General features: G+C 35.7%; 2 protein-coding genes and 2 long non-coding RNA genes across 8 annotated transcripts; 1 reads left to right on the forward strand and 3 right to left on the reverse strand.

Annotated features, from left to right (window-relative positions):
• Positions 1–443: 443 nt before the first annotated feature.
• Positions 444–3,220, reverse strand: LOC131537123 (uncharacterized). Its single transcript, XR_009270164.1, has 5 exons — positions 3,146–3,220; positions 2,801–2,905; positions 2,455–2,527; positions 1,681–1,774; positions 444–587 (listed from the first exon to the last, which is right to left on the reverse strand). It is a non-coding gene; the product is annotated as an uncharacterized LOC131537123 (long non-coding RNA).
• A 7,449-nt stretch (positions 3,221–10,669) lies between these two features.
• On the reverse strand, positions 10,670–15,615 carry LOC131537125 (uncharacterized). 3 transcript variants are annotated; one of them, XR_009270168.1, is made up of 7 exons: positions 15,335–15,615; positions 14,811–14,898; positions 14,394–14,479; positions 13,543–13,570; positions 13,199–13,306; positions 12,776–12,826; positions 10,670–10,988 (listed from the first exon to the last, which is right to left on the reverse strand). It is a non-coding gene; the product is annotated as an uncharacterized LOC131537125 (long non-coding RNA). The 3 variants fall into 3 exon arrangements; XR_009270167.1 differs by lacking the exon at positions 12,776–12,826 and adding an exon at positions 15,173–15,234 and having other exon boundaries at positions 10,674–10,988; XR_009270166.1 differs by lacking the exon at positions 12,776–12,826 and having other exon boundaries at positions 10,679–10,988.
• Positions 15,616–32,064: 16,449 nt separating this feature from the next.
• On the forward strand, positions 32,065–37,670 carry LOC131537101 (nuclear factor 7, brain-like). Of its 3 annotated transcripts, none has more exons than XM_058770370.1 (7): positions 32,065–32,126; positions 32,350–32,623; positions 32,741–32,833; positions 35,743–35,973; positions 36,048–36,070; positions 36,142–36,263; positions 36,345–37,670. In XM_058770370.1, exons 2-7 carry the CDS (start codon positions 32,447–32,449, stop codon positions 36,851–36,853), a joined length of 1,155 nt encoding a protein of 384 aa, XP_058626353.1. In that variant the 5' UTR covers positions 32,065–32,126; positions 32,350–32,446; the 3' UTR covers positions 36,854–37,670. The 3 variants fall into 3 exon arrangements, with proteins under 3 accessions (XP_058626353.1, XP_058626355.1, XP_058626354.1); XM_058770372.1 differs by lacking the exons at positions 32,065–32,126; positions 32,741–32,833 and adding exons at positions 34,183–34,595; positions 35,058–35,140 and having other exon boundaries at positions 32,483–32,623; positions 36,345–37,667; XM_058770371.1 differs by lacking the exons at positions 32,065–32,126; positions 32,350–32,623; positions 32,741–32,833 and adding exons at positions 32,843–33,211; positions 34,183–34,595; positions 35,058–35,140 and having other exon boundaries at positions 36,345–37,667.
• An 11,051-nt stretch (positions 37,671–48,721) lies between these two features.
• On the reverse strand, positions 48,722–51,830 carry LOC131537103 (zinc finger protein 239-like). Its single transcript, XM_058770374.1, has 3 exons — positions 51,615–51,830; positions 50,434–50,658; positions 48,722–50,322 (listed from the first exon to the last, which is right to left on the reverse strand). Exons 2-3 carry the CDS (start codon positions 50,489–50,491, stop codon positions 49,358–49,360), a joined length of 1,023 nt encoding a protein of 340 aa, XP_058626357.1. The 5' UTR covers positions 50,492–50,658; positions 51,615–51,830; the 3' UTR covers positions 48,722–49,357.
• Between the last annotated feature and the right edge of the window lie 20,259 nt (positions 51,831–72,089).

The raw sequence follows: 72,089 nt of genomic DNA on the forward strand, positions 1-72,089 counted from the left end.
GCAATGTTTTTGCAACCTAATTTTCATTAAAAATATAATGTTCTATTAACGTTTATTTGGAACATTCCAAGAACGTCAAAATGTCCGGTTTGCCTAATGTTGCTAGAACATTATTTTATGGTTAGCATAATGTTCCTACAACTTTATTTCCACCTACATTTTCTTAAAAATACAACACCCTAAAAACATTTATTTGGAACATTACAAAGTTTAGTTTAATAAAATGTTATTTTAAGATTAGCAGTATTGCAACATTCGCTTTCAACATCATTTTTATTAACACAACCTTCCAGATACGAGCAAGTATATAATTACATGTGCATTTCAACAGGTATCTGAATTATTAAAGAATCACTTTCAAAAGGTTAATTAACACAAACAAATTGGTGAAATTTGCATATCATGTAAAATAATAATAATAATAATAATAATATGTAGTTTAATATTTATGACAATGAACTATAACTTCACAGCTAAATATAAACTATGAAATTAACATTTAATAATTGAGAACTTCTATATGAATTTGAGTGTGGGGTGTGGGTGCTGAAAAACTGTGGTCCATGTCCCATCTCTCCACGCTCCATCTATAAAGTAAACAGATTGGCTGATGTTACAAAGTGATATTACAAAATGCCTATAAAATAATTAGTGTGGCTATGCCAAAAAAATTATTAGGATCTGTGCTGCGAGTTCTACAAATATTACATTACTCAAGAGTCAAAGGTAGTTTCATTTGACTTGGCATATGTTACTTTCAATGACAAGCTACTAGCAGCATTAAGAAAAACGTCTTCTGAAGCATCATTAGATTAAGAAAAATATAAACATTCAAATAATACATTTTCATCGTGTCACTTCCGAAAAACAATTTTTAGGTCAACATAAATTGACCTTATTTATTCATCTTGATAGGTATACACATGCACACTACTGGAAATACATCATAATAGGGTAGTTAAGTCAACTGCAATTTCCATTTTATACCAATTTGAAACAGGAAAAATCCCTTCAAATATAGTTAACATTTAGAAGTCATCAATAAAGTTATTAAATGGCAAAAGTTGCCTTGTTACATGTTATTAGCTGATAAACTGTTACATGAACTCAGTTAAGGAAGGAAACTCAGAGATAAAACAGGTAAGATTAATAGGTTCTAGTAGGTGTTTCTGGGTAGGGATGCTAGCATTGACCCATTAACTGACAGTAAGAATTTTCGCTATTAACACATCAGTTAAATTGTTAAGGAATAATTTGTAATGTTTTCCTTTAAAAAAAAATGCTGCATGGATTAAAAAAACTGCATTGTCAAAATGGCATTGAGAGCAAAAAAACAAGTTACACTCAAGTTGTTAGTTAATCCTTTAAATTTTACAGGTATTCAGAAACAAGATAAATAACAGAAGGTATAAGTAGCTTTTTTTATTATGTGTCGAAGCCTAAACTATAAACTTTTAGAAGCTTGAAAATAAAGACTTCCAATGGAAAGACAAAAATGATGAATGTAAAAATAAAAACATTTGTTTGAAGATGAATGAAATTCATTCAAAATGAATTTGGAACAACATGAGGGTGAGCAAACCATGACAGATTATTATTATTTTTTTAACTATGCTGATCTCAGTTAAAATTTTTAAATGTTGCCAAGTAAATATAAAGTTGTCCTGACATGTGTCCTACCTTGTGTATCTTGAAACAATCTGCAGAGACTACTTTTCAGATAGTAGTAGATCTGCCAGGATCATAACTTGAATGGCTGATGCCATTATTGTCCCTGAAGACAAAACACAAAATTAGAGAAATTTAACTCACAATTAAGCAACATTTATGGACAGCTTATTTTTATGAATCATAAGACAATTTTTAACCACTACAAACTTAGCATTAGCAATTACCTGACATCTTTATAAGAAAACAAAGCAACTTTAGGATAAGGGAAAGTAGAAGTTTTTTTTCCCCCATCTATATTAGTTATGTATATAAATGTATAACTATAATCAGAACTTAAGACTTCACTGGTATTTTTCTGAAGCAACACAAAATACCAAAAGACTTTGACGGAATGATAGACAAACTGAAATTTAAGATGTTATTCACTCTGCATCAAATTGGTGGCACACTACATTACATCAAACATGACTGGTCTTTAGATGTCATTCTTGTGGGATGTTAGTTTGTTGTTTTTCATCTGTATTGTGTAACGTTATTCACAATTTGATCTTTAGGTTTAAATTTCAATCTAATATTCACAAAACAAAAGTATACTATTGCTTCAGAAGACTTAACATTTGTGCTGCTGGTCATTTCTGGTCATCATTACATCCGCATTAATAGCAATTCATCAAAATATAAAAACTGAAGAACGATGAATTTAAATAACTGTTTATAAGGTGACAAATTACATCTTGTACAACACTAAAGCCCATCAATTTGTTTAATGTGAATTCTACTTACTTTATTTTAGGCTCATATTAGTATCAGCCGTCTTGTTGCAAATGACATCACACCACCCCTCGCTGCCTTTGCTCTGAAAAGATTGATTTCAAAAGCATGACAACAATTTGTTAGTATGAATTTTAAGAAAGACAGTGAGGAGCAAATAACAGTGTAAAATGTTAACTAAAGTTAACAAAACAGTCATTATAAATGCTCCTCAGCCCCTTTGTTCACTGCGTTCGGCGGATTTAGTAAACTTGATCAGCATCACATGGATATTCTAGATGAAACTGACAAAGCGGATAATAATGATTAACTAAAAGTTTAAAGGCATTGTAATACAGAGAATATGTCTTTGCTTTACCTCGCTTGAGAACTGTGGCGAGTGACGGTTACAGATGACGACATCCTGTCAGCTGTCTCTCCAGTTTAAAAATACAATTCGCGGGACTCGTTTGTCTGTGTCCAGCTGTGAGAAACCACACACACACACACACACACACCCACCCACCTTAATTTATCACTGACAAACTGTTGTGTATAACACTGCATATTTAACACTTGCCGTTGATAACTTTGATGTGGTTGTCCTTGCTTCTTTGCTAGCTAACATTACAATGATAACTGAGCTGATCTTCAGATAAAATTGACAAAACACAAAATAACGTTCAAAAGTGCTTTAAATAGGAATAAAAAAGTGAATGCTTACCTGTTATTTTCCGTGACGGCGTCGCGAGCCGTCCGGCTGTGATCCAGTGACTGTGAGCTGTGGGGGAGGGGCGGATGTGACTGACTGAAAAATGCGCGGTTTTGAAAACACCGGATAATATTTTGTCTCGAGTAAAATTAATTTCTTTAAAAGGATTGATCTATGCTTAATATGAAACAGATTTATGTATTTATTGTATTATCTTTAGTTATGAAGGCTATTTAATTAATATTGAAAGAGATAAAGCAAACGTGATTTCTAGAAAAACAATGTTAGAAATCATGAATTAAGCAAATTTTTCTTTAAAATATTTTGTGGTCAGCCATTTAGACATAATAACCATATGGTAGATTAAATTAATTTATACTTATTTAGATTGAGTTCCCCTTAACCTAATTAGATTTTGAGTTCACATCACATATATATTGAGTTGAAATAACTTTTTTTGTTAAATTAACTAATTTAACAGTGTATGACATTTCACTATAGGCCTATGACTTCAAAAAGTTATAAAAGATATATAATTAATAATGATAAAGTATATAATTATAAAAGATTCAGTGACTTTGCCACATCCTAATCGAGGTTGTAGTTTCATATTTAAATACATTTTATTTTTCTATCATATTCTGTTCTATTCTTGTTTTATATAGCCTATAAGTTTTTTGTTTTTTTTCTAAAGATGTTTCTCCCAACATTATGGTAATGTTAATAAAGTAGCCTGAAATCATAAGGACATGAATACTGTTCTCAGAATGTTTTGATAACAACATAATAACATTTAGCAATTAATTATTCATTTAGAAATTATATTACATTACAATAACGTTCTAAGAATGTTGTTCTAAAAATGTTTTCTCTCAACATTATGAGAACGTTCATTAAGTACAAATAACGTCCTAAAGACGTTCCAAGAACGCTGATTTTAGAATGTTTTCTATCAACATTATGAGAACGTTCATTAAGTACAAATAACGTCCTAAAGACGTTCCAAGAACGTTGTTCTAAGAACATTTTCTATCAGAGTTATAAGAACATTCATCAAGTAAAAATGACGTCCTAAAGACGTTCCAAGAACGTTGTTCTAAGAACGTTTTCTATCAGAGTTATAAGAACATTCAAGTACAAATAACGTCCTAAACACGTTCCAAGAACGTTGTTCTAAGAACGTTTTCTATCAGAGTTATAAGAACATTCATCAAGTACAAATGATGTCCTAAAGACGTTCCAAGAACGTTGTTCTAAGAACGTTTTCTATCAGAGTTATAAGAACATTCATCAAGTACAAATAACGTCCTAAAGACGTTCCAAGAACGCTGATTTTAGAACGTTTTCTATCAACATTATGAGAACGTTCATTAAGTACAAATTACGTCCTAAACACGTTCCAAGAACATTGTTCTAAGAACGTTATCTATCAGCGTCATAAGAACATTCATCAAGTACAAATCACATCCTAAAGACGTTCCAAGAACGTTGTTCTAAGAACGTTTTCTATCAGAGTTATAAGAACATTCATCAAGTACAAATGACGTCCTAAAGACGTTCCAAGAACGTTGTTCTAAGAACGTTTTCTATCAGAGTTATAAGAACATTCATCAAGTACAAATAACGTCCTAAAGACGTTCCAAGAACGCTGATTTTAGAACGTTTTCTATCAACATTATGAGAACGTTCATTAAGTACAAATTACGTCCTAAACACGTTCCAAGAACATTGTTCTAAGAACGTTTTCTATCAGCGTCATAAGAACATTCATCAAGTACAAATCACATCCTAAAGACGTTCCAAGAACGTTGTTCTAAGAACGTTTTCTATCAACGTTACAAGAACGTTAACAACGTTATAAGAACGTTCATCAAGTACAAATGACGTCCTAAAGACGTTCCAAGAACGTTGTTCTAAGAACATTTTCTATCAGAGTTATAAGAACATTCATCAAGTACAAATAACGTCCTAAAGACGTTCCAAGAACGCTGATTTTAGAACGTTTTCTATCAACATTATGAGAACGTTCATTAAGTACAAATAACGTCTAAACACGTTCCAAGAACGTTGTTCTAAGAACGTTTTCTATCAGAGTTATAAGAACATTCATCAAGTACAAATAACGTCCTAAACACGTTCCAAGAACGTTGTTCTAAGAACGTTTTCTATCAGAGTTATAAGAACATTCAAGTACAAATAACGTCCTAAACACGTTCCAAGAACGTTGTTCTAAGAACGTTTTCTATCAGAGTTATAAGAACATTCATCAAGTACAAATGACGTCCTAAAGACGTTCCAAGAACGTTGTTCTAAGAACGTTTTCTATCAGAGTTATAAGAACATTCATCAAGTACAAATGACGTCCTAAAGACGTTCCAAGAACGTTGTTCTAAGAACGTTTTCTATCAGAGTTATAAGAACATTCATCAAGTACAAATAACGTCCTAAAGACGTTCCAAGAACGCTGATTTTAGAACGTTTTCTATCAACATTATGAGAACGTTCATTAAGTACAAATTACGTCCTAAACACGTTCCAAGAACATTGTTCTAAGAACGTTTTCTATCAGCGTCATAAGAACATTCATCAAGTACAAATCACATCCTAAAGACGTTCCAAGAACGTTGTTCTAAGAACGTTTTCTATCAACGTTACAAGAACGTTCATCAAGTACAAATGACGTCCTAAAGACGTTCCAAGAACGTTGTTCTAAGAACATTTTCTATCAGAGTTATAAGAACATTCATCAAGTACAAATAACGTCCTAAAGACGTTCCAAGAACGCTGATTTTAGAACGTTTTCTATCAACATTATGAGAACGTTCATTAAGTACAAATAACGTCCTAAACACGTTCCAAGAACATTGTTCTAAGAACGTTTTCTATCAGAGTTATAAGAACATTCATCAAGTACAAATGACGTCCTAAAGACGTTCCAAGAACGTTGTTCTAAGAACGTTTTCTATCAACGTTACAAGAACGTTAACAACGTTATAAGAACGTTCCAAAAACATTATTTTAATAATGTTTTGTACTAACATTAACACAACTTTTAAAGAACGTTAGTGAATGTTCTGGGAACGTTCCCTGTTAGCTGGGTAGAGGTCTGGAGCTGATTCTGGAATATTCTGAAGGACTGACAGAACTGGATCTGAGTCAGTGCCGTCTCATCGATCACAGCCTGGATCTGCTGCTCCCAAACCTCCACAAAGTGCAAAACATTGAGTGAGTGACTGAAGAAACTCACAGTGTACATTTCTCAAGTATAATGTAATAGTTCTTACATTCCTGATTTGTTTTTTGATCTCAGTTTTAGTGGCAATAGCATCACTGACGCTGGGGCTCAGAAAATCCACAGGATCATCACTCACAACAGTAACATAAAGACAGTAAGGTCAGTAAACTCAGACACACGAGTGTCACAATGTATGTTGTTTAATGTATGTTATTTAAACTTATTAAAACCACAAAATACGGGTTAAAGTGTTTTGTTTTTTTGCCTCTTTTTATTCTCTCATTTCATTCTTTGCATCACACCAATCATTCATTATAAAATAAATTCATAGGGACAATTTATACTTGTCAACAAAATTTAAGCAGAAGCTTTTAGGTCAAAAGCTTTGTAGTCATGGAAAAAAAAAATCTGTCAAGTGTGTTCAAATTTTAACGGATAGTTTATATTGTCATGCTCAAAAGAGTGATGATGTTTTCATTTATCAGATGCTTTCATCCAAAGCGTCTTACAGAATAAAGATGAGGAATACAGGCAGTGGGTTGTAGCTAATATCGGTGTGTGTTTGTATCTCTGTAGGCTCTTCAACAACAGAATTGAATCCAGAGAGCTCTTCAGGACAGACCCACGATTTGAGATCTGGTGATGCCGGCAAACTCTCTCTGGAATCAACAAACAGCTGAAATAATTAATGCAGATCTAGAGAGATGAGACTCATGATAAGGTAACAAGTGTAAAATCATCCCAGATATGAATCAAGCCACCAGATCATAAACCACATTCATGTTTTATCATCACCTTTAATCATAATCAACCGTTGTATTAACTGTTTTGTAAAATGTCTTTCCCCTTCTCCACCACTTTCTATTATTTGTTATGCCGGGTAGTTCTGAATGCTTTCTTTAGGTTTTATTTCTATATTAATTTTTAATTTGTATTTTCAGTTTATTTTTTGTTAGTTTTCTAGTTTCAGTTTATTTGTTTTTTACTGTAGTTGTAGTTTTAGCACTGACAAAGTAAATTTGTCTTTCCAATGTAGTGCTTTTATGTAATCAGCATAATATAAATAGACTGTGGAGTGTTTTATATATTTTATTTTTAATTATACTAAAACACCTAAAAAGAGCAATCTGCATGTAAAACTACTGACATAAACCTTCATAAATGCTATAAAATGCTTCTGATGGAATATATTTCCAGAAAAGTACTGCATGCGTTGACGACTCACTGTTTCAATACCAATGTCTCTCCAGGACGACAATGATTTATTAATAAAAAGAGCCCAGATGATCCACAGCAAAGATGGAAAGGAGGAGATAAACATGAAAAAAAGAAAGAGCGAGTGCATTTATACCATTGATTAGCTGATCTTCTCCTCTTCATCCTAAAGAAGAGAAAGATCATTTGCACTGTCTGAACTCTAGTGTTTACTGCAAACACAATACAAAAGAGACATTATACTCAGGAAATCACACTTACCTCAGTCTTGTGACTGAAATGTTTAGCTAGTTAGGCAGGAGGATCAGAATCACGTTTGTTTTCATTCCTGCTGTATAAAATGTTATGGTACTAAAGCAGGAAATATCACAATGATATTACAGATACTGGACCTTTTGATCTTTTTGATACTGTTACTTGACTGTTTTTCAGATTTCTTTTTAATAACTTTTTTTTTTTTTAATTAATATGGTCACACACTGTTAAACTGTCACTGTATTGGATTGAAATCAAATCACGACCTTGTATTGCGTTTTTGTGACAAATGAGGACATAAATTTGTATAATGACAAGGGTATGACAGGTATTACAAGGAGAAGGTGACTTTTCAGGACATTACTCCATGTCCCCACTTTTCAAAACGCTTCTAAATCACACAGAATGGAGTGTATTGAAAATGTGAAATAGCACAAAGTTTCCTGTAAGGGGTAGGTTTAGGTGTAGGGTTGGTGTAGGGCAATAGCACATACAGTTTGTACAGTATAAAAGTACAGTATAAAAATCATTATGCCTATGGGATGTCCCCACTTTTCACAAAAACAAACGTGTGTATGTTTGTCTTTCTTCTCATGCTGGTTTGCGTTAAGAGGATCTGAAGCAGAAATGGGAAATTATGAACTGAAGAATTATTTTTATTACAATAATCTTAGCCCGGATATACTGTATTACAGACAGTTCTTGTTTAAATGCATTTGTTGCAGTAAATAAAAAATCATCAAATAGCATTTTCCTGAAATAAACATTTGTTTATCCATCAGATGATCTGAGCTTCACAATCGCTGGCCTGATTCGGTCATTATTTAAAAGAAAGGCGAGATGTTTTTGTGGCAGGGTAGTTGGATTCTCCCTGTATAGAATATTGTTAGCCTATCAGCAGGCATGGGTGGGTTTATAAAGGGCTGATTGGTGTCAGTCGGATGTGTCACTCTCAGGTGCCCCCGCCCCTTTTCTAGTACGGCGTTTGATGTTGGGTGCTCCTTAGTGGTGTGGCTAATTTAGTCACGGCTCGCTTAGGCTTGATTTCGTGCATCTATTGGAAGGCTGTACGAGATGTCAACTGCTTAATGTTCGCGACATGTGTTTGGTCGGACTGCCTACTCTGGTATATGTAAAATTGTGTACATAACTGGGGATTTTAACTATATGTGGGAGCTTGTGTATTTTTATTGCAGCATCTTGTTGCTTGGATAGTGGTATTATCCAGTGTACTCTCGCTGCGGTCAGTCCCTTGCTTCTACGCTGTTTTGTATCGGTGCTGGCTGTGCTTTGGTGTGGCGGTTGGTTGCAGTTTCCAGTTCGTCTGGTTCTGTTAATTTTTATATTCTTCAACACTCACACCGGCTTCGTTAATTTGACGTGACTGACTGCTGCAGTGTCCGGTATGTAGAAACGAAAACATGGTTGAGGCTGTCAGGTTTCTCATTCGAATTACTTTTATTTAATATCCCAGCTGACAAAAATACGTAACTGTTACGTAACCGCAACGTAATCTGGTGACCAAAGTTACGTCGTGGCGACGTAACTAGTTACGTCGTGGCAACCGGAAAAGTGAAAGGTGCGTATCGTCGCCACAACGTAACTTTGTGACGCCGCCAGTTCGTAACTGCGACGCCGTGGCAACGCTATGGATCAATAGTTGTGTGCTTGTAATCAGCTGGTAATTTGTTTATAATTATTTATTTTCTATGGGCGGACATGCAGTAGTTTAACCTAATTTATGTCCTCATATGCCCAAACTAATTTAAAGGCTTTTTCAACTGCTGTGAATGATGAATAGACTCAAAATGAATTCAGTTCCATTTATTTTGAAAAACACACAAATACGAACAGTAAAATACACCCAAATTATTAATAAAAACATAGGATATACAGCGAAATATGAATGAAAGTATTCAGGACGGTCTGTGCTCAGCATCATTATAAACAGATATGCTAGCATAATATTTGCTGGCAGACATTTCAGATAATTAAGGAAAGATACCATAATCACAGAGGTATTGATATTAACAAAAGGGTAACACTTTACAACAAGGTTCATTAGTTAACAACATTAGTAAACATGAACTAAGAATGAACAATACTTCTACAGCATTTATTAATCTTAGTTAATGTTAATTTCAGCATTTACTAATGCATTATTAAAATCACAAGTTGTGTTTTTTAACATTACTGCACTGTGAACTAACATGAATAAACAATGAACAACTGTATTTTCATTAACTAACATTAACAAAGATTAATAAATAGTGTAATAAATGCATTTTTCATTGTTTGTTCATGTTAGTTAATACATTAACTAATGTTAACAAATGACACCTTATTGTAAAGTGTTACCAACAAAAGTAGACTGTATAAACATCATTTTTCAAAACAATAAATCTTTAAAATATTGAAAATGTTTATAAAACATAATGACCAATTATAGCCACATTAGAACATATTTCACCCAAAAATGTAAATTATGTCATTAATTACTTACCCTCATGTCGCTCCAAACCCATAAGACCCTTTTGTGCAGAACACAAATGAAGATATTTTTAACAGATGCCATGTGTACGCATAAAAACAGCAATAACAAAAATAGTATGTCTTTATTCACAAATCTCCAAAGCATTTTCACAAAAGCACCATGGGATGGCCAGCTTTCATGCCAACCCAACAGTGATGCATCATGGTGCTCTCGTGAACATGTTATTTTGTAAATAAAAATGCAAAGTTTTTTGTGCACACAAAACATTCATATCAGTTCATAAATTGAGGTTAAACAACTGGAGTCACATGGGTTTACTTTAATGATGTATTTACTACCTTTCTGAGGCTTGAAAGTGGTAGTTGCATAAACTGTAAAATGGAGGGGCAGAAATTTCTCAGATTTCATTAAAAAGATATACATTTATGTTTCAAAGATGAACAAAAGTCTTACAGGTTCGGAACGGCATGGAGGTGAGTGATGAGAATCTTTGGTTTAACTAAGACATGAGGTAGATCTGTTTCCTCAGACGCACCAGTAGATCTCTGCCTGATCTCTGTTCTTCTGCTCCTTCCACCATCACAATCCTGGATTATTGAGCCACAACAGAAGTTTCCACTTTGAATGCTTTAGCCTGGCGGTTTTTTCACCAGCATCTAAAGTGAGAAAGAAAACAATAACCAAAATGTAAATGTAAAAATAATAATAATAATAAAAAAACAATGGTTGTCAAAAATGTAAAATGTAAAAGAGTTTTCCCTACTGTTTGGGCATTTCCACCTCAGGGCACAAAAGAGTGGAGACTCACAGGATAAGAACAATTTTCTAGAATTTTTAACACAGTTTTTGGTCACTTCCTATACAGGGCTCCAGACTGCAACCAAATGGTTGCATTTTGTGACCGTTTTTTCTGCCGGTGCGACTAAATTTTGTGAGCAATCACACTAGCATGACCACTACGTTGCCCCACCTCATAAGCGCTGCTATTTCTGTTGCATATGAGAAACATCAAGCGGAACAAAAGCTAGTGAAACCGCACTACTTGTTTGAGCTGTGCAGCACGGACCATTTATCAGCTCGGATCAGCGCAGAGCAATCAAACTTCTCCAAGCTCAGAACAGGTTTACTCAGGAAGCAGTGTTGATTTCACGACACTGTTACTGCACAGTGCTGCAAGATCCAGTGAGAAGCATTCAAATTCTGCACAGAAATCTGTTATAAACAGGTCAAACAACGCTGACATATAACCAGAAGTAGTAACGCTAACTATAACCGTGGTGTTGTGGCAGAAATAGTTGAATTTCATTACATTATGCATTTTAGGGTTTGTACAACCTTTTGAGAGAGAAATTCAAGCACATTTAAGTATTTCACACAACTATTTACAGCACTTTAAAACTTTAAAAAGCATACAATTAAAATGTTATTTTTAAAGGAATGACCAAAATATACTTTGTGGTAAACAAACACTTGTAAAATAAAAAAAGGGGCATCAAATTACCACTATAACCAGTAGATGGTGGCAGAGGAACACTTATAGGCTTATTAGTTATTCATTTGTACTTTTTACTTTATATTTTGAAATTATAAAATCACTATTATAAAATTTTAAATCAAGAAATCAAATTTTGTAAAATATTTGCTCTTTTTTTTGTGTATGAAGTAAGAAAAGTCACAAAGTGCACTGAAAAACAAACTCCTCTGACTGAATCACACAAAGCAAGAGAGCTCCTTTTATAATAACTGAAGTTGTTGGTCAGTTCCATATAATACTACAAACAAATAATGGTACATTTAATAAGAGTAGAATATGTTAATTTTCTATATAAAACTTACATTTTGCACGTTACTGTTGTTAATAAAAGTAAATTTTGTGCTTCCCAATTCAAGCTCAGTGCTTTACTGTCAAATGTGCATTACCAAGAAATAAATGTGTAATATTACTAGTAACTACACTTATTAACACAAAATTATAATAATTTTATGATTTAATTATCTTTATTTATAATACCCCCACACACCACCCCCAGCTTTACCAAATCTGCTTCTGGCTCCACCATCTGTAGAACTCAGTGGCGCTGGTGCCACTGCTCTCAAAAGTTAGTCTGGAGCCCTGCTATATACAGGTGCATCTCAATAAATTAGAATGTTGTGGAAAAGTTCATTTATTTCAGTAATTCAACTCAAATTTTGAAACTCGTGTATTAAATAAATTAAATGCACATAGACTGAAGTAGTTTAAGTCTTTGGTTGCAATATGCATTGCAAATGTGGTACAATTAAAATTACTATGCAAGTACTAAAAAAAGTCAGCTGCTGAAATGTTAAAAGGATAGTACACAAGAACCGTACCGAAACGGTGACTCTAAAATGGTTATACAAACCAAACCAAATATAAATACTGAAAATGTGTTTGACATTAAAAAAAAAAAAAAAAACTTACACAGCAAAAGATGCAGTGACCTGTGGCTGAATGGCCTTTGGTTTTATTTAGCTGTGATTGAGACACAAACAAAAGGGGAAAAAAGATAATAGCATCGTTGAATATGAGTCAAATATTGCATATTTCTTTAGGGAGCAAACTAAATTTTGTGACTGAGACAGCCCTTAACCACTGACTACTGAGCAAGGGACCTGAGTGATTCACACCCAGAGTTTAGGTCCACACCTGATCACACTCACCTGTTTGTGACTTTATAGTTAGTAAAACTGAAAAACTTGATTAGTTTGTTCAGGTGCACTGCACTATGTTGGAGCAAAACTCTGCATGTAAGTGGACCTTGAGAGACAATGTTGAGATCTCCTGCAATCTATTCTGAACATGACAATTCAGAGAGGCAGGATGACTTCTAGATAGATGACTTACAACACTGGTGTCCAGTCCTGGGCATGGAGGACCAACCTTCTGCAGAGTTTCTGGTGATCCTTGATCAGCTGCTCAGGTCTGCTTAATTGGGGTTGGAGCTAAACCAAACTAAAAAAAGAGAAAGACGACAACCAATCAATATGTTAATTTGATGTTAAAAAGTTAAAGAAAGATAAAGTTAAAAATGGATTCATAAATATGCACAACATCTGAAAATGCACAAAGATGAGAAGAAAGCAATGTGTTTAATGAGAACTTTCAACTTTCAAAATAAGAAGCAATATTAAGTCACAGATGCATTTTTATTTATTCTTGTTGTTATTCTTGAAATAAGTTATGATTACCTTTTGGTTTATTGATGATTTTCAGTCTCTGAAATAGAAACGTTCTATCAGTTATGGATGGCATCATACATATGTAACGATATTTAATAAGATTTCTAACACCGTGTCTACACCGGACGGCGCAACAAAATACAATATAACCTATTATTATATGATGTTGTCTACACTGGATGCAGTGCGATCCCTGACAGTAATCTGATGCCTCGTTCTATTTATGACATACTGACAAAAAGTTCAAATGATTTTTAACAGTCACTTTGTTGCATCCATTGTAGACATGGTGTGAGAGCGTGAAGCTTGGAGATAGAGAATGGGAATCTACGGCACTGTGCATTGCATTATGGGTATACAATACAAATCACCAGAGGAAAAAATGACTATTTACGTTAATATTTTTAAAAGCTTCTTGCATTTTATTAGAATAAACGAATTCATATTCAAATCACTTGTGTTATTAAAGTTTGTGGTCAGTTTATGTTTTTGAAATAAGTCTCTTATGTTCACCAAGAAAACTGCCTTTATTTGATCATAAATAAAAACAGTAATGTTGTGAAATATTATTTAAAATAACTGTTTTCTATATGAATATATTGTAAAATGTAATTTATTCTTGTTTTCGCAAAGCATGATTTCTGAAGGATCATGTGACACTGAAGACTGTAGATTCAGCTTTGATCACTTTTTAAAACATACTGAGATAGGAAATTGTTATAAAAAAATGCTAATTTTACAATATTACTGTTTTACTGTATTTTAATCAAATAAATGCAGCAGTGGTGAGCAAAAAATACTAATACATGACAAATCTGACCCTTAAACTTTAGGTAGTGTATATTTGAGGTATTACTTACTAGACAGATGGTTCATAATGTCTAGAGATGTTCTTCGACAGGAGATACGCTCTAACTCTTGTGCACGGCCGTCAGCATGGAAGAATCTAGGAACATAAACAATCTGTCACAATACCAGGTTTATTTAAAATATAGCAGAGGTGAAATACAGAAAAGAAAAATAATAATTTACAGAATGTACAATTTAATAACAGCATGTACATTTTTAGGTTTACTTATTTAGTAATGCTCTTACAGTGTTATTTATGTTTGGACATCAAAGCCCTTTTAAAATAACTAACAAGCAAACAAACAAACAAGCGCACACACACACACACACACTCACACGTATATATATATATATATATATATATATATATATATAATTTTTCAAAAGAAAATTACAGATGCTTGGTGATATAGGCGATATCAGATCACCTGTGATGTGTATTTCTCTGTCAGCAGCTCCCTTCAGAAATGTTAAAATCAGGAACTTCTGTGTAATAGAGGGTTTTTTCTGACGCTTCTGAAATCACAGAACAAGTGGTATCAATATGTGTTTACCATGAAAGATCAAAACCTGTTTTCCGTTTCAGCACATTTTCACGCTCCATGTAAGTGACGTATCCGATTAACTGTACAGTGCATACTTTTAGGTTAAATTAATTAACGTTAGCTTACTTCATCCGTTGACAAACTGCCAGCAAAAACTTTATATAAAAAACGCTCATCTACACATAAGATTACATTAAAAGCCCAAACTTTCATAAACAAGAGCTCAAGTCTATAGTTAACGTTACCTCTTATAGTTAGCTCACGGTTGAGATGCTAACGGACTTTTTCCGAAGACACTAAACCATTTCTGTAAAGTAAATATTCAACGGAAGCGTGTCATTTACGTGAAAGAAAGTGTCAGGAACGCTTGTATGTACTATTTGTGTAATTTTAGAAACTAAACTTACCTGAAATTAGTAAAAACAACAGTGAAAGACGAAGTTGCTGCTTGACAGTTGAGCTGCCGCCCCGTTTCCATGGTGACTTCCTCCACTCCAGTTCAGCGCGCGCTCGTCCATTAAAGCACGTAGAAGTCACGCAGAATTTTACGTAAATAATATAATAATATAATAGCTTTAGAAATGGTAAACGTGGTGTAGAAACAACATTAAAAAAACATTCATTAAAATCTAGGGCATAGGAATTTATTTTTTCGTACACATATTTACACATGTATCGTGAGGAACAATTTTTTTTACTTTGTTTTATGTATTTTTAAAATATATTTTCAAAATATATTTCAACATATTTAACAGTGCTGTATGGGTGTAATTGATGTGAATTTATTAATAGGGCTATACAAAGGCATATTAAAAGCAATCGTCCATTCTGACTTGGTGAAAAGAAACACATTTTATAAGAAGGAACGTTCAATCTTGTGTCTGAAGTTTAATCACACTTTTTAAATAGCATTATGGTAATCAGAGAGCATAAAGAACGTACAAAAATTATGGTAATGAAATTACGTGCATACAACGTTGCAGTTACGTTGCCACTAAGTCATGAAGTTACCAATATATTACGATTAGAGTACCTCTCTGGGACGTTCTTGGTTATCCTGTTACGTTAGGAGGACGTACTGCCGACGTTGCCAGTTGGTAATGAGATGGTAATGGCATTACGTGCATACGACGTCGTGGTTACGTTGCCTATTGGTAAGTCATGAAATTACCAATAGGTTACGTAACAGTTACGTCGTGTGTTAGCTGGGATGTTGTCTTTTCTGTTTAGTAATGTGTTGGAGGGTTCCTGCTACAGTGCGTGTGTTTAATTGAACATCAGTACCCAGCAAACACAAAAACGTTGTAAAAACGTTTTTTTAACGTTGTGATAACGTTTTTCTCCGACGTATTTAATACGACAGATGTCGGGGTTTTTTTACGTTTTAAATACGTAATTTCACAACGTTGCGAAAACGTTTTTTTTACGTTGTTTTAACGTTACTAGGCACGTTCTAAAAACGTAAATACCACGTCATATGTGGTACTTTCTGGACGTTGGCTAGGCTTTTAGCATATTTACTGGATATTTAACGTGCCTATAGGCAATATACATTTTTTTTAGAAACGAATAAAAAGAACATCCCAGCAATCACAAAAAACTTTAGACTATACTTAATTTAGTACAGTTTAGTACAGTTCTATCTGAGACCCGTTAAAACACTGAAACATCATTCGACAAAACAAAGTTATCAGTTGATCGATTTATTAAAACACAGTACACATATTTGTTCAAACATCGTAAAGAATCTGTTGATTTACTTTAACGTATTAATTACAACATCAGTGGATTGATTGGTTTATTAATGCAACACAATATGATACACACATCTGTTATGATAAAATCACATAAATAATATGAACAAAAAACAATGTTGATTAATCATTTAAGACAGAGATTATTTTGAGACAGAATATTTTAAGGAACTGAAAGAATTATATACGATACAAAGATTATAATACAAAGTTATATTTAAATAAAAACAAGATGGCGAAAAGAGTATTCAGTCACTGTCAGAGTCGAAGAGGCAGGGAGACTGAAATTCAAATCATTGCAATAAAATCAGCTGTTTGCATCTACCAGTTGTCTCAGTTCATCACCTCAGTAAAACAATTAATTTGTGAAACAATGTGAAAGTGTATCTGTCCAATTTGCGTCTGTTAAAGAAGAATAAAAAAAGTTTGTCATGGTTATTATCGACTGTTGTGGTAAATAGTCTTGCTAGATTAAAGCAGGTCCCAAAAGTATTTGGTCTCATTCACTAAGGACTAATTTGTGCGTGAAATGAAACGAACGTTTTTAACGAACAAATTTAGTTGATTCTCCTAAAATCTCCTTCTAGAATTATATTCAAAATTTATGAAAATAACTATAAAAACAACTGAAACATGTAGGCCTACGAAAAAACAAAAAACACTTACTCAGTGCAGTCTTAAATTAATATTTAATCTTAACACAACATATTAATCACATTATATAATTTAGGGGTTAAACGGAACGCAGTTTTGATCCGTGATCGACGGACCGGGTCCCACAATTCGGCACACGGATTACTTGCAAAATGTAACCATTACAGAGTTAAAGTTTATCATTTTTAACCATGCCTGTATAGCGAGCTATGATGTCACCGAGGTCCGGACCTAGGTAGTTTTTTTCATGTTCAAAAATAAAAATTGTTCACTGAATATGGCTGTTTAAAACTATTTACGTATTTTGGTTGCAATTAGCTATGTTGCAATACTACGTTTTAAAAACGTTTTTTAAATACTTTAAAATAACGTAACCAAAATAAAACGTTTTAAAAACGTTGTAAAAATACCAACCTGGAATGTTCTCTTTAAGTTGTAAAAAAAAATGTAAATATCACGTTTGTCTACGACCAAAATGAAACCAGACCAAACTGCAACTTTTGAAAGACGTTGTATTCAGGTATTAAAATAACGTAATCTGCACGTTGGAAAGAAACATTAAAAAAACGTAAAAACAGTACCAAAATACAACCAGGCCAAATGTTTGTTTGTGTGTGTGGAAATGGGAAAATATTGTGATCAGCAGGCTACAACTGTCCATGGGCGCCGATTTATGTCAAACAAAATGCACAGAAATTAAGATTCTTCCAGAAATTAACAAAGTCTAAAAAAAAAAAGCAGGAAAGAAAGAAACGCTGTGCAAAAACTAAACGTGTATATTTTCTTTACCTACAAAACATTAACATTTGGAAAGAAACGTAAAAAAAAACAACTCCTCATATGAATGTCTGCATGTGTAATTAGAGTGTTTGGAAGCTTGTTTAGTACCCGTGGTATGAAAATGACCGCTGCGAGAAGCTGCGAGAATTGTGAGTGAGGGCGCGGGCACAGCCAATTCAGCACCACAGCCATGGACAGCACCTGGTAATATCGCACGTAAGAAATAGGCTTGCTGCGATAGACGGTGTTGGCGGTGATACCGGTGATAAGCTGCAACACCGGTTACGTCAGTTGAACACCGCGGCACCGTGGTTTTTATTTTTATTTTTTTATAGTAATAAAAATCATTTAGTTCAGTTACAGAACACTACAATTAAAACTGAATGCGGCTGCTCAATGCAGCGCGTTGAACGAACGACAGTCGCGCATCACAGATCAGATTTTATTTATCGCGTGAGGAGAGTGAGTCGAGCTGACCGACAAGAAGGTTGAAAAAGACGACGATGGCGGAAGAGTTTCAAAACGAAATGTAAAAGCGCCTGTTATAAAAACATTTTGTATTTTGAAAAGCCTGTTGACTCCTGCCAGATTAATGGAAGTTTTTTTTTTTTTTTTACATTCCTTTCTCATTTATTTGGTTCCACAGTATTTGCTGATTTTTATCTTATTTAAACTGTCTATTTATGTAGTTTTTTCATTATTTTACATCAAGGTGTATGCCGTCCATGCCTCCAAACCTTCTTATTCGTTTTGCTAATAAACGTTCTACGTTCCATAATTATTTGTTCCTCATTCACTGATTTTTATGTATACCAATTTAAACTTTGTGTAAGTTATTCCTTATTTTATATTAGGCATATCACATGGTGTATTTTTATTTTATGTATGTTCCATAATTATTTGTTCCTCATTCACTGATTTTTTTTTTGTATACCAATTTAAACTTTGTGTAAGTTATTCCTTATTTTATATTAGGCATATCACATGGTGTATTTTTATTCGTTTTGTTAATAAAAGTTCTATGTTTTACATTGTATTTTGTTGTTAATGCCGAATTGCCGCTAATTTAAAAGTGAAAGTAAAATGCGCTCGGTGCTTTTATAAGCAAAGGAAAGTGCGGGAAAGAGGGAAAACTCAAACGAGATTAATGTTTGATTATTGTAGTTACATTTTCACAGACATGCTAACAACATTCATAAGAGCACTAGACAAAATTATCATCTATATAACAATGGTTATTTATGAAAACTATAACAGTAATATGTATTGTTGCATGAATATTAAACACCTGATAAAAATATACACCTCTTATATAATTTAACAATGCTCATTCCTCAAAAAACAGACAAAACATCTTTCACAAACATCTATGTCTGTCTCTTTTAAAGTGCTTAGATATAAGTTGTATGTTATTATAGCACAATTCCTAACCACACCCCAGACTAATTTTCAAACCCTGGCAACGGCCACGTGCTGCATGTTTTGTCTTGCCAGTTTACACATTCAGTTTATTTTTAAACCATTTCGCTGCAAGAAGAGGCGAAAGAGAACTCAATTTGGTATAGGCTAAAATATTTAAGCCCTTGTTTGATAACGTGCAGAACTTAAATAGGTTGGCAAAAGTTATTATTATTATTTTCATAATGTTTGAGGAGAGCGCTGTAAAGCCTGAAATGTTGCAAAGGAAAGGTTGTTCCCTTATAGACATTTCTGCATATAAATAGCATGTCAAATAGAAACATAAAATCGTGCTATTAACGTACTTTCATGAGATCGGGATTTTTTCGCCTCCTGTTCGTGCAAATACGAAATAATCCACGCAATTACTAGTGAATGAGACCCATTGTCTAAATGGTCGGAAACTTTTCAACTGGCAGAGCCAAAAAGCCCCCTTTTTTCCTTAATGCTTTGGCTCAAATAATCTTAATCACTTTTCACATGCAAGTGGTAAATTCAGTGTTAATATCACAACAGTCCATACTGTAATATTTGTAATATCTTTTCACTCACATCTCTTGTCCTTCAGTTTAATACATTTGTCTATTATTTAATTCATCTGATCTTAAAATTAATCTCTATATTCTAAAATCTATAGAAACTAACATTCAAAAGTGGTCATGATGAATGATCATGCTGTTTTGTTGATTTAAATCAAATTATCTCTTTACAGTGCATCCAAAATTGATTAAATTCATTGTATTCTTCTAGTGATGCCAGTAGGCTAACAGGGTTGGCCACCCTAAAAATACACCCACCCACCATCTGCCACCCTAAAAACTCACAGTTCGTACATTCATGTACTGCCATTCAAATCTTGAAATGAATGAAATTTGAGATTGTGCTACAGACAAGTGGAAGTGGGCATCAGCTATGAATTATAAATGTTTTACTTGAGTAATCACTGAAATAGTTTGCCTATATGGCTTGCAAGCAAAAGGTTCCAGATCTGGCCTAACATTATGAAAACAGAAGTAAGAAAAAGAATATTACCTCATCGTCATCTTCTGCTCTGGGTACATCAATCTTAAAATAAGAGCACATAAGACAATGCTTAGTTATGCATAGACTTTATATACATATTGCATGCAAATAATTACCCGTAGGTTTTTTGGTCCTATACATTTATGCGGGGCATGCTTTAAACACTCTGCCACTTCTCCCTCTATTTTTGCCATCTTAGCAGCCTTAAATATTTGAAGGCATGCTCCATTTTGTGCTTCCAACTAAAGCTCAGTGCTTTACTTTCAAATGTGCATTACCAAGAAATAGATGTGTAATATTACTAGTAACTACACTTATTAATGCAAAACAATATACTTTATTTTGATTACCCCACACACCACCCCAGCGCTACCAAATCTGCTTCTGGCACCACCATCTGTAGAACTCACCACTGCTCTCAAAAGTCAGTCTGGAGCCATGCTATATATGCATCGCAAATGTGGTCCAATTAAAATTACTATGCAAGTACTAAAAAAAGTCAGCTGCTGAAATGTTAAAAGAATAGTATATAAGAACCATACCAGAACGGTGACGCTAAAACAGTTATAAAAACCGAACCGAATATAAATACTGAGAATGTGTTTGACATTCAAAAAAATTTACTTACACAGCAAAATATTTAGTGACCTTTGGCTGAATGGCCTTTGGTTTTATGTAGCTGTGATTGACACACAAACAAAAAGGAATAAAAGATAATAGCATCACTGAATATGAATCAAATGTTACATATTTCTGTACAAATTAAAAAGTGTACTCATTGTTCATGAGTAATTAACAACTAATCAGTATATCAGGGGTTCTCAACTCTGGCCCTCAAGATCCACTGTCATACAGAGGGTGCGTCTCAATCAGCTTCAGGTTCAATCAGGTTGTAAATGAATGTATTGTGTACACAAATTCAGGCATTGGTAAGCACAGTGGCTCACTACACACTGGTGTGTACAAAAACGAAGTATACTTTGGGATTTAGTTTGTTCATGTGCAGTGCACTAGGTTGGAGCAAAACTCTGCATGTAAGTGGACCTTGAGAGACAATGTTGAGATCTCCTGCAATATGTTCTGAACATGACAATTCAGAGAGGCAGGATGACTTCTAGATAGATGACTTGCAACACTGGTGTCCAGTCCTGGGCATGGTGATCAAGATGATCCTTGATCAGCTGCTCAGGTCTGCTTAACTGGGGTTGGAGCTAAACTCTTAAAAGAGAAGGAAGACAACCAATATTATGATGTTAAAAAATGTTTCATAAATATGCATTCTGAAAATGCACAAAGATGAGAAGAAAGCACAGTGTTTAATGAGAACTTTCAACCCACTGAAAAATAAGCAATAAGTCACAGATGCACTTTTATTTATTCTTGTTATTCTTATTATTATTCTTGAAATAAGTTACAATTACCTTTTGGTTTATCTATGATTTTCAGTCTCTGAAATAGAAAAGATTGATATCAATGATAAGTAGCATCATACATACATCATATGTGACAATATTTAATAAGTGTTCTAACACCATGTCTACACCGGACGGTGCAACAAAGCACAATAGAACCTATTAAAATCAGTGATGCTGTCTACACAGGATGCGGTGCAACACAACAAATCCCCGACAGTAAACTGATGCCTCCTTCTATTTATGACGTACTGACACAAAGTTCAAATGATTTTCAACAGTTGCTTTGTCGCATCCAGAGTAGACACGGTGTGAGAGTGTGAAGCTTGGAGATAGAGAATGAGATTCTATGTCACTGTGCATTGAATTCTGGGTATACAATACAAATCACCAGAGGAAAAAATGACTATTTACATTAATATTTTTAAGAGCTTCTTGCACTTTATAAGAATAAATGGACTAATATTCGAATCCCTTGGGTTATTAAAGTTTGTGGTCAGTTTTTTTTATGTTTTTGAAATAAGTCTCATGTTCACCAAGAAGACTGCATTTATTTGATCATAAATAAAAACAGTAATGTTGTGAAAATATTATTACAATTTAAAATAATTGTTTTCTATGTGAATATAATGAAAAATTTAATTATTCTTGTTTTCGCTAAGCATGATTTCTGAAGGATAATGTGACCCTGGAGACTGGCGTAATGATGCTGAAAATTCAGCTTTGATCACTTTTTAAAACATACTGAAATAGAAAATAGTTATTAAAAAATGGTAATTTCACAATATTACTATTTTACTGAATTTTAATCAAATAAATGCAGCAGTGGTGAGCATAAAAGATTTCTTTCAAATACATGACAAATCTGACCCTTAAACTTTTGAATGGTAGTGCATGTTTGAGGTATTACTTACTAGTCATATGACTCATAATGTCTAAAGATGTTCTTCAACAGGAGATACGCTCCAACTCTAGTCCACAGCCATCAGCGTAGAAGAATCTAGGAACATAAATAATCTGTCACAGTCAACAATATTTGTTATACAATGCCAGGTTTATAGTAAATAAACTATAGCAAAGGTGAAATGCAGAAAATAAAAAATAATTTACAGAATGCACAAAAAAAAAAAAATTTTTAGGTATACTTATTTAGTAATGCTCTTCCAGTGTTAATTATGTTTGGGCATTAAAATAACTAACAAGCAAACACACACACGTATGTATACATATACACATAAATTTTGCAAAATAAAATTACAGATGCATGGTGATATAGGCGAAATATACTGTGAAAGATGCATGTAAAGTTAATTAATAAGCTTTCTCAGATCACCTGTGTTTTCATTATCTCTATGAGATTTTTCTGACACTTCTGAAATCACAGAACAAGTAGTATCAATATGTGTTTACCATGAAAGTTCAAAACCTGTTTTAAGTTTCAGCCTCTGGTCATTATATATAGATCAAGATCAGTGGTTTCAGCCCATTTTCACGCTCTATGTAAGTGATGTATCCGATTAACTGTACAGTGCATACTTTTAGGTTAAATTAATTAGCTTACTTCCATTCATTCTTTGACAAACTGCCAGCAAAAACTTTATATAAAAAACGCTCATCTACACATAAGATTACATTAAAAGCCCAAACTCATAAACAAGACCTCAAGTTAGCGTTACCTCTTATAGTTAGCCTTACGGTTGAGATGCTAATGGACTTTTTCCGAAGATACTAAACCATTTCTATAAAAAGCGTTTCATTTACATGAAAGAATGTGTCAGGAACACTTGTATGTACTATTTGTGTAATTTTAGAGACTAAACTTACCTGAAATTAGTGAAAACAACAGTGAGACGGCGTTTAGCTGTTTGACAGTTGAGCTGCCGCCCGTTTCCATGGTGACTTCCTCCGCTCCAGTTCAGCGCTCGCGTCCATTAAAGCACGTAGAAGTCACGCAGAATTTACGTAAATAATATAATATAATATAATATAATAGCTTTAGAAAAGGTAAACGTGGTGTAGAAATAACACTGAAAAAAATTAAACATAAAATAAAACACATATTAGTGGTGAGCGGTGACTTTTTTAACAGGGTATGCTGAGCACTCATAATAAGAAAATGTTATTGTTGTCAGCCACTTTAAATGCGCAATTGCAATTTATAAAGTCAGAATTGTGAGATATAAAGTCGCAGCGCCCCTAAAATCCCTGTGATGTCATAAATTGTGAATGGTAAAATTATATTTAAAACCAGCACTAATTATTTTTAAGGGGATGACTGCTGGTCAGTGGATTGACCTCTTTGAAATATCAGATTCAGTTGCACCTTCTCTAAGGTGTTATTCAAAGTTATTTTTTCCGTTGTTTACAACTTTTTTTGGTTACAGAATGAATCGGCTTTTCTTTTTTTTTTTTTTTTACTCTTAAAGTCAGTTCTTAGCTGCCACCTTCTGGCATAACTATACACTGTTGTTGATAAATCATCTTCATTTAACATACTAAACGTTTCTCAATAATGTTAACATAATGTGAAATAGCCTATCATATGGCTCTGATCGTAGTAATTTAAACTAGTGCTTAAAGACCTGGAAAGTTCTGGAATTTAATTTCACAATAAACCATCAAACCCTATAGCCATTTTTTCCCCAACACATCGACCTGCGCCCCTGCAAGTAGATTAGAAAATTACTTGACATCAATGCGTGCATTAGGCTACTTATGTTTATTTAAAGATACATTTTAGCCTATATTTAATTATATTTGTATGTATTTTTTTAAAGAAACGTTCAGAAATGCTACACAAAATACTTTTTCCAATATAACTAAATATAAAAATGTGCTGTGCTGTTGTTGGCTGCCACAGTAATACACCCCTTTTCATTCATGATATTGATATTTATCAATCAAACAAGTAGCTAGCGCACTAATATTTGGCCTGGTTGTATTTTGGTACTGTTTTTACGTTTTTAAACGCGTTTCTTTCCAACGATGCAGATTACGTTATTTTAACACCTAAATAAAACGTCCTACAAATAGCCTATATAGTCCGGTTTCTCATTGTAGGCCAAATGTTAATGGGTTGTAGCTAAAGAAAGCATACAAAGTTAGTTTTTGCACAGCGTTTCTTTCTTTCCTGTTTTTAATTTTTTAATTTTTTAGATTTTGTTAATTTCTGGAAGAATCTTAATTTTTGTGCATTTTGTTTGACATAAATCGGCGCCCATGGACAGCCTACTGATCACAATATTTTCCCATTTCCACACACACACACAAACATTTGGCCTGGTTGTATTTTGGTAACGTTTTTACGTTTTTTTAACGTTTTTCCAACGTGCAGATTACGTTATTTTAACACCTGAATACAACGTCTTTCAAAAGTTGCAGTTTGGTCTGGTTTCGTTTTGGTCGTAGACAAACGTGATATTTACGTTTTTTTTTTACTACTTAAAGAGAACATTCCAGTTTGGTATTTGTACAACGTTTTTAAAACGTTTTATTTTGGTTACACTATTTTAAAGTATTTAAAAACGTTTTTAAAACGTTGAACTTCAACATTACCTGATTGCAACCTAAATACAACGTTGTGAAAAGTTGTAAAAACGTTTTGTGTTTGCTGGGTACCCAGAAATTGCTGTCTTGTTCCTTGTTGATTTGTTTATTTTTTGTATTAATTTAATTTTGTTTTCATGTATTAGTAGTTTGTGTGTTCTTTCTGTTGGATGGTTTATCTTGGCTGTATACATCTGTTTATATAAGGCCCTATCGGCCTCTGTATGTTATAGGCCAAATGCCCGGTGACCTTATTTATTTTATTATCTGATTGTTTATTTTCTTTTGATCTGTGTATTTCATTTTGTTTGGTTGATTTTGGTTTTTGACTACAGGTGCTGTGTGTCCAACAAAAAGGAGGGAGGCAGATTTTCCATACTTGTGCGGTGGTGGTGCTGTCTTGTCACCGTGTGCAGTGTTGTGCCGTGCCGATCACCAACAGTAATCTCACTGGGTATTGTGTGAGTGTGTGCACTGATAGTGTGGTAATTGAAATTTATGCTTCTTCAGGAGTCGATACAAGTTGGTCACAGCCCTGTATATTCTTTGTGGTGTTTGTGTATTTTGAAGTAAGCAGTACCATTTTGAGTTGTTGCTCATGTGACTCTCTTAACCAAATTTAATAGATTTAATAAAACAATTTAAACTTTTGTACCCACGTCTCTTGCTCGTTTATTTGGTAGACTTGAACCTGTTTCCTTGTAGCACCTGAGTGTCTAATATTTCCCAGGGTGGCGTAGTCATCTCTTTAGTGTTTCTGTTGTGCAACGCCACTCTGCTACATTTAAGTAATTCAGTGTTTCCATCAAGAAAATAATCATTTATCTTCCGTGGCCTTTACCGGGGTTTTTTTTTTTTTTTTTTTTTTTATTTCTTCAGCACAACGACCCTGTTTGATTAGTAAACCTTTGCTTTTTAAATTTACAATACATAATAGGCTACCATTCATAAGTTTGGGATCAGTAAGATATATATATATATATTTTTTTTTCTCTTCTGCTCATCAAGGCTACTCAACACATTAAAAACAATATTGTGAAATGTTTACAATATAAAATAACATCTTTTTTATTTTAATATATTTGAAAACAAAATGTATTCCTGTGATTGAAAGCTGAATTTTCAGCATCATTACTCCAGTCTTCAGTGTCACATGATCCTTCAGGAATCATTCTAATATGCTGATTAATTATCAATGTTAGAAACACTGATATATATATATACAAAATGCATTATTACATTTGTAGCTTAATTGAAAACAAAGAAATGTTCAGTTTAATGTGCAAAACTTTGTAAAGCAGTTCAAAATTTAAATGCATCATGAGAGAGTCTCTTGGTCAAACTGCAGCCGCTGCTGATGAATCGTTATTCTGCCTCAGAAGAAACTCTGTGTGGATCTTATCAGACATTAAACTGTCTCTGTTCATTTGGAAAAGTATTAAACTCTGGAAGTTCCTCTCAGATCCACATTTGTTCAGTTATCTCTAAACAAACAGCTGATATTATAGTAAATGCGACGTGTTGTCTGGGTTTGTCGTTTGCTGTTTTTTTTCTGCTGCTCTGTTTATTATTTTTAGCTTCAATAGAAACTATTTGATTTGAGCTCAACAATGACACAATATCATCTTCTGTAGATCTGCTTTAGAGCTGAAATGAAAGCAAATGGATCATTAAATACATGAACAATTATAGATTACTGTTTATTGCTGTGAAGCTGCTATAAACATTTATGAAATGATCATTTCTGTGTAACTGACATAAACTAAAAAAGAAAACGCATGATATTATATATAACTTTATGTTAAATTAGTTTTAATTTATGGGAATGTGACGTAACAAAAAAGGAACAACTCAGATCGGGAGGTGAGGGAAACTAACAGAAGCAATGAATTGCTCATTTCTGCTTATCATAATTTGGCCTTGGTTGCATTATATATATATATATATATATATATATATATATATATATATATAACCCGAAGGTTGTGAGTTTGAGTCTCAGGTCCGGCAGGGATTGCAGGTGGGGGGAGTGAATATCCATGACTGAGGTGAGACCCTGGAGCAAGATCCAAACCCCCAACTGCTGCAATATGTGTTTACCACTGTGTGTGCACTTGGATGGGTTAAATGCAGAGCAAATTCCTGCATTTCCTCACTTCACTTTAAATAGATGTGTTGGGGAATTTAACTATTAACATTATTTATATTGTGCTAAAATGAACAAAATGAGTTAAAAAAAAAAAAAAAAAAAAAGCCGGACATTACACTGATTTCATTTTATAAAAGCTCCATTGAAATTTAAATTGACAGGTATATTACTCGCTGTAATTATTAAAACATTATTTGAAGCAACTGTTGTCTTGCTTGGAATTCTTTGGTTTTTGTTTTGTTTTTTACTTGATATCTTTTTAGGAGATGATCTTTTTAGCTATTGACAAATGAGTCAATTGTCACGTTTTGTCAATGATTATACAGAAACTGAAAACTGACTTCACTTTAAATGTGGGTATGTAATTGGTTGCAGTTCTCTCTCTCTCTCTCTCTCTCTCTCACACACACACTTCATTTACAGAGAGGGAAAAAATGATTTGATCCCCTGCTGATTTTGTACGTTTGCCCACTGACAAAGAAATGATCAGTCTATAATTTTAATGGTAGGTTTATTATTGTATAATAGTGAAACTACCAACTACAAGAAACGTCTGACCTCTGTGATTGCCAACAAGGGTTTTGCCAAGTACTAAGTCATATTTTGAGAAGGGGTCAAATACTTGTTTCACTCATTGAAATACAAATCAATTTATAACTTTTTTGAAATGCGTTTTTCTGGATTTTTTTGATAGTCTCTCACTGTTAAAATAAAACTACCATTAAAATTATAGACTGATCATTTCTTTGTCAGTGGGCAAACATACAAAATCAGCAGGGGATCAAATAACTTTTTCTCCACTGTAATTGTTATACAAAATTTTGGTCATTTTTATACATTTTTATAAATTATACATCCCTGAAATTTTTCCATGAATGAGTTACATTGATCTTCAAATTATTACTTTTTTAATACATTATAGGCAAAAATCACGTTTCTATAGGAAGAACTGTTAAATCTGTTTGATTCACTACAAAATTATGTTCCACTACAAACATAACGTTATTTAAAAAAGTTCCCAGTTTGGTTTTTCTACAGTACTGTGAAACAGCGGCCGGACCACTGGAACAACTTGGTGCAAAACATATTGACTTATACTTTGGGCTTAAGGACATTTTGTTGAGACAGCTGGTCATATTTCCAGCCAACAGCTCTTCTGTGGGTGTTGAACTTAGCCTTCTGTAAAAATACTGACTGGGCCCATGGATGAGCGATCGTGCAGCATTGTCTCTTTTTATGTGACTTGCTGGCCTAAACTTTTTCTCACTCACTTTGTACTGAATTTGACCTTTCTGAGTGACCAAGATTCTCACACTATTGATGGATTTGGATGGTTTGTTTTTAATTTTGAAGATATATTTGGCAGTTCAGGATTTAAATGTGCAGACAGTCACAATGTGCATGTCTGGAGCGTTCTTTTTCCTACTCCGCAAGGGTTTGATGTGTTTATATTTGAATGACAGAGTGTAGCAAGGATTATTTTGCTTGAAGGCTTCATATAGATGATGGCTCCATGGCTGCCTTAACCTTGTAGATCCCAGTAATGGACATTGTATTCCATTTTTTTCTTTTGAGAGAAATTGCAAATTGTCGAAAACTAATTTGTGTTTTTCGCCATTCTCCTGCATGTCTCACTGGAGTTATCTTCTGCTTCCACAGTGTCTGTTGCAGTGGTTCCATGTCCTCAGAATCAACCATTTTCTTTTTTGTCTTCTTTCTCCTACACTGTTTTGCCTGTGGGAATGCAAATTGAATAATCACTGTATGCTTCATTTATAACATACAGTTGTATACAATACAATAATTGAGTAACAGCTATTTTGTTTGACTGCACCAATAAGTGTTGAGAGTAAAATAAAGGTATACAGTATTGTTCTGAAAAAAAATAATTTGTCAGGATGGTTTTGCATTAATATTACTGCTGCACTATAGTGTGTATGTTGCTTTTTACTTCTGAGTATGTTCAATGTTAAATTTAAAGTTGCCTACTTATACATAATATATACTGTTGGTATTCACATTTTTAGTAAGTGTTGCTGTCCTGTGAGAAAAAAATATAAGAAAAGAAAAAAAAAACACCCTAGTACTTCACATTTGTACGAGAATACTTAAGGAATGTACTTTCTTACTTTAAAATGGATTATTTTGAAAATGAAACTAACAACATTTATTGTCAGCATATTAACAAATTTTTGATAACCACAGCTGCAAATCATATCAAGAGCTGCATCCGAACGGCTCGGACTGGCCATACAGAGCACTGTTCAGCCGGGACAGCTGCTGCTGGACATCGAGCTGAATAATGCTATTTTTTTTTAACAATGCTCCATTCATTTTTTATTTATTCACAGTTTAATTTTATGGTTAACTGCCTAAAAAAATCAGGGTTGCAAACCTGTCTAAATATGTTCACCATGGTCAAAACAATAAACAAATCGCACCTTTGCAAGATATCAGTCAGTATTTGAACCACTATGTGTGTGCGTGTGTATTTTATGTTTTATATCATTAAATTATTCAAGTAAGTTCCAACCCAATACCTGCATTTAAAGTTAGTAAAATGAGTAATTCTGACTCCACCTGTCCTGTCAGAATGGCAGCTCTCTTCTCGCACCATTGCTATGTGACAAGAGCGGTAATCGGGAACCTCTGATGGCTCAATTAGGGAATCCTGCAAAGGCGGAGCATCCTTCATGCACTTCGAAGGGTCCTTTCGCGCACTTCACTTTGGGACACAGCTAGTGTCACCATAGTCACTGATTTGATTTTGTTATTCTGTCCAGCTGTGTGCCATTACTTACCCTTGTTTGCATTAGTATTTAAGTTGCTGTTCTGCTGTTTTCACTTCATATTTGACTGGTCATGTCAGTGTAGACATCTGCATTAATACATATATGTCTATGTCACAGTTGTGTTTATTTTGCCTGCCTTCTTTGGATTAACCTTTGTGTGGATTATTAATGACTTTTGAACCTGGTCATCTTCTTCTCTGTGAGCTCTCTGCAACCCGAGTGTGACAGTCCAAAGACAGCGACACAATTATTTTTAATTCAGCAACTCAAAAAAAATACAAATTATATAAGTTGTTTTAATACAGCTTCCCTCTGTGTTTCGGTCCTGCTCCATCCATCCATTCTCCAAATCCCTTTTACCAAGTAACTATTTATTCTGTAGCAGAAACGCAGTCAGTGTGAAAGCACAATATAAGCTTGCTGTTAAATCACATACACACTGCATGTGAAACTAAACTGATATAAAATGATTCAGGTTAGTTTCTTTATTCATGTCATGACTGTGCTGATCTAAAAAGCAAATGAGTGATTGTGGACCACACAAACCAGTATCAGCTCTGTGTCACTGTCAGTTGTTGGAGTTCCCAGTTTAGCCACCAGAGGGCACTCTCTTTGAGTCATGTTTGTGTGTTCTGGACTGTGTTTCCCATCAGCCTTTGCACTCATTATTAGTTCATTACTGCCAGCTGTTTTTCATTGACACATTAGCCTCACCCTATATATGCCTTGTTCATTTTGTCTTTAGTTGTGTCAGTATTGCATTCTGTTACTATCTTTGTTGTTGCTCATGTGGATTATGTTTTTTTTGGATGCTGAGAATAAAACTGCAAATGGATTTTTTTGTGGTAGCATTCTGTGACGCTCTGTCCGGATGATTGTCTACTTACTTTGTTTTTGTCTGTCCACACAGGTTCCTTCTGTCAGTTAGATAAGTTGCCATAAACAGAAGATTCACATTCTGTGAGTTTTATCATATGTCTGTGAGGCACTTATATTTTGATCTTATATTTTGCTTTTTCTCATCAGTATGTGGTCATGCCTCAAGAACAGGATCATTGGAGGGGAGAATGCGGAGGCAGGAATTGGCCGTGGCAGGTCAGCATTCATGACAGCTTTGACCATCACTGTGGAGGGAGTCTCATCACTAAAGACTGAGTTTTATCTGCAGTTCACTGCTTCCGGATGTATGAAGTTTAAGGCTTAAAGCTTTAATCAGCAGAATAAACAGATGTGTGTTTATCACTGAACTTCAGCATGTGAAGAATTCATTCTGACAAAGGTTTGATCGTGACAAACACTGGAGAAACTCTGCCAAAAATAAATAAATATATAAAACACATAAGTGTTTAAGGTGTTTCATTATTAATGTGTTTTTTTTTTTGTCCAAGGTTTTATAACATTGATGCAAGTTTAGTTGTTAACAATTTGTTAATCTTTAACCTGAAGAAATCCTAATGTTGTTCTTTGACTTGTACCAACACACCCATGTGATCATAAACCGCCCCCTCACAGCACTCACCAGGAACAGACTGACGTGTTATTTCTCCTTTCTGTCATACTGACAAAAGCAATAAAGAATCAGCGCTCCGTGAAGAATGAAGAGAAACACTTTCAGAAGGGATTTTAGTGAGGTTTGTTTCTGAGCAGAGCAGATCTTTGCGATTATCGCGGTGATTTGTTTTTCAATCTTTCATTCAGAAAGTGAAAATAAAGTTCATATTGCTGGAGCTCAAACCGTGAAAATGGCTTCATAATCTGAAGATGAATATATTTTATCCTGTATGTCATGAAATCTTCAAGACTCCTGTTATTTTATCGTGTAGTCACAGTGTTTGTAAAGAGTGTCTTTAACAGTTCTGGAGAACCAAACAAACTCAGGAGCGTCCCGTCTGCAGGAGAAAACCTGAAACACCTCTTAATCTCACACTAAAAAACTTGTGAGTTGTTCCTGATGGAGAGAAATGAGGTTTCTTCATCAGGATCTGAGGAGATCTGTGGTTTACACAGTGAGAAACTCAAACTCTTCTGTCTGGAGGACAAACAGCCGGTGTGTTTAGTGTGCAGAGATTCACAGAAACACGTCAATCACTCATTCAGACCCATCAGTGAAGTGGTTTCATTATATAAGGTAAGACAGATCTAAGGACAAAAGATGAGATTTCAAAGTAACATTTTGCTCATATTGTGCATTACAGAATCATATTACAGAAATCTCTGGTGGCTAGATTTTCCATTTAAATTCTAGGAGTTCAGTACAGCACTAAAGTCCTTACAAGAGAAACTAAAACACAATGAAAACATTAAACGAGAGTTTGAGAAAACAGTTCAACACATCAAGGTGAGGAAAGTCATTTTCATTACAGCTGTAGATCACTATAGACCATTTCAACGGCTATTCGGCTGTTTAAGGAAGTGACGTCTGTGGTCCTCGGACGTTTCCGGTTAATGTTCGAGCGCATTCAAAACAATGGCGGCAGGCGCTTGATACACAGTAGGATTGCGATAATTTATTTAATCCTGCTGTTTAAATTGTCGAAATTAAAATTGAGATCCTTGTTGCTCAGTGGTTGGGTGCTCCCTCGGTGCTGGAACCAACATTCATTTATAAATAATCGAAAATTAAAGGTTAGATTTCCGAGAAACGCACCTGGATTGCAGAAGTGAAGCGAGAAGCAGAATAGCAACTCTAGGATATACAGCGAACATTTCCATCCAGGTAAGGAAATACCAAAAGAGGATGTCTTTTGTTTATATGCAGTACTGGTAAAAAGTCACACTATACATTACTATTAGTATTAGATTTATTACTATTAGACACATTACTATTTTTAATGTTTTTAAAAGACGTCTCTTATTTTCATCAAGCCTACGTTTTGTTTGATCAAAAATACAGACAACAGTAACAAACAATAACTTTGTGAAATATTATTAAATTTTAAAATAATGGTTTTGTTTTAATATTCTTTATTTATTTCTGTGATGCAAAGCTGAATTTTCATCAGCCTTTACTCATCTTATCACATGATCCTTCAGAGATCATTCTTATGTGCAGATTTGATATTTGGTTATTGTCAGTGTTGGAAAAAATTGTGCTGCTTAATATTTTTCTGGAACCTGTGATGCTTATACAGAATTGATTGATTGAATCCTGGCAGGGATTTTCAAAATATAGAAATCTTTCCTAACAGTATGTCCTTACTATCACTTTTTTAATCAATTTAAAATCCTTGCTGAATACATGTATTAATATTCTTAAACATATTCTTTTAAACGTGTATAAAAAATACTGACCCCAAACTTTTGAACAGTAGTAGCATGTTGTTACAAAATATTTCTATTTTAAATAAATGCTGTTCTTTTATTCTTCAAAGAATCCTAAAATTATCACAGGTTATAAAAAAATATTAAGCAGCACAATTGTTTCCAACACCGATAATAAACATATTAGAATGATTTCTGAAGGATCATGTGACACTGATAACTGGAGTAATTATGCTGTAAATTCAGATTTGATCACAGAAATAAATTATATTTTAAAGCACATTAAAATAGAAAACCATTCTTTTAAATTGTAATATTTCAAAATATGACTCTTTTTGTCTGTATTTTTGATCAATTAAATGCAGGCTTGATGAGCATTGGAGACTTCTTTCAAAAAGTCTGTTTTGTTTTGTTTTTCTCGTCTAGTCGACGCTACAGAGCTCTGAGCACCAGAACAGCCAGCACAGGAACAGTTTCTTCCCTCAGGCAATCCATCTCATGAACACCTGACAATAATTGTGGAACACACACTATTTATACACTTATACACTTATTTATCTAACACACATACTTAGTCTACATTTCAATCTGCACATAATATACCTGTACATATAACTGTCTATTGTTATATACCTGTACATACAATTGTCAATTCGTATATTGTTATTCCTTATTTACTTGTTCTATTGTTTAATTCTTCTTTTTATTATCTGTGTTTTTTGTCCTGTCACTGTCATTCTGTCACGCTGTGGAAGCTTCTGTCATGAAAACAAATTCCTCGTATGTGTAAACATACCTGGCAATAAAGCTCATTCTGATTCGGAAAAACATTAAAAATAGTAAGTGCCCACACTTTTGACCAGTACTACTGTATGTGTATGTGTTTACAGTAAATGTGCATAAACACATTTATACCCACATATATACTGTATTTAGTGTGTGTGCATTTATTAATCTGCATGTAGGCTATACTTTTATCTTTTAAAAAAAAACTAATAAAGGTGTGTGCAAAACACGGTAGTCAGTATTGAATTGCATTCATCTTGTTTATTTGTGACAACATGATGGCTGATAGAGCGTTCAAATTCTTTCTCGCACTGTTCCACAGCAACAAACTTAATCAAACTAAGCACACATTTTAAAACGAATGAAATCAGTAATAATGGCATGTAGTGATTAGTTTATTAGCATTCATATAGCGTTGTAATATACATGCATGTTCTGTAAAACTGCAGTGAAACGATATGTATTGTGAAAAGCGCTATACAAATAAATATGGAAAATAATATTTGCATATATAGATATACAGACTGACCCAGCAATGCAAGTGAAATGTCAACTAATCAGCTCCCCGGACATCTTGGCGACAAACCATGATAAGTACGTAAGTGACACTGTTTGTCTAGCTTCAGTTTAACCAAACATAAGACTGATGTCATCCATTGTACGAACAAATGATCCCAAACTTTCCGCTATGCAGTTAATTGTAAGCATCCAGACTGCGATACATTTACCGCCATCTCTCGCATACACGCACAGGCAGCATCAGTCAGAGCCGCTTTGAGCTGTCCGGAAGACTACTTTTAATGCTCCTTGTAGGTTTGCGCCTCAGACATATTTAGGGTATTCCAATCACCGTTTATTTATTTATTAAATAACTTAAATATTACATTTTCGCTAGACTTAAATAGTACGCGCTTGTTTTGACAGATCTGATATTTAAAAATGACGCTACCGGAAATGCTTCAGGACCAGACATGCGCAGTAGAGTTCCAACGCCTTTGTTATTGTTTACGTCCTTGAAATGGTCTATACAATTATGATCTGATATATTTAATATAATGGACTCCAGTTGATTATTTGTGTAAATGACGATCATCAATCTGCTTCTGGATGCGTTATATGCTGGTCTCTGAGTTTCTCTCAGATCTGAATTATGTGATTGTGTTGATGGAGACGATTGAAGTGAATGTTGTTTGATTTCAGTCTCAAGCTAAGCGCACAGAGCATCAGATTAAACAGCAGTTTGAGAAGCTTCATCAGTTTCTCAGAGATGAAGAAGAAGCTACAATCACTGCACTGAGGGAGGAAGAGGAGCAGAAGAAGCAGATGATGAAGGAGAAGCTGGAGGAGATGAACAGACACATCTCAGCTCTTTCACACACAATCAAAGACACGGAGGAGATGATGAAAGCCGGTGATGTCTGCTTTCTGAAGGTCTGATTTCAGATCATTGATTTATTGATTGATTGATTGAGTTGTTGATGATCAATGGTGTGTTTGTTCTGCAGGAGTTTCCAGTCTCAATGGAAAGGTGAGTGATCTGCTGGTCTCTCTGCTTCTGGTCCAAAGCCACTGCATTTCTGATCCTGAATGTTCTTCCAGAGTCCAGATCTCATCACAGCCGGATCCACAGACGCCTTCTGGAGCTTTGATTCATGTGCCACGTTACTTGGGCAACCTGCCCTTCAGAGTCTGGAAGAAGATGCAGGACATCGTCCAGAACAGTGAGTCTGCAGAAGATCTGAGCTCTCTTGATCATTATATGAACACCAGAATAACAGCATCTGTTGATTGTGTCCCATCAGCTCCTGTGATTCTGGATCCAAACACAGCTCATCCACATCTCGTCCTGTCTGATGATCTGACCAGTGTGAGATGGAGCAGGAAAAAACAACGTCTTCCTGATAATCCAGAGAGATTTGATGAGTATTTCTCTGTTCTGGGTTCAGAGGGTTTTAACTCAGGAACACACTGCTGGGATGTGGAGGTTAAAGAAAGCTCATGGTGGATTCTTGGAGTAACTACAGCATCAAACCAGAGGAAGGGATGGGGTTTCTTCAACACTTGTGTCTGGAGTGCAGAGTATTATCAGTATGGTTGCTCTAAATACTTTGGCTTTCGTGTTGAACAGCAGCTTGATCGTGTGAGAGTGAATCTGGACTATGACAGAGGAACGGTGTCATTCTCTGATCCTGTAACTAACACACATCTACACACATTCACATCCACCTTCACTCACACACTCTTTCCATTCTTTGAAAATTCTTCTCCTCTGAGGATCTTAGCGATCAATAGTCATACAACTGCATGTTAAATGTCCTTTGCATAAATTGTGAATGTCTTTTTCAGCATTAAAAAAGTAATTGAGCATTTCTTATGTTCTGTGAGGAATTGTTCTCCTAAAATTTACACTGTCCGTGTCCATCCCTGTTACTATATCACCCATTCTGACACGGTGGATGAGCCGGACACTACACTGATTTCATTTTATAAAAGCTCCATTGAAATGTAAATTGACAGGTACTCGCTGTAATTATTAAAACATTATTTGTAGCAACCGTTGTGTGTACATTGTGTCCAGTGTACTTGCGCTTGGAATTCTTTTTTTTCTTTTTTTTTCTTCTGCCACAACCCTTTTTGAAGGGAAAACCCTGTGTCCCTTCTACATCTGTTGTACTATTTGACAACAACCTTTTCCAAATGTCTTGTCAAATGACAGGCTATTTTTTTGTACATGGACCACCCGCTGGACTGGAGTGTGAAGCGTCGAGAGGAGGGAAATAATACGGGGAATATTTACTTAGTACGTGTACAAGGTGTGCTGATTTGTTTTCCTTTAAAAAGCCGATCTGCACAAATAAATTAAAATTGTAGACACGTGTGGTATTTGATCAGCATCAACAGTCTTCGTGGATTAGAGAAAAACGAGCGAATTTATTAGTCACCTATTTCATTGAAAATCACAGTTATATAAAGAAGATATTTTGAAGATGTTTCTGAAAAGCTGTTGTAACCCTATGGAAAAAATTAAAAATAATAATGATGTTGTGGCATATATGTATGAACTCATTACCATTAATTGTGCCTTTAACCATTTAAGCCCACCGGCAACTAGTTGCCGCAGTTGATAGTTGTCATTTTCCTTTTGTAAGTATTTTTCTAGATGTTATCCATGTTTGATGTCTCAGTGACATGCAAGATAACAACCAAATAGAGGATTTTAAGGGAGAAAAAAAGGTATTCACTTCCTTCCTGTCACATGAGGCTGTCAACTTCCTACTCCTATTTTTAGGAAGCACGGAAAAGGTAAAACCTCCCAAAGAAAGGTCATTTTCATATTACTAATAAGTATTTTTTTTGTTGCCATATATACATCTACATAATCATGAAGGTCTCTAGAATCATCCAAACAAAACAAATCTTACAAGAGATCTATAGTTTTTTGTATACTTAAGCCCTATTCGGACGGGACTAGTTTTACAGGGGGTCGTTAGAGAAATTTCTGTTTCACAGACGTACTTGGTGATTTTAATCCCGTCCGAATCTGCCATGTGTTTTTCTCACACGACCTCTGTACGAATTCTAGAGCAAATTACCTACTGTTTTTCGGCAAACTCGGCGGTCCTCGGAGAAATCTAATCCCGTCCGAATGCGAATGTCTGTGATTGCCGAAAAAGTCTTTTTCCAAAACGCTTTTTCTTGTGTGTTTTGGTCAACGTGAGCTACCGTAAAATCTCTCACTAGCGCGCCGTATTCAAGCTTCTGCTGTCTGCGCACCGATAATGGATGTAGATATGTTTGGTACTCTGCGAAGAAATAAAAAAGTTAAATCAACAAGAAGAACCAAATCACGTAAACTGTTAAGACTGGCTACTGTAATATCAGTTTCAGGTAAGATTACTTTTATTTCTGCACTCAATTACACAACGTGTAAATTATGTGTTAAAACATTTTTATTCCAGTGGGTTTATTATAAGAACACAGTTCTATGAAATCATAATGTAATTTTTTTTTATTATTATTATTATTTTTTTAAATTTAGATAAAATGTTTACAAAACACTAAATAAATTAGGATATTTTACTTTACATTTTAAAGTGCATAAAAAAGTAAAAGTACTTAATTTCAAAATAAATTTGATCAAATTTCATAAATTGTGTTCAATAGCAGTTTTTAAGTTATCTTCCTGAAATATACTTTTATATAGTTTACAGCATGACAATACATCAAACAGAAAACAAGATTATTTTTCTTACCCCATTGGCAGATTATTTTGCTTGTTTCGAGCAAAAGCTCACTTAATTGTGACTTGTTTTTGCTGAAAACAAGACAACAATTTTTACTTGTCTAGAAAATCCTTCTTGATTTAAGAATTTTTAGATATTTTGGCTGGAAACAAGACAAAAAATCTAAGTAAGAAAAGCATTTTTTGCAGTGCAGGTTAACTACTTTGTACACTTAATTATTTTTAAATACAAAATTAATACTCTTAAAAGTAGCAACTAACCAAGAACGGAGTCCAGTTCCTCAAAGAATGGGCAGCATTGTGGATCCGACCCCGTCTTCTTGTTATGCTTCACACAATTGCGGTAACGTTGTTTCAGATATTCTATGCGGTCTTTGCACTTCACCCAGTCGAAGGTATTTTGTATGGATGGACAAACCTCACAAACTTTTTTCCAAACTGCCTCCCAAACCTTGTGGTTATGTATGCAACTTTCAAACTGAATCTGAAATGTAGGTTCACTCCAAACAGAAATTAAAGCTAATGTTTCCTCCCGACTCCAGTGTCGCGTCCCTTTCTTTTTTGCCACCATCTTGCCATTGATCGGTCATATGACCAAGCGCAATCAACGCACTCTGAACATGTGATCTTCTGCAACGCCCACATGTAAAACACAGACACTCCTACCTCGGTAATAAACACAGAGATGTTAGTCCCGTCCGAATCCGTACAGGAAATCACAGACGTCGGCTGATAAGAATTGTAACTCAAACGTCGTTTGGAAAACTAGTCCCGTCCGAATAGGGCTTTAGTCATAAGTCCAAGCGGCAACTATAGTTGCTGGTGGGAAAATGACTTGTAAGCACATATAACATACAGGTGCTGGTCATATAATTAGAATATCATCAAAAAGTTTATTTATTTCACTAATTCCATTCAAAAAGTGAAACTTGTATATTATATTCATTCATTACACACAGACTGATATATTTCAAATGTTTATTTCTTTTAATTTTGATGATTATAACTGACAACTAAGGAAAATCCCAAATTCAGTATCTCAGAAAATTAGAATATTTACATTTGAGTTTCAATAAATGACCATCCCTACAGTATAAATTCCGGGTATCTCTTGTTCTTTGAAACCACAATAATGGGGAAGACTGCTGACTTGGCAATGATCCAGAAGATGAACATTGACACCCTCCACAAAGAGGGTAAGTCACAGAAGGTCATTACTGAAAGGTGTGGCTGTTTACAGAGTGCTGTATCAAGGCATATTAAATGCAAAGTTGACTGGAAGGAAGAATTTGGGTAGGAAAAGGTGCACAAGCAACAGGGATGACCGCAAGCTTGAGAATACTGTCAAGCAAAGCTGATTCAAACACTTGTGAGTGCTTCACAAGGAGTGGACTGAAGCTGGAGTCAGTGCTTCAAGAGTCACCACGCTCAGACGTCTTCAGGAAAAGGGCTACCAAGCCACTTCTGAACCAGAGACTATGGGTGTTTCTCAAACGGAAGGCTGCATCCTACAAAGGTTGCATATCTCGGCTGCCACGTCATCAAACGTCGCTGAAGGCCATCTCAATCGGAAGGATCCTTGGAAGACAGCCTTCGTTTCGCATCCTTCTTTCAGCTGAATTTGAAGGATGCATGGGATGTATCCTCCGCGACCTTCAATCACCCACAATCCTTTGTACCCATTCCATTTCATGAAAATAAACTGACGAAAAACGAGTCAGTACTGAGCTTGTCTGAATTTATTATGAAATCTAAGACAAAAATAATGTTTTCGGACATGAAAGGATAGATGTTATCTTTTGTTTTGATGTAAATTACTTACTAAACGCTAAAATGCCAATAATTTATGCCACAGGGAGATCATAGATGGCGGTTTTTCATTGTATTGCATTAATAGAAAGCCAAATAATATAAAGATTTGTAATACAAAGGTTTTTTTCCAAAACCAAGTTTTTTTAGTGTTTTTGTGCCGTGACGGTAAGGGCGGGAACATATGTGACGTAGCCACGCGTACTTACTAGAGCGTCTCATTCTAGCGTTTATATGCCGATGAGGACTCTAGCCTACAAGACTCTGAAGGACTGAACTAGGAAGGACGCAGCCTCGGTAGGATCCAGCCTTCCGTTTGAGAAACACCCAACGTCAGAAGCGTCTTACCTGGGCTGTGGAGAAAAAGAACTGGACTATTGCTCAGTGGTCCAAAGTCCTCTTTTCAGATGAAAGTAAATTTTGCATTTCATTTGGAAATCAAGGTCCCAGAGTCTGGAGGAAGAGTGGAGAGGCACAGAATCCATGTTGCTTGAAGTCCAGTGTGAAGTTTCCACAGTCAGTGATGATTTGGGCTGCCATGTCCTCTGCTGGTGTTGGTCCACTGTGTTTTCTGAAGTCCACAGTCAAAGCAGCCATCTACCAGGAAATTTTAGAGCACTTCATGCTTCCTGCTGCTGACCAACTTTATGGAGATGCAGATTTAATTTTCCAACAGGACTTGGCACCTGCACACAGTGCCAAAGCAACCAGTATCTGGTTTAAGGACCATGGTATCCCTGTTCTTAATTAGCCAGCAAACTTGCCTGACCTTAACCCCATGGAGAATCTATGAGGTATTGTGAAGAGGAAGATGCGATATGCCAGACCCAACAATGCAGAAGAGCTGAAGGCCACTATCAGAGCAACCTGGGCTCTCATAACACCTGAGCAGTGCCACAGACTGATCGACTCCATGCCACGCGCATTGCTGTAGTAATTCAGGCAAAATGAGCCCCAACTATGTATTGAGTGCTGTACATGCTCATACTTTTCATGTTCATACTTTTCAGTTGGCCAAGATTTCTAAAAATCCTTTCTTTGTATTGGTCTTAAGTAATATTTTAATTTTCTGAAATACTGAATTTGGGATTTTCCTTAGTTGTCAGTTATAATCATCAAAATTAAAAGAAATAAACATTTGAAATATATCAGTCTGTGTGTAATGAATGAATATAATATACAAGTTTCACTTTTTGAATGGAATTAGTGAAATAAATCAACTTTTTGATGATATTCTAATTATATGACCAGCACCTGTATATCATTGGGAAGTGGGGGTATACTGTTGCTAGCATCAAGCTATTCATGTTACCTTTCCTGTTAAAAACCGCTTGTTAGCATCATGCAAGCAACATGCTAATTTAATGCTAACATGTTAATCATGTTAGTATGTTGCTAGCATCATGCAAATCACATTAACAGCTTTTTTAAAACATGTTAACATCATGCTAGCAACATGCTAATCATGCTGATTTTGTTTTAACATTTACTTGTGTTAACATGTTGTTAGCATAATGCTAACACAATTAGCATGTTGTTAACGTGATGCTAACACGATTAGAGTTACTATTAGTGCCTAGTGCCGAGTTTTCCCACGCCAAGCACCACTCATTTTCTTCAGAAAATGTACAGTGCCCTCCACTAATATTGGCACCCTTGGTAAATTTGAACAAAGGTGGCTGTGAAAATAAATCTGCATCATTTATGCTTTTGATCTTTCATTCAAAGAATTCACAAAAATAGTTGAAGTAAAACAATTGAAAGTGGGGAGAAAATCTCATGATGAAATAAATGTTTTTTTCTCCAATGCATGTTGGCCACAATTATTGGCACCCCTAAAAATATGAGGTCAGTCAGGTTTAGATGTTTTTTTTTTTTTCAGTTGGCATTTATAATCCTGTGGAACAGGAAGTCATGACTGGACAATGTCATGCTCCTAGTCACCCGGGTGTGCTAAAAAATGTAAATATGAATAGGAATATACTTCAGAGATATTTTACTCAATAAATCTTATAATGGGCCATTGTTGGATCTTCCATCAGGACAATAATCCAAAACAAACATCAAAATCAACACAAAAATGTGTCACTGAGCACAAAATGAAGCTTCTGCCATGGCCGTCCAAGTAGTCTGACCTGAACCCTGTAGAAAATGATTGGGGTGAACTGAAGAGAAGAAGCACCAACATGGAGCTGTGAGTCTGAAGGATCTGGAGAGATTCTGTATGAAGGAATGGTCTCTGATCTCTTTTCAGGTGTTCTCCAAACTCTTCAGGCATTATGGCAGAAAACTCAGAGCTGTTATCTTGGGAAAAAGACGTTGCAATAATTGGGTGCCAATAATTGTGGCCAACATGAACTAGAGAAAGCATTTATTTCACAATGAGATCCCCCCCCCCCCAAACACACTTTCAGTTGTTTTACTTCAGTGAAAGGTTAGAATTTTGTGAATTTTTTGAATGAATGTTCAAAAGGATAAATAATGCAGATTTATTTTCACAGCCACCTTTGCTTATATTTACCAAGGGTGCCAATATTATTAGAGGGCACTGTACATATTTATTTATTTTTATTTATATATTTTCATTTAACTTTTTGATCCACAATGCCCTGTTGGGGCAACTTAATGGCTACACTTTGTTCTGCACTATGTTCCACCACTTTAAGACAAATGGATTTGTTTTTATTTTTTATTTAGTTTATTTAGATAGGGACAGATACAAAAAACATAGATACACTTAAACCGTCATCTGATGTATGCATCATAGTGTTTTTAGCTAATTTACGACACTTGTCCCTAGTAGGGATTTTGGTTAAAAATAAAAATATTAAAAATAAGATAGAAATGAAAAAATGAAATGAAGTTAAAAAAAAGCAAAGCAAATATACAGAGAAAGCACAGTGTAAAAATTAAATATGAGAACAATTTTTTTTTTTTTAAATGGCTAATATTGGGATGCATTTCAAGTGGTCTGGCAGAGAGTTCCATAATTTTGCCCCTTTTATTGAAAAGGAAAAATTGTGTTTGTGTATTCATATTCAAGAGATTATAAGCTACATGCAGCTTTTTTGGGTTTGCATCGAATGTTCTTCGACTTTTATACATAATAAATTTGTTCATGAATAAAGATTGATCTGTTGAAAGCAGTTATTTTGAGTTAGATGCCAAATGTTCTCCTCCTCATTACCGTGGGAAGTAGGGGTGCTGAGGGTGCTGCTGGGGCTGCGATGTTAAAAATAAGTAAATAAAGATTTTGTAACAAAAAAAAAAAAAAACTCCTTTTATTAATTTGTATATTCATTGAAATTAATAGAAAAAGGAAGCCTAAGCATACAATGACAATAAGCAACAGTAAAACATGAATTGAGTTGAATCAAATTTATTGTGAAAGTCATTTCAACTTAAACTGACTTACGAAGTCGTTTTTGCCATGACTTTTTGATCACATTATTACCTGTAACATGTCTGTGCCGTACCCAAATCAAGAAATTACGACCATTTCTACAGCCACGTGACGAGAGTGATGCGAGACACTATGATCCAAAAGCGCGAAAGCGCAACTTTTGTTAATACAAGTTTAATTTCTTCATTTAATATAAGCGAGTTTGTCTTTCTTGTTGCTGTGTTTTCATTAAAAATAAATCAATAAAACAATGAACCACAAACTAAGCAATTTGTTTAAAAAGAGGGAAAAGACCTTATTTGGGTTACAATGCAATTCGTCTTATTCATTTTGTTAATAAAAGTTAGATGTCTAATATAGGCCTATGCAAATTTGCCATTGTACTATATATTATGGCTGATGTGTTTTAATTAATAGGCTAATAATTGTAAAGAAAGGGGAAATCCAAAGACCGTTTATTCATTTGTGTTACAATGCGGGTAAAACATATTTCCCTTATTCAGTTTAATATAAGTGAATTTGTCATTGTACAGTTTTATTGTATAGCCAATCCAAAAACATTTTATTTATTTGTTACAACGCGGGTACACTCTTAAGAAAAATGCTTCTTAACAGTACCAGAAAAGGGTTCTTCAGCTTGTAACAATAGCAGAACCCTTTTTGGTGCTAAATAGAACCCTTTTTATAGGGTTCCATAAAGAACCATGCTTTGAAAATGCTATATAAGACCTTAATGGTCTTTTTAATGATAGTTTATTTTCATGAATATTAGTACATTAGTATATTTATATATTTAATAGTATTATTAATATTGTTTGTATATATGATTTATTAATATAGTTTTTTACCCCTCTATCTGCCTGGTCTTATATTATCTTGTAGCCTCTATTAGGATTTTTACATTAAAAAAAAACAACAACAATAGCATGTCAATTAGGTACTTTTATTTATTTATTTTTAATGACATGCGAAATTGTAACAAAAATGACAGTGCTCTAACAACAGTTATTAGCAGAATACATTAATAAATGACAATTTACATTGAGCATAAATAAATACTTAAAGTAAAACAAAATAGAAACAGAAAATAGTGTGATGAAGACCAAGTTCCAGTGAAATACTGTATTTTCATAATCCTCTATCATTTCATAGTCCATCATTATGCATATTTTGGTGTGATTGAGTGGCAGTTTCTCTCTGCAGGTGACGAGGTTGTAGGATGTGACCGCATCTGAAATGCACAATTCAGTTTACAGTTACAATGTGTCCATTTGTTTATTTAAAAACAATTATGTTCACAAAGGCCAAAAGTAGCAAAAAATGGACAGTATGTGAGCCCTTCACAATCTTAAAAGAAAAAAAAGTGACAAAGTCATGGGACAGCTTTATAAAACCAAGTAATAATTAAAAATATTCTAACAGTATGGATTATAAATTCAATATCTCTGTTGGAGAAGAGGAGAGAGGTATCCTCAGCTTAAAAGAGCTGCTCACACTTACATGTGACTAAAAAACTAAAAAGAGAAAAGAACATGTTTGTTTGGAAACCAGTTAAAACTTAAATTTGTATTTAAATGTAAGAATGAAATCCTTTACCTGTTGAGAGAACACACTCTCGGTCTGTGTAGCTGTATCACTGAACTCCAGAAAATCAGTAATGAGGAGCTTTGACAGTTACAGATTTGAAAAGCAAAAGAACCCTGAACTCTAACACAAAGAACCATTTCAGCATAAAAGGGTTCTTCAGGATGCTATGGTTCTAAATATAACCGTTACTACATGTAAAGAACCTTTAAAGAACCATCCTTTTTTAGAGTGTATATGTGTGTGTGTACACGGTCACTCATTCATGAGGATCCATTGATTGTTGCGAGATGTCTCGTGTGATAACATTGTGTGGTAGGATCTCAGTGGACCCTTGAATGCATTGTTTCCCCCTTTCTCCTAAATTCCGGATTGGGATTGGGATTTTTTTTGTTGTTGAAATTCTTTTTTATATATTTTTGCTTCACTCGCTTTTTGAACCAAAAGACAGAACTGATTTCCACGGAAGGAAACATTTTTTTTTTTTTTTTTTGGTCATCTGAAAGACTGGACTGAGGAACTTTTAAAAAAAGAAAAGAAAGAGAGACAAACACATACACTGGTTGCGTACCACACTTTATTAATGTAATGTTTTGGTGACAACAATTGTTCTATATTTGTTATTTCAATACAGTTCATGTGAAATGGTAATTTGTTTGGTTATCAATGACTTCTGGTTGTACCATTCACTATACTATAATCCAGTGACCCTAAATTGAGTATCTGAACCTAGCGTGTTTAGAGGAGGGTTACACTGTTTACTTGATATTGACATTGATATTGCATTTTGCAGTGTCTAACATCAGCTTCTATGGTGAAGAGGATAACTCTTTAAAGAGGATATTACTTTATATCCCCTCCAATTTTACAAGAAGCTATGAGACCCAATTCAAATTAAAGTCATTTTTATTTGGTGCTGAAGAAATGTAAAATCTGGTTACGTAATCATACATTAATGGACAGAGTTAATCCCATTTAATCTTACAACTATTTTTTTTTTTTAATTATTATTATTATTATTATTATTATATATTTTTTTTATAATAATGATTAGGCATCCAGACAGATCATTTCCATGCTGCTTATACTACCCTGCTTAAAAAAAAAACCCTATCTTAAAATTGGTAATGATTTCAGTGGTTATAATGGAACATAGGCCTACTGATTTTAATGGAAACTGTAATGGACCCTGTGGGTTTCTACTTGGTCGCCTTCTATTGGTGGCTTGTTAAAACCAATAAATCTACAGAAACCCATTTTTAGAAGATGATGGTTTGTAATATTTGTAATGGTAGCCTATTTGTAATGGAAACCATTAGAATTTCTGTGGTTTCTATTGTTTTGTTTTGCTTTGTTTTTTCAGCAGACTATACTGGGTCGTGAGTGTGCAGGATGATTACTGACGTACAGCAGGGTGATCACATCGGAGCGAAGAAGTTAAGGAAACGTTACACTAGCGTTATGGGAAAGTAAAGTTAACGTTTTTATATTTAAAATAACATTATACAAACCAAAAACTAAAGCTTGTAAAATGCTACTTAAAGGGGTGGTTTACTGCTTTTTTTCTTTGCTTGATTGTGTTTATGGGGTTCAATATAACATGTCTTCGTGTTTCGTTTGTTAAAAAACGCCTTATTTTTCATATATTTCACTGTAAGCCGCTTTCTCCTCTGTCATTTGAACGACCGGTTGACTTCCTGATTCTATGAAACCACTCCCTCAGAAACAGGCAATGGGCTCAGATTGGTTAGTTGGGCCGGTGTGTTGTGATTGGCTAAACTGCATACTGCACATTGTCCGGAAACTTCACGCCCATTACCTTCATGGGTGACAGCTGCATGTTTTCCGATCAAATGTAAATAATGGTGTCAATATTGCCGTATCAGTTTGAGCCAGAATCAGACCCAGAAAGCGGTAATGAAGAGAGTCAAGCAGAACTTCCACAAGCACGGCTCTTACAAACGTTTCTGAATTAAGTTTGCTGTTGTGATTACATATAATTTTTGAAGTTTGTACACATTTGTCTTATACACACAAAATAGCATCGAACTAACTGGCTACTATAACCAAACAGCGTTGGCTTGTGTTTACGTTCTTGATCAAATCGAAAAATTACGTCATAAAGTATACATGGAAAATACATTTACAAAATTAGTACATAATTACAAATCCGGGTCCAAAATGTTTGTACACGTTTGTCATAGACACACGAAATAGCTTTTAACTAACTGGCTACTAAAGCCAGCGTTGGCACTTGTTTACGTCCTTGATAAAACTAAAACATTACATCTGAATTTATACATGCAAATACATTTAAAATGATTAAATCTTACTTACAGGTTGTGGCCCAACAACTGCTGCCTCTGGTTTTAAAGCTGGAACTGCTCCATGTTTTAGTAATAGTTTCTGTGTGAATCCGGCATTGAACTCGTGTAGATTCTGGAAGCTGTCTTCCGTAAAATGCGCAGCACAGAGAGCTAAATTAGGATTGTACTTGTCAGGAACATAATCAAACATAAATTTTAAACATTGTTGACGAACTACAGCGTCCGTAGGAAGGCCGAACACAGAAGACCTGACAGCTGGGTGAAAATAACACCGTTTCGACGGCATGGCTACAACTCTCCACTATAACTCTTCCTCTTCGAGAGAGCCACAGAACATGGCCTTGCCCCCTCTTTTGCATGTTCCGGAGGGAGGGGTTGATGGGTTTATTACTTATGCAACCCGGGAAGTATCTCGTTGTAGTCCCATATGAGTCGTTTTTGTAGGCTTTAAACTTCCTGATTTTTAAAAGACGATATCTCCGCTTACGTTGAACTTTCAGCACAGCAACTTTGCAGATACTGTTCATGCACCAACAGCAACATTACACACTATTTAAAATGAAAAAAGTGAAATCGCAATAAACCACCCCTTTAAACTGTGTAAATTGTGTTTGATGCTAGTGTAAATATGTGAAATACTGTTGGTCTCACATCAGAAGACTCGACGCTGACTGAATGAACGCGTGCTAGTGAGGATGTCATCAACAGCAGATCATTAAACAATTCTATTTAAAACAAACCATCAAACAAAAATAATGGTTTCTAACAGACAGACAGCAGTCTTATTCAATCTCAGTCATGTGTGCAGTAAAATATAGTTTATCAGGCAATTAAAAGCTTTATTGAGAAATTTAAAACAGAACATGCTCTCAGTAACGGATAACAACACAAGAACAGTTTGTAAAAATCTTCTACTTCATGTCAGAATAAGCAAACTCCAGGTGACATATGCATTATAAGACAATTGAACATTATATTAAACTCATAAGAAAGAACAATAATAAAACTTTCTGACATTTTGGGCATTGTTCATTTGGGGCGGAACTCCTCTGAGTTGATCTGAATCTCACAGTTCAATCTGCTGGTGTTGAAGATGAAGATGAACTTTATTCAAGAGAAAATTTTAAATTATGTTTCTTTGTCCTGTTGCTTGTAATGTCTGGTTAGGACAGATTTATCCAGATGATATTTTATTGCTTTTGTTGAGGACGCAGCATCAGATCTGAAAGTGCTGGATCTGAAGATGATCTACTTACTGTGATTGTTTTTGGGATGACTATGTAGAGAAGATGAACGATTGAAATGCTTCCCACATGCAGTGGTATGGATTCTCTCTGTGTGGATCCTCTCATGTCTTTTCCGATGTGTTTATTGACTGAATCTCTTCTCACAGTGTGAATCCTCTGGTGCTGTTTTAAACTGCTCGCTGAAGTAAAAGTCTTCTCACACTCAAAGCACATGTACTCTTTCACAGCAGAATGTATTTTCTGATGCATTTTCAAACTTTGTAAATATGAAAAAATTTCCACATAAATGACATGAATATGGCTTCTCCTTTGTATGAACTGTCAGGTGTTTCTTCAGGACTGAAGCCCAGAAAAATGTTTTGTTACATTGATCACATGAGTACAGCTTCTCTCTAGTGTGGATGTTCAGGTGTTGTTCAAGATGTCCTGATTGTGAGAAACTCTTCCCGCACTGATCACAAGTGAATGGTTTCTCTCCAGTGTGAACTCTCATGTGCGCCGTGAGGTGTCCTTTTAATGCAAAACTCTTCCCACACTGATCACATTTGAATGGTTTCTCTCCAGTGTGGATCCTCTCATGTCCTTTCAGGTCTCCTGACCGACTGAATCTCTTGTCACAGTGTGAACACTTGTAAGGTTTCTCTCCGGTGTGAATCATCTGGTGCCGTTTCAAATGTTTAGCTGTAGTAAAAGTCTTTTCACACTCAAAGCACATGTACTCTCTCACACCAGTATGTATTTTCTGATGTTCTTTTAAATGTTGTAAACGTGAAAAACTCTTTCCACAGAAATGACACGAATGTGGCTTCTCCTTTGTATGACATTTCAGGTGCTGCTTCAGGACGAAAGCCCACAAAAATGTTTTACCGCATTGATCACATGTGTACAGCTTCTCTCTCGTGTGGATGTTCATGTGATCTTTGAAGTGTGATGATCGTGAGAAACTCTTCCCGCACTGATCGCAAGTGAACGGTTTCTCTCCCGTATGAATTCTCATGTGAACATCAAGACTTCTTTTGCATGTGAAACTCTTTCCACACTGAGTGCAGGTGAAAGATTTCTTGGCTCTTCTTTTCTTTAAATCTATTTGTTTGCTTTGAGAGCAACTCAAAGGTTTTTCTCCAGTTTTAACATGTTTTTTTATCTCCTCGTTTTCTTCCATCAACTCTGAAATAAAAGTAAAAATAGTTAATTTTCAGTAACCTGTAAAAAGCAGTGAAAGGTGGACATAAAGGCTAACCCTGATGTAACAGTGAAAAGTAGACAATTGCCACCAACCCGTTAGTTCTTCAGTATCTTCATTGTGTTTGATTCTGCAGGGTTCTGGGTCTCTCATCTTCTCTCTGTCCTCTTTAATAAACTCAGTCTTTGCAGATTTCAGCTCTTTCTGATGCTTTGATGCTTGTCTTCACTTGTGAACTGATGGGAATATTCCAGCATTTATTATTGGTGAACTGTTGAATGTGAGATTGTTTTGGGAGGAGCTTCACTGGACATGAATGTCTGTGTGGAAAAGCAGATTTGCTCAGTTATTTTTATTTATTTTAAAACCAATTTACAGATTTAAACATTTATGTAAGTGAAACAGATGTCCTCCAAGTTTTATATTTGAAGAGACCAGAGCTTTACAAGTACAAGGTGTTGTCTCTTTGTAGATCATTATATTACTATATTAAAAGTAACGGCATCAACACAAAGAGCACATCAATTTAAAATACTCATTCAGTAACACTGCAATCACACATGTGCTAATTCACACAATCTATGCATTTCTGCTTTGTCTGTCTTTCTATTGTTAACATTTATATCCATATTTTATTTTTCATTCTGCCCCAGTATTAACTTATAAGATATCTGTCTAGAAATATAGAACAGACTACAATGTAAATTCTCCAAATATAAATAACAGTAAGAATGAAAAATTCAAAACAGACATTTGATGACACCATCTTCGTTAACAATTAGAATCAAATAACTACACTAGAGCACATCTAAATGTAGTTTGATTTTCTAACAATTACATGCAGAGCAATTCAATTCAATTTATTAAATTATTAACATGTTTTAGTTATAGTTATATGTGCAGTAATTGACAGTGATCATACAATCTTCTTCAAATAGAAAGAGTACCACAAAGCAAAAACAACAAAAAAAAAAGTCATGTTTCCAGTGTATAGCTATGTCTCTTTAAAATATCCCACGAGGCTCATTATACAGACTAATTATATGAAGTAGTTAGCAGCACCTGTTCTTAATTGTAACCATATAAATTAACTATAACAAATTTAATCTGCGAAAGTTAATTCTCAAAAGAGGAATAACGTTATAAAAAATAGCAGCAGAAAAATTTGATAACGGTTCGCATCCATTCCTCACAGATCACGAGACACTCAAACAATCATTCACACGAACTACAAAAACTCAAAATCGCTCTGGTGAATTTAACTTGTTTTACTCACATGCTAAGCGTTTAAACCGGTGTTCTGGCGATTTGTGCTACCCGCTCATATCGCGCTACCTCCCGTTACACACAAACCGCCGTGATCTGCTCACACCTCCTCCTCAGAAGACTCGACGCTGAACGTGAACGCGCGCTAGTGATGACGTCATCGCCGCGAGGCGGGATCAATGGCAGATCATCCAAAAAAAAATTAAAAATAAAAAATTCTCCAAACTACAGGTGCGTCTAAAAAAAAAAAAATAGAATATTGTGAAAAAGTTAATTTTTGTAACTTATTTCAAAAAGTGAAACATAGTCTAGATTCATAACATGTAAAGTAAAACATTACAAAAGTTTTTAAAGTTATAAGTTTTAATAAGGTTTAATTTTGATGATTAGAGCTTAAAGCTCATGAAAGTCAAAAATCCAGAATCTCAAAATATTAGAATATTTCCTAAGATCAATCAGAACAAGGATTTGCAAAATAGAAAAGTTCAAGTTCTTTAAGGTATGTTGATTTCTGCACTCAATACTTGGTCGGAGCTCCTTTAGCACAAACTCCAGCATCAGTGAGGTGTGGCATGGAAGCGATCAGCCTGTGGCACTGCTGAGGCACTATTGAGCCTTCAGCTTGTCTGGATTGATGGATCGACTGCTTCTCGTCTTTCTCTTAAAAATATCCCATAGATTCCATGTGAGGTTCAGGTCAGGCATGTTGGCTGGCCAATCAAGCACAGTAATATCATGGTCCGCAAACCACTTGGAAGTGGTTTTGGCACTGTGGGTGGGTGCTAAAGTCCTGCTGGAAAAGGAAATCAGCATCTCCATAAAGCTTGTCAGCAGATGGAAACATAAAGTGCTCGAAAAAAAATCTCCTGGTAGATGGCCGCATTGACTTTGGACTTGATCAAACACAGTGGACCAACACCAGCAGATGACATGGCAGCCCAAATCATCACTGTTTCTATCAATTTAGCAAATTTAGCAAATATTTGCTGAATGAAAACTAATTTCTTTCAAAAAATAAAAATACTGACCTCAAGCTTTTCAACGTATATTGTTACAAAAGTTATATTTTAAATAAATGCTATGCTTTTTTTTTTTTTTTTTTTTTTACTTTTTATTAATCAAAAATCCTGAAAAAAGTATCACAGGTTTCCAACATTTATTATAAATCAGAATGGCATAAAATGTATTTTAAAGTATATTAAATATTTGATCAAATAAATGCAGGTTTGATGACCATAAGTGACTTCTTGCAAAAATATAAAATAGTAATGTATCCAAACTTTTGACCTATAATGTTTTTGTTGTTGTTGTTTACATTGCCCCTGTTTTACATTTGAGCCCCTGCCCCTGAGGAACTCTCTGCACGTCCCTGTTGCTTATATAACTGTGTATGTGACAAATAAAAATCTTGAATCTTGAATCATCTCAACGTGTACTGTAGGATCACGGACACACTCAAACAGAGCCAGTTTGGAGAGAAATAAAAAGCACAGAAATTATTTAAATGCAAAACCGACAACAAAAAAAAAAAAAACACTGAATGGTCGAACTTCTTTTTCTGTTGCTTGATTTGAGTGCTGTGTGTACAGAGGTGTAACCAGGCAAAATGCATACAGGTCGGCAGGTCTGCATGTATATTATATATTTTACAGTATTATTGCTTACTGTACTCTATTCTGTAAAATGACAGGAGATGTCAAGCTGTCAAATATAATAGAAAAGCACCATAAAAACAGTCCACATTCTGTTCTTCATTCCAAGTCTTCCAGCGCAGAGCAGAGCATTGTGTCATGTGGACTGATAATATGGTAGGTATTTTTAAACTTTGACTTTAATTAAACCGTCCCTCTATGTAAAAAAGCTGTGTAAAAATTATTCTAAATGATGTACTATTTGTCATATACAACATGCATGAAAGACAAATTATAATGTAAAGGTGTGTGCCAATCATTCGTTATTGTTAATGACAAGAATTTTTTCTATAAAAATAGATAGCATTTATATTTCTGTAATGTATTATATTTTTCTGTTAGTAAGTGGTGTTATAAATTGCTGTGTGTAATGAGCTGGTGGGTTTATGGTGTGGTGTGCCTCTCTGTGCCAGAAACTCCAGGGCCACTTTCTAGTCCCAGTCCGCCCTGCTCATGACCCATCCTGAAAACCAGTTTCACTTCACTGTTAGACATTCAAAGGGTTTTTACTGTAACTTAAGTTACTGTAATTAAGATTTACAGTAGCAAACTGTATTTGATTTATCAGTATACTACTGTAATTCATTCATTTTAATATAGATTTCATTAGATTTTATCATTTTTATATAGAATTCATTTTATTTTTTACTCTACATAGGTACTACTGGCATTCAATTAAAACAGACACAATAACTACAAAATATCAAATTCTTTATTTAAGACATTGCATGTATAACACTTAAAAATACAGTCTTCCAATGCTGGAACAGTGCATCATGCAACTTAAGAATGTGGTTGTTGTTAGTGATGGTGAAATGAAGCTTTTCAAAGCACCAAGGCTTTCCCCTCAAGTGTATCGTAAAAAGGTTCATTACTCGAAGCTTTCCAACACTGCGCACACTAACGACATCTTGTGGTCAAAAGGTGAAGGTAATGCATGTCCCAGATGGCCCATTATTATAATAATAATCATTATTATATGAATACTGTTGATTGTTTCATGTAATAAATCACTTTCTGCTCTAAAAACCCCAAAAGCAATAAAATAAAATTCTTCTGAAATTTTACACACACTCAATACAACAAACAGTGCCTGAGTGGATGGCATCCAACATTATCTCGCAACATGATCTCACAGAATTCCATGTAAGGACACGGACTTAATTAACCCCCGAATCTGTGGCGGCATCACGGTAGAAGTGATACCAATGTAAGTCAGTGACAGGCATCAGCCGTGCTCCACTTACGGATCTACTGGTTCAACACTTTAAATAGGAAACCCTTAGCATCAATATGCCGACGCGATATACTGGGAAATTTATCGTCATCATTATTGTTCAGAAGTGGGTAGGTTTAGGGTAGGGGTGGGGTCAGGTACACCAGTGAAAGTATAGATTTATATACAAAATATAACTGCATCAGAGTCACTCTTTTTACGTGGTCCGATGCAGCGCTGGTGTTGAACCAGTGAATCCGTGCATGGACCACGGCTGATGCCTTCTGTGAGCCGAGCACGGAATTTTCGGCGATACCGTGATGCCACCACAGATTCAGGGTTAATTAAGTCCGTGAACATTACACGGAATTCTGTGAGATCAGGATGATGGCATCACTGTCTTCGGCTCCTGTTGCCTCTGGTTGCGATAAGGGAATTTGACAGGATGTGGATGGTGTGTTTTGGGCTGCTCGTATCATTGAAGCACATTCAGTGCATTTGACTGGCTGCAGAAACCTATAGTTTTAAAGCGTGGATCAAGCAGAGTTGCCAGAGTCATGACGCTCATAGTCTCATATGTAGACATCCTCTCCGAAAGAAGTCTCAGGAGGTTGTTGCACAATAGCAAAGCTGTCTCATCATGAACATGTGAGGTCTTTGAGGTGATTGCATGCCTCAGCATTCGTATTAGAGGAATCACCTTTGACCCTGACACTCTCTTCTCCTCTGACAATTCAATGGAAGCCTCATTGAAGTGACACATCACACCTAGACATTCATTTACTGTCTGGTACTCTTCTGAAGTCAAAGGTGTGAGGTTTGTCTTCAAAGTTACCAAAGCAGCACCTACTGGCTCCCTCTGAGCAAAGAGACGCTCTAACATGGCATATGTGCTGTTCCAACGCGTATCAACCTCCTGAATCAACTTATGATTTGGTTTGTCCATCTGATTTTGTAATACCAATAATCTTTCTCTTGCTGTTGTGCTGGATTAGAAATGAGCCACAATCTTTTGTGCCTTTACTCGTATGTCCTCCAGTCCTGGTGTTTGTTCTATAGCCTTCTTCACAACCAGGTTTAGAGCATGTGCTATGCAGTTTGTGTGGCACATGTTCAGTCTGCTGGCACATGCAATCATGTTGGCAGCAGCATCAGTTACCAGATACCTAACTTTGTTTTGAATGCCCCATTCCTCCATCAAAGCGGACTTCACTTCAGCTATATTTTCCGAAGTGTGACTATTAGAAAATGTTCCCACCCCCAGTAAAACTGTGGACATCTGATCATTTTCATTTATAAAATGACATGTCACTGCCAGATATGCATCCATATGAAGAGATGTCCACATGTCGGATGTGAGGCTTACAGCTCTGGCCTTTTTCACCTCATCTTTTGCCTTCTCTTTGGCCTCCTTGTATTTTTCCTCCACCATTTTCTTTAATGTCAGGTGGGATGGAAGAGTGTAGGTTGGATCCAACATTCCTACCAACTGAAAATGGCTGGTAATCTTTAACAACCATGTTGACCAAGGCCCCATCAATCATCTGTTTTCTGATCCCTGTAATATAGTAAAGTATTTCAAATATAACTTAAGTTATACTTAACTATGCCCTATTTAAGATATTTCATTGTAAAGACAGTAGTGTTTTACCTTGGTTGTTAGTAGCTGGTCCACTTCCAGGAGATGTGTTCTCATGTTTAGCTCTCAACATTGAGGATGTGTTGTTATTATAAGAAAGCTGTTGAGAACAAATTAGGCACTCAACCTACAGAAGGAGGTCACATGTATTAATATATTGAAATAATTTTCCTACATTATGTAGGCCTATAATTTAACATATTTTATTATACATTGAATAAGCATAAAATACACATGTAAATATTTATTCATATTATAGTTCATTATTATAATTAATAACTATTAATAATAATTAGTATTATTAGTATTGTTGTTGTTATTATTATTATTATTAGCTTACTTTATTTGTTGATACAAGTTGAAAATGCTGCCAGACTTCCGAACGGCCTTTTTTCTTGGCTGGTTCCATGCTGACAATTCAAAAGTGCTCAGTCTCTGTTCGAAGTTCACTATCGATTTCCGAGGTGCTTGACACTCGAAACCTGCGCAAGGGGTTTGCGCTATTTTTGAATCAGATTATGAAGCAGTCACGTGATTATGAAGAACCTCACATCACTAGTTGTTGTAGTTGTTTGTTTTCTATTGAGTGCTCTAGTCCTGTTAAGCCTTTAAGTTAAGAGTTCTGTTGCTTTGTTGTGACAAAGTACCTTAGTTCCTTGTTTTCCCTTGTTAAGCTGTTATCCATCTGATTGTTTGTTCTGTTTCGATTACCATTCTTTTTTTTTATTGGAACTGTAGGGAGGTGGGCGCCTTTTACTTCGTAACCCCCTGTTTCTCCTGGTTTGTGGCTAGGCAGGGAGTAAGTGTACATTCTGTTGTTGATTGATCTTTTATTTGCGAGACTTAGTAAGATTTTAACTCAAGTCAGAGTCAACTTTTGTTTGTTATTTTGGCCTTGCCCCCTTCTGAAGTCTTTTTTTTTTTTCCCAACTTGTATCTTGTTTCAAAGAAAGCCTGGCTATGCTTTGCTAGCCTCTAATAAATCTGTTAAAACAGATCTTGTTGTTGTGGTGCTGTGACAGGGCCCAGACAAATGCTCTTCAAACACTTAATTTTGTTATGTTCTGGTAAACCAACCCTTAGACACTCATAGGACGTAACAATTGTTTGTTTATGAATAAAATGAAGGAAGTAACTGTGGCTTCCTGTGCTATCTGCAGTAGTTTACATTACGCACAGTTCAGTGTTCTGTGACTCATTTGTAACACAAAACACAAGAAAACACGAGTCATTTGTCTTTTAAACTATTCAACTAGGTCACAACCGTTTTCACACCTTCATTTGAGCTCCACCGCTTTAACCACACATGACTGTTGTTAATTGTGATATAATGTAATTAATCTGCTAATGAATCGATTGGAAATCTCCGAGATGCTGCTACATTGAACATGGCAGTTGATGTATACATATATTGTAATGGAATGAACAATATTGAATGTACAGCATGCTAGTTTGCTTGTTTTGCTCAAGAGCTCGATCTGTTTAATTCTTCATCTCATAGCAGGAAGCTCTGCTTCTGCTAGTAGCTCAAACACACAGTTTGCAGCTGTGTTGGTAATAATCAAAATGACCAAAATTGACCACGTTCGAAACCCCTTGTCTTTGTCTTTCTGATATCGTGCATCTGACAGTAAGAACGTGTTTGCTTCACAGAAGATGAAAGAGTGTGAAAATACGAAGACGGATACAGTGCATGTGTTTACGTGTGAGATTGAGCTCCTCCTGGCCACACAGCTGTGTTCATATATGATTATACAGGATATCTGGTGTCTGAGGAGAATCGACCGCTGTCACAGAAGAGCTCCTGAACCGGCTGAATGAACTCTGTGTCCTCTGGAGGAAAATCAGGAGGAAATCTACTCTGCATCAACCTCACTGAAGATCCGCTTACAGGTTCAAATTACACCTTATAACCTTTAAATACGGAGCAACTTTTCATCTGATTAGCAGGTTTACAAGACATACTGTGAAAACAGTAAGTGGAGAGTGGGGTAAGATGAGACATTTTTTACTTACATGTATGTGGTCCTCAAGATATAGAAAAACTAGGCACACTGAAAGTATCTAAAATAATTTTAGTGTTTCCTATCATTTTAAATTATCAGAATTTTAGTGTTTCCTATCATTTTAAATGATCAGAATGTATTTATGACAAAGGGTTCTAAAAAATATAGCTTCTTATAAAAAGTGTTCCCGTGGCTCAATTTGCCCCAGGTTAGGGGTAAATAACGTAGACAATGTACCTCTTTTTAAAAATAATTTCTTAAAGCAACATAAAACCAATCAAATGAAGTTTAAATTTCAATATTTAATTGTTTGCATTTCAGAAACAATATGTTGGACACCAACATTTTAACCTTCCCAAAAACAGAGTTTGTTGAGTAAAATTAAATTAAAAAACTCAGTTTGAATGAAGGAATAAATGTCACTGAGACTAATAAACATTTTAGTCAAAATATTCTTGGCATGGTAGCTTTTCTGCAATGTTGAACAGAGCATTAGGGACTACAGGTGGAAATATATATCTGATTATAATGTGATGAAAAGCATCTGTTGGCTCTTATCAGAAAACTTGTACACTGTCCCTATTGAATAAACTATAAATAATATGCATGTATGTGACCCTGGACCACAAAACCAGTCTTAAGTCACTGGGGTATATTTGTAGCAATTTCCCAAAATATATTGTATGGGTCAAAATTATCTTTTTTTTATTTATTTATTTTTTAATGCCAAAAATCATTAGGATATTAAGTAAAGATCATATTCCATGAATATATTTTGTCAATTTCTTACCGTAAATATCTCAACTTCATTTTTGATTGGTAATATGCATTGCTAAGAACTTCATTTGGACAACTTTAAAGGCGATTTTCTCAATGTTTAGATTTTTTTGCACCATCAGATTCCAGATTTTCAAATAGTTGTATCTCTGCCAAATATTGTCCGATCCTAACAAACCATACATTAATGGAAAGCTTATTTATTCAGCTTTCAGATTGTGTATAAATTTCGAAGTATTGACACTTAAGACTGGTTTTGTGGTCCAGGGTCACATATATGATAAACTAAATCAGTTGTGTAATATCACATTAAACTACCAGTTTTTACTTCAGAGATTAAATGCAACTTCAGTGCCTTATGTTGGCTCAATTTACCCCACAGCATTTGGCTCACTTTGCCCCATAGCTGCTATTTTGAGAGAAGAAGAAGAAGAAAAAACTAGCTAGCTTACCAATTCAGGCTAATAGTTAGCTAAATGATTTACATGGTTTTATACATTGCTAAATCACCGATATGCATCATAAATATTTTTAGACCTGGATAAATTTGCTTAGATGTAACAGCCATTACCTCTGTTATGCTAAAATTTTAAAAGTAAATGGGTGCCTTACTCTTAGGAATGGGTGATACCACTTATTTTGTTTTTGATATGATACCGATACTTTTAAAGGCCAGTACTGTCAATACTGATACCGATACGATCCTTCTGAACTGAACTTATAAACTATGAAATGTATTAAATTCTTAAATTACTAAATGTAAAGTGGCTAATGGTACCCACTTAACTTCATATTTGAAAAGCATTTTAACATCCATTACTCATTAATTGCAACTTATGTTTTTGTTTACACATGGTTAAATATGTTTACTGTAGTGGTAACCATGGAAAACTACAAATACTATAGTTGAACTACAGTCACATTACTAAAACCATGGTTAATTTTCATAAGGGACTGCGAGTGTCAGGCTGATGCACACAAAACAATAACCTTTTTATTCGGACAGTGCATGATTTATATTACAGAATAGAACATGATCAATATGAACTTTTAACTTTCAATTTAAATACATTTAAATTAGTTTATTGTGAAATAACACTTCTGTCCTCTGATAAGCATTTTTCAGAGCTGCTGTTCCCAAAAGCATCAGTGGTTTCTTATGACACTTTTGAGAAACGCAGCCCTGTTTGAATGCACTGTCAGAAGTGAGTGAACGCTCTCTGTGACTGATTTATTCTGCCTTGCAACATTTGTGTGTGCAACATTACCACTTTTTCCACTCCAGTTGTGTTAACAGTCTCAGTCATAACCACATTAGCATTGTTTTCTCAGTCTGACAGTTCTCTAGTAAACAGTGTACTTTCACCATGTGTGTTTGTGTCTGTGTGCTTTAGTTTCACATGAATGTCAAAAGATGACAGCTCTGCTTCTAAATGAGGGATTTATAGTTAAAAGCGAAACACCTACACATTCTTACAAGAGTTTGCATGAGTTTATCTTTATCAGTTTACCCTCATTTTATTAGAAAAACTGGTAACACTTTACAATAAGGTTCATTAGTTAACTACATTAGTTAACATTAACTAATAATAAACTGCACTTATACAGCGTTTATTAATCTTTGTTAATGTTAATTTCAACATTTACTAATACATTATTAAAATCTTGTTAACATTAGTTAATGCACTGTGAACTAACATGAACTAACAATGAACATCTGTATTTTTATTAACTAACGTTAGCGAAGATTAGTAAATACAGTAACAAATGTATTGCTCATGGTTAGTTCATGTTAGTTAATACATTAACTAATGTTTAACTAATGAACCTTATTGTAAAGTGTTACCGAAAAACTCTTATCATTCTATTTGACACAGAAATCCCTCTCTCTGTCAGTGTTGGATGATGCAGAGCACTGTGAATGTGACGTGTTCAGAGATTCAGATCACAGACGGGTTTGAGTTCAGAGTTCCTGCTGATAGATTCACTCACTTCCATCAGTCTGACTGTGAACTGCTCTGGTACTCACAGGTGAGAGTGTTTCTGTCCTCAAACCACACCATCATTCACAATTAATGATTGTACTAATAATGCTTTATTTGATCAGGATGATCGTCTGATAGCAGATCCATCAGATCCTCAGAAACTGATTGCTCCTGTTATTTCTGTCTCATCTGATCGTCTCGTCACATCTCACTGTGTGGATGAACTTCATCATGAGATCCGCTGTGATACTTCAAGGGTAAATGATTTCTCTCTTAACATTTGTGACCCTGGGGCACAAAAGTAGTCATAAGTAGCACGGGGATATTTGTAGCAATAGCCAACAATACATTGTATGGGTCAAAATTATTTTTTTATTATTTTATGCCAAAAATCACTAGGATATTAAGTAAAGATAATGTTACATGAAGATATTTTGAAAATTTACTTTCATAAATATATCAAAACTTAATTTTTGATTAGTAATATGCATTGCTAAGAACTTCATTTGAACAATTTTAAAGGCGATTTTTTCAATATTTTGATTTGTTTGCACCCTCAGATTCCAGATTTTCAAATAGTTGTATCTCAGCCAAATGTTGACCTATCCTAATAAACCACACATCAATGGAAAGCTTATGTATAAATCTCAATTTCAAATTGACCCTTATGACTGGTTTTGTGGTCCAGGGTCACATTTGTGTTTTCATCAGTGTGGGGGAAAGTTACTCTATAAAAATGCAATACAATGTTGTGTTATTCCATTAAAAAGGTAACTTATTGCGTTAATTTTTATGGAAAGTAATGTGTTACATTATTTTCATTAGTTTTTTTTGTTTTTTTAATAACAAAACCTAAAGGTTATATTTTCGGCACCTGTAAAGGCCCTTTCACACCCAGATATTTCTTTGTAAATTTAAAAGTAATGCATTACTTTTCTAGTTACCTGAAAAAAGTAATCTGATTACCTTATTTGTAATGCATTACCCCCAAAACTCATTTTATGATGTAAACAGATGGAAATTATTATTATGTTTATAGCTGCAGTTCATCAGAAACAACCAAATTAAACTCTTAAATCAGTTTAACATTCATGAACACTATAAATGCAGCTCTAATTAATCTTTCTTCCATGACAGTTCAGACTGGACACCATCTTCAGAGGTGAGAGAAATGCTTTAGTATAAACTCTGTGTTGAACTGAATCTTCTGTGAATCTTCAAGTGAATCATGATGATTGTGAATGTGTTTTTCAGCGAGGAATGAAACTGCAGCGACTCCAAACTCAGGTGAGTTTCAGCTGATAAACATCTGATTATTCACTAATAAAACACTGCAGATCTGATTCAGTTTGAATCTTTTCTCTCATATTGACTCATATTTGCGATCACTGTGTGTTTTTAAAGAGGTTCTGAATGAAGTGACTCAGCTTATGTTTTCAGTCATTCAGCTGAATTTATTGTCTCTCACATGTATAGATCAGTGGTGGTGGATTTCTGCTTTTATTGTCATTGTTCTCCTGGTTTTTATCTGTTTCATGCTGCGTAAAAGGATCTTCAGGTGAGTTGAGGCTGATCTCTCCTAACATGATTCTTCAGTCATTACATCTTATACTGTAGTGTACAAGAGCTCATGTCATCACAAATCATTCTCATTCATTTTATCATCTTCAACAGATTATTTTATACATTTGATCTCAATTTTAAAATCTCTCTGAATAAACAGGCGATAAGCAATAACAAATGTCCATTTGTTTTCAGGTGTTTTCAGAGGAAAGCCCAGTTCATCAGTCAGCGCGAAGTACCAGACAATACGTGAGTGAATCAAACTGATAAATGAACTGATTTACTGAATCACATGATCATTTAAGAGCTTAATCAGACGGATGATGTTAAGCTGTTAAATCTGTGTTTGCTGTTGTGTATAGGGATGCAACGATTATAGATTTTGTTGGTACAATTATAGTCTGAGGAATAATCACGGTTTCACGATTATTACGATTATTATGCATGTATTCATTTCACAACATAAAATCACATAAACACTCTTTAGATATTCAAGTGTTATTGATTGCTGCCTTTTGAAACAGAAATAGCACAGTAACCAATAATACAGCACAAAAAAAGTACATCTCTCCTATTGGAATTAAAAAACGTGACCTCTGCTCTGTAAACATCCATGTCAGCATTTCCCTTTTGAAAATAACAAATGGAAATAGATGTAATGTTTCCATTTCATTCTTTCTACATTTCTTTTGGACCTGAGGTACAGAACTTGGAAAGATGGTGAAAAATAAATTGACTTATGAATAATACTATAACAGGGATGATAAAGCACAATATTAATTAAGTATTATTAATATAAGACTAATATTAACTTAATCCCACAGAGGACACTGTTACTAATGAGGGGAATAAACTAAACTATTATTGTAATCAACTGCCATCCATACTTATTCATTTTAATAATCTTTATTCATCTGATTTTACATATCGCCTGAGAAAATGTCTATTATTTTGGTTTGTGAGATCGAGATCGAGCTGCCCACAAACATTTAGGAGGACAGAAACGTGTTGTCAACGCTGCCCAGCGACTTTCATTAATAAAATATCTTATAGATACTGGACTGCTACATTATATTAATCAGCAAAGAGGGGGTAAAATGACTGGTTAAATAACTAAACCCAAATCTTCATTGCTTAAAGTGACGCGCAGATGCAGGTAGGCTAATTCACACACGCTCTCTCTCTCTCTCTCTCTCTCTCTCTCTCTCACCGCACCATTTAATCTCTGAAGCGGGCAGATATGGAGCGAATTTTGTGCCAATATTCATCAAACAAATCCAGTGTTTTGCAAATAAACACAATCTGCTTTGCAAAGAAAACTGCTCTTTCAAACAAACACAAACTGATTTGTAAATACAAAACTATTTGAGAGAAAAAGCAGATGTATGGATAAATATATATTGTGTGTTACAACTGTGAGACTCAATTGCCTTTTTATGACGAAATGTGACTTGATTTTCTCACAAATGCGGTGGATGCAGGCGGATTTTCTCACAAGTGTGCAGACGGATTTTCTCACATGTGTGCAAACAGATTTTCTCACAAATGCAATCCAAAAACAGCAGATGGCGCTGTTGGTCAATTTACGCTAGTCTCTCGAGACCCGAGACACCTGTATACCTTTTCAGGGAATACAGCAGACCAACATGAGTGGGGAACAGGTGAGTTTCTGTCTTACTATATCTATAATTAACCATTTAGCCTAGGTGTTTTCACAAAGCGTCCCCACTACAATGTTAGTGCAATTCACAATAAGTCCTGTAAAGTTGTTAACATGATTGATTAGTTCAAAAATCAGTAGTGACATGGCTAAACATTTAACTAGGCAGTCTTTCTCTATAAAAACTGATCCATTCTCTGTACCTCTTATCCTCTGTTGGATCGCGGGATATAGAATATATAGGCTACATATGTTGATACAATTGTTTAACATTCAAAACAATGCAGGGGTATAGCAAAATATTGTCACAATATATAGTAATTTTAAAATGCAAATGTATTATGGATAGCGACAATATTGTGTACCAAAAATGAAAGCTTAGACAATTTAATTTAGTATCAGATATAGTAATATCACCCAAGAGGTCATTCATTATTTACAAAAAAAAATGTAAAACAAATCACATTTAGTGCAATATCTAAAACTTTTTAAATGTTATAACACTGTGCAATCATTTGTGTCAAATAATTATGTAATTTTGTAGCTAAGCAAAATGATGAATATTTCTCTTCTGGTGTCACTCTTGTCCTGTGAATTGGGGAGAAGGATCAAGTTCATGCTGATATAATACTAAATACAGTGTTTTAATAAACAGTGGTTTACCAGTATTTCAGAATGATTTTAACAATGGAATGATTAGAAAATAATCTTTGGGGTCGAAGACCACGAAAATAACTAAAAATACAGATACGAGTATTGCATAGTTTTAAACTGCAAAGGTTCTACTTTTATTGGTGTATAGTCTTAATAACAACAGAACCTGTAATGTGATCCCACCTCACACTGAGCACTCTGTTCACATGTTAATGATCTGAGATCAGCCAGATAAACATGTAGATGCCCCTGAAAAATGCCATCAAAATGTCAAGCTTCATCATAGAATTTAGCCTACTTTCTTTTTCTGCACGTTGGATGATGGCACGCTACACGGGTCAAGACACACTCTGGACAGCGAGGACTCTTCTCGGAATGACTCAGATGACGAACGTTTGAAGAAGAGCCGCTAATATAATTCCTGACAGTAGCCTTTTGCTCGGCTATATATAAAAAGCTACATATTTTGAGTTGGACTTTTCCAAACAGGCTATTGTAAGACTAAAATCTGCTAGTATTCAGAGTAAAATATTGGTTGAAATATGAAATATCTCTTTACAGGCCACTTTTAGTTTTAAATGTTGTACAAGGCGTGCATATAAACTACTGTATGCTATATATAAATATGATAATAAACTATGATATCCCTTATGAAAATTAAAGTTGGTTTTACTATAGTAAAAGTGTGGTAACCATGTTTTTAGTTTTTTTACCATTACAGGTTACCATTTCTGTAATGGCAGCTTTTCTGCAAACACCATGGTATTTATTTAGTAAAACCATGGTTAATTTTCGAAAGGGATATCGATGTTTAGATAATATTTCGGTACATTTATGTAGCTGAATCACAATAAAGCTCATCTGAACTTAAACTAGTTTGATTATAGTAGCCTATTTGTAATTAGTTTAGCCTACTCCTTTCAGTACGTTGTCTATGTGTAGTTTTATGCTTGTTTAAACTTTTACTGCAGAGGTAGCCTACAACATTTCTCTCCACTGTAGGCTATGTCTCAACATAGCAGAATGACAATAAATCTTACTTGACCTAACGTAAAAATAACATTCATTTTTGGTACACAGTTGTCGCTATCCAAAATACATCTGCATTTTAGTATTACAATATATTGTGACAATTTATTGTTATACCCCTGCATTTTTTTGAATGTTGAACAACTGTATCAACATATGTAGCCTATATATTCTATATCCCGCGATCCAAAAGAGGATGAGAGGTACAGAGAATGGATCAGTTTTTATAGAGAAAGACTGCCTAGTTAAATGTTTAGCCATGTCACTACTGATTTTTGAACTAATCAATCATGTTAACAACTTTACAGGACTTATTGTGAATTGCACTAACATTGTAGTGGGGACGCTTTGTGAAAACACCTAGGCTAAATGGTTAATTATAGATATAGTAAGACAGAAACTCACCTGTTCCCCATTCATGTTGGTCTGCTGTATTCCCTGAAAAGGTATACAGGTGTCTCGGGTCTCGAGAGACTAGCGTAAATTGACCAACAGCGCCATCTGCTGTTTTTGGATTGCATTTGTGAGAAAATCTGTTTGCACACATGTGAGAAAATCCGTCTGCACACTTGTGAGAAAATCCGCCTGCATCCACCGCATTTGTGAGAAAATCAAGTCACATTTCGTCATAAAAAGGCAATTGAGTCTCACAGTTGTAACACACAATACATATTTGTCCATACCTCTGCATTTTCTCTCAAATAGATTTTTGTATTTGCAAATCAGTTTGCGTTTGTTTGAAAGTCGAGTTTTTCTGTGCAAAGCAGATTGTGTATATTTGCAAAACACTGGATTTGTTTGATGAATATTGGCACAAAATTCGCTCCATAGGCAGAATGTTAGAGCTAACGAACTTCGCGTCAGGTGGTCCTTGCCTTCACGTCATGCATTAAAATCGTTTATTGCACAGCGAGAACAGGTTGGCTAGCCGTGCATTATCCCTTATGTATTCGCTCTTTAACAGCAATTTTTACGGCACTATTTAAATGACGCCCTGGTCATTCTTGGTGTACCCGAAATGGTCCCACACTATCGACTTCAGTCATTTCTCTGGTGGAAATAAAGGATCGCTGTTTGGTTCCTCTATCATGGTTAATCTAGTAGCCTCCATGTCTCTGATAAGCACGGCATTTTAAGATGGTGCACTGCTAGTGTAACTTTGTTTTCATTTTGCGCAAGTTTCAACAGTTCCATTCCGTGCAACAGAAACACTCGGTGTAGCGGAGCCTTTACGATTAATTAACCGTGACGCTTTAAAGCGCGGTTAATCGTAAAACCGGTTAATCGCTGCATCCCTAGTTGTGTAACTGTGTGTGTTTCACGTAGGGATCTGGTGACGGTCGGATCTGATCATCCAGGAATCGGTTCAGTGAATCAGTTCAGTGAGTCAGCTCAATCACCATCTAATGCTGATCACCATCTGATGGTTTGAATCAACATCACGGGTCATTTTAATATCTGTTCAAATGGAACAAGCGATGCCTTGTTTTTTCCTTCACATTGAAGCAGAAGTCTTTTTCCAGAACCTTCAGTGGCTGCGTCCGAAATGGCATACTCAATGAGTAGGTGCTTAATTTCAATTAGTACTTACTTAACGAGCGCTAAAAGGGTACGTACTCTACAGACAAATCTCTTTAAGTATGAATGTGATTTAAAAACTTAAATTAACTCAAAATGTATTGGTTATACTACAATCACAATAAAAGGGCAGCTGTTTCTTCAGAAAGACCACAAAATTAGCAAATTTCATCAACATCAATATATTTACAGATAGATTAATTAAACCTAAAGATATATTTTTTTATTACAAAAACCTAAAATCGTTATCTCTTGAATATGTTATTAATTTCTTTATTTTATGTGCAAAATTGTTCATCCACACACACAACTGGCTTAAACCTCTTGTTTTCCTCTTTTTCTTGTTGGATTTCTCTCTAGTTTAATCACTGAGGCATATAAATAACAAAAACAACAACAACAAATGCAAGTTTTTGATGCATTAGGATTATATGAATATTAAGATTATTCAAAGATAATCCTTTTTTCTGTCTGTATAATCTCATACTATGATGTACACAGACCATTATATTTATGTTTTCTGTTTTGATTATGATTGTTTATTGTTAAAAATGTTACCATTTCTCTCTGAGCTTGTATGTAATTATGGCCCGGTTTCACAAACGGGGTTTAGTTTAAGCCAGGATTAGGCCTTAGTTAAATTAAGGTATTTAAGCAACAAAAAATGTCTTGGAAGAAAACATTACAGGTGTGCATCTTGACACAGAACAATGACACTGACATATTTTAAGATATGTCAGAGCAAGATATTTTCAGCTGAGACAGCTCAAACATGCATTTTAGTCTGGGACTAGTTTAAGCCTTGTCTGTGAAACCGGGGGTGTAAGTTCTGTAGTAATAATAATAAAAAGAAGATTAGAGGGACAGGTACACAAACACTTCATAGCATCACTAACTCAACAAGCCTACCTAGTACAGTTTTCCTCCATGTTTGCAATGTCTGCACAAAGGAGACGTCGATCAGATAGTACTGTTTTATAGTATTTACTATGTTTCAGTGTTTTTTTTTTTTTTTTTTTGATTATTTGCTGCATTAAATGCTGTCCAGTCTTTGTTTCTGTTTTTCCTGTTTTGCTGGCTTTAAATAATAATAACAATAATAATCCACATGCTGAACAAAATATATATTATTATGAGATATACATATATTGTCACGGATCCGCCCACAACCACATCTACACCAACCACCGTCACCCGTTCACAATCACCTGTGTACTGATTACCACCTGTCTCCAATCACCAAACACCCTATATATAGTCACTCACCACAATCCATCGTTGGTTGGTCTCAAGGTCGTAAGCTCATCATCCTCCCTTACTTACCTCTTGGATTCCTGGACTCCTCCGTGCCGTAAGCCTTGCACACCGACCTGTTTGAGAAAAGAGTAACTTTAAGTTGGACTCACCTCTCACGAAGAACACGGTTCTCGTTCTGTTAACCTTGGTTTTGTTATCCTTCAAGTTCTGTTTGAATTTGTGAAGAAAGCATTAAAGAAAAGCAATTTGACTCACCTGTGTTTGCCTCTTAGTCCAACCCTGACAGAAGACCAACCCTAAGAAAGGAGAAAAATTGAAACGTGGCAAGACTGAGATGGAAGGTCAAGATCTCCCTACGCCAGATCCATTCACCGAGTTAGTTCACGCTCTCCGTGAATCGCTGAGACCACCTCCAGCCCAGCCACCTCCGTCCGGGTGCCCCATGGCTAAACCTACCCTCTACTCGGGCGAAGCGGCCACCTGTCGCGGCTTCTTACTTCAGTGCTCACTATACTTCGAGTTTCAACCCCACCAGTTCCTGAATGATCGGGCGAAAATCGCCTTTATCATGTCCCTGCTGTCCGGAAGAGCCCTACAATGGGCCGAAGCGCTCTGGAATTCCCATAGTCCGTTGGTACGATCACTGGATGCCTTCGTCGATCACTTTCGGGAAGTATTCAGTCAATCAGCCTCCTCCATTTCCGTTCATGAAGAGCTGTTTCAGCTGCGACAAGCAAACATGTCCGTTCACGACTATACCATCAGATTTCGCACTCTAGCCGCTAGCAGTGGGTGGAACGAAACGGCACTTCTCGCCGCCTATCGGCGGGGTCTGGAACCGATCATCAAACAACAACTGTCAGTCGTCGAAGATTCAGTGGGCTTGGAGAGTTTACTTCAAAAGGCATTACATATCTCACAACAGTTAACGGCCTGCCGCTCTGACACCACACCTATAACCACCTTCCAGAAACCATGTCCGACTGCACCAGAGCCCATGCAAGTGGACCGGTACCATCTCTCCCCGGAGGAACGGTCTCGTCGACAAACACTCCATCTGTGCATGTACTGTGGCTCAGAAAGACACGTTCTGGTGTCCTGCCCCGTCCGACCCACGAACTCAACGGTGAGTACCATTCACCTTCACCCGGATGTTACTGAAGTTCCTCATAACCACGCTTTAATACTACACCTGCACCACTCCTTCCCAGTAAAAATCCTCATCGACTCTGGAGCCGCGGGAAACTTCATATCATCAGCTTGCCTTTCCTGGATTCAATTACCCCTGCTCCGAAACAACACATCCTACCGGATTTCCACCATTCAAGGCCGACCATTGAATAAGGGGCTGGTACGTCACTGCACCCCGGAGGTCACGCTCCGCATAGGGAACTTCCACGAGGAACCCATCTCTTTCCTGATCCTGGAGGACGCCATTGTGGAAGTAGTGCTGGGACGTCCCTGGCTAGCAAAGCACCACCCCGACTTGCACTGGCGCTCAGGGGAAATCCTTCGCTGGAGTGCCTCATGCTTTGAACAATGCCTCACCGGTCTCCCTGTGCCGAACCAGCATGTTCCATCCCTTCCACTCAACTCCACCACTATAGAGAGCCCTACCACACCTACCTCAATCCATATTCCCCAAGCTTACCGCTCTTATGAAGATGTGTTCAGTAGAACAGCCGCTACTCGCCTGCCTCCGCACAGACCGTGGGACTGCGCCATCAACCTGTTACCCGGGGCCAAGTTGCCTAAAGGCCATGTCTATCCCCTTTCGATCCCAGAACGAGCCGCCATGGAGGAATACGTGAGGGAGGCACTGCAGCAGGGGTTCATCCGTCCCTCCACATCTCCCGCAGCCTCCAGCTTCTTCTTTGTCGCCAAGAAGGACGGGGGCCTCCGTCCATGCATTGATTACAGGGCGCTCAATGCCCAGACAATCAAGTTCGCCTACCCTTTGCCACTGGTGCCCGCAGCCTTGGAAGAACTTCGTGGTGCCCGAATCTTCACTAAGCTGGATCTCCGTAGCGCCTATAACTTGATTAGAATACGCAAAGGAGACGAGTGGAAGACGGCCTTCATTACACCTACCGGGCACTACGAATATCAGGTTATGCCGTATGGCCTTTCCAACTCACCATCAGTCTTCCAGAACTTTATGAATGAGATCTTCCGGGACATGCTCAACCAGTTTGCACTCATTTATATCGATGACATACTAATCTATTCGGCCACCCTTGAAGAACACCACAATCATGTCTGTCAAGTCCTCCAACGCCTTCGCCAACACCAACTATACCTTAAACTTGAAAAATGCGAGTTTCACCAGACCCAGGTTCACTTTCTAGGGTACATTATCAACGCGAATGGGGTGCAAATGGACCCGGCCAAGGTGGAAGCCGTAAGGAACTGGCCTCAACCGACCACTATCAAGGAGCTTCAACGGTTCCTTGGCTTCGCCAACTTTTATCGGCGTTTCATTGCCCAGTTCAGCCAAATCTCAGCCCCCTTAACCTCTCTCCTTCAAGGGAAACCGAAATCCCTCACCTGGACGTCCCAAGCGGAACTCGCCTTCGAAAGGTTAAAAGCCTCCTTCTGCACCGCTCCCATACTCACCCATCCGGATCCCAATCACAGCTTCGTGGTAGAGGTGGATGCTTCAACAGTGGGGGTAGGGGCAGTGTTGTCCCAAAGGACAGGCGAACCCCCAGTGCTTCACCCTTGCGCCTACTTCTCTAAGAAGTTGTCCCCGGCCGAGCAAAACTACGACATCGGGAACCGCGAACTACTGGCCATCAAGCTGGCGCTGGAGGAGTGGCGGCACTGGCTCGAGGGCGCCCAACATCCATTCGAGGTGATTACGGATCATAAAAACCTCCAATACCTTCGGGAAGCTAAACGCCTAAATCCCCGTCAAGCCCGTTGGGCCCTTTTCTTCACAAGGTTCAAGTTTACCATTACTTATCGTCCGGGCCATAAAAACCTCAAGGCCGACGCTTTGTCTCGTGTATACCAACCAGACCCCTCACCTGAAAACCCAGAGCCAATCCTGCCGCCTAACATGTTCGCTTGTCCCATCATCTGGAAATTGGATGAACAGATCCGAGCCGCCACTCAAGAGGAGCCTGCTCCTCCGGAAACTCCTGAGGGAAAGCTGTATGTCCCGACCACTCTCCGAATCCCCATTCTTGATTCAACCCACACGTCTCCAGGTTCCGGCCACCCAGGCCGCACACGCACCCTTATGCTCCTCCAGAACAAGTACTGGTGGCCCAACATGAAGCAGGACGTGGCCCGTTATGTTCGAGGCTGTTCTGTCTGTGCCATCACTTCAACCCCCCGTCACTTACCTGAGGGCAAGCTACTACCACTGCCCATTCCTCGCCGACCCTGGTCCCATCTCGGGGTGGACTTTGCCACAGACTTACCC

This window comes from Onychostoma macrolepis, chromosome 03 (genome assembly GCF_012432095.1).
Source record: "Onychostoma macrolepis isolate SWU-2019 chromosome 03, ASM1243209v1, whole genome shotgun sequence".
In the NCBI taxonomy this organism is placed as follows: Eukaryota; Metazoa; Chordata; class Actinopteri; order Cypriniformes; family Cyprinidae; genus Onychostoma; species Onychostoma macrolepis.

Bases quoted from the DNA above. Each gene is read 5' to 3' on its own strand.
- LOC131537103 (XM_058770374.1), bottom strand. From the start codon at position 50,491: ATGAGAGACCCAGAACCCTGCAGAATCAAACACAATGAAGATACTGAA. The intron at 50,323-50,433 runs GTTGGTGGCAAT...CTTTTATTTCAG, and splicing joins AGATACTGAAGAACTAACGG to AGTTGATGGAAGAAAACGAG.
- LOC131537101 (XM_058770370.1), top strand. From the start codon at position 32,447: ATGGAGAGAAATGAGGTTTCTTCATCAGGATCTGAGGAGATCTGTGGT. The intron at 32,834-35,742 runs GTGAGGAAAGTC...GTTTGATTTCAG, and splicing joins AAACAGTTCAACACATCAAG to TCTCAAGCTAAGCGCACAGA. The intron at 35,974-36,047 runs GTCTGATTTCAG...TTTGTTCTGCAG, and splicing joins GTGATGTCTGCTTTCTGAAG to GAGTTTCCAGTCTCAATGGA.